Source organism: Talpa europaea (assembly GCF_964194135.1).
Source record: "Talpa europaea genome assembly, chromosome: 13".
NCBI lineage: Eukaryota > Metazoa > Chordata > Mammalia > Eulipotyphla > Talpidae > Talpa > Talpa europaea.
The window spans coordinates 58,578,452-58,639,399 of record NC_140080.1 but is presented as its reverse complement, the minus strand read 5'-3'; the positions used below and the strand labels follow the sequence as shown (position 1 = coordinate 58,639,399).

Genomic DNA, 60,948 nt, shown 5'->3' with positions numbered 1-60,948 from the left:
TTTTCCTTTTTCCTTATTTCACTGAGCATAATTCCTTCTAGCTCCATCCATGTTGCTGCAAATGGCATGAGTTTATCTTTTTGATTGCTGAGTAATATTCCATTGTGGTGTTTAAACATGAAAAAAAGAGGAACTGGAGGATGTGGAGGGAAGGAACTGATACTGGGGAAAGATGCTTCTGTGGCACACACTCTGTTCTCTCTCTCTGTATGTTGGTTTCTTTTGTAACAAAGTGGGGACCTGGTCTCTGGCAGCACTGGGGTGGCATCTGTAGACCACTATAATCACACTAAGGATGAGTTGTCATGTACTCTTCCAACTCCACAGATAATACAGGAAATAAATCAATGCAGCGGGAATGGATTAACTAATGAATGGTGCCAGGAAAAGTAACTATATGTAAAAAAATCATGCTAGACTCCAGTTACATTTTATAACCAAATAACTTTTAAATGAATTAAAGAGCACTGTAAAAAAGAAAAGCATAAACTCTAACAGATGAGATGAATATTTAATCTGGGAATGCAAAGGACTTTCAAAGCATAAAATAAGGAAATTTAACAACATACAAATGTACAACTTAAATGTCAAAAAATTACAGGCAAAATTAAAAAGGCAAAGAGCAAACTAGGAAAATATTCTTAAATTAAGAACTATACCTATACTGTATAAAAATATTTAATAAATGTCTACTAAATGATGTGTTTGTTGATTAGAAGTTATTTTTCTGAAATCATTAGGGAAAAACAAAGCTAATCTTTTTTTAGTAATATAATAAAAGGTAATTAATACTATTACCTTATCAAAAATAATATATGCTTCTGATTGGCAATTCATAATTTAGTATAATTTTATTTTCATTATAGCTAAAACACAAGTGTAAAACACACAGAAATAATGCTCATATTTTTCATTTTTAGAAAATTAAATCCCTGTGGTCAAAGTGGTTATTTTATTTTATATCCTTTACACAGATTCTCTGAATAGCTTCACTAAAATCACTTAGATTTCTCTGTACAAAACATTAACTGTAGTTGCTAGTATAATTAAAGCCCTATAAAAATAATGTCACTTACCTGACAGAAAAATTAACCACACAGAACAAGTTCAATAAGGTTTTAAATTTAATAAAGAATTGATTTAACTATGCTCAAGTTGTAACTACTTTCCCCTCCGATGTAAGAATTTAGAATACATATTGCTATAAGTTTTAAAAAACTGACAAGAATGTACGAATAGTAGCTGAAAAGAAATGAATGTGGTGCAGTCAATGAGAATTTTTATTTCAATTATCCACAAAAACAACATAATACACTTATAAAAAATATTACCTTTTAGGTTACCATTTTCGTTTAAAAAAGTGTTTGTACTAGAAGGCTGCTTATGTCAACTTCCTTTTTTGATAAGGGTTTACGTTCCACATTAAGATAGTGAAGATGAAAAACTGTTGGAAAAAGTCTTCAAATGTACAAAGTTGTTTATTTTTCTTGGCAATTTAAAAATACATAACCATTTAAAACTGAATACACATTAAGTTAGTGTTTTCTTCCCCCACTATACAGCTGCTATTATGAGGAATTGCTCCATTCAATTAAACCTATTGAATACCATCAACTTTTCCTGGCTTATTTTTCTTAACAAAATTAATACATAAACATATAATTTGTTTAAAATGATTAGAAAAATTATAATATCATAGTTCACATAAAGCCCTTTAAAAATCTGATGTCTGATGTCACAGGCTATAGACATTAAAGATAAATGATGATGGCAGTCTTCTTAGGAAAATCCTCTTGGAAGAGGAATTCAATACTAAGCTGGTTATGTAAACATAAGAAACCACCAGTTTTTAGTACCAGACTGTTGTCAACTTGCATGAAATTCATTTGTCACATTAAGAAATTTGTTTCAACATGGCACAGAACCTTAAACTTATTGATCAAATCAGGTAAGTGATGGTGGTTGAAAATTATATTCCTAAAACATGGAGAATTGGTACTCTTACATTATTTAAAGTGGGACTATAAAAGATAGTTTTTACTTTAAAATACAAATACCAGATTTATATTTGTCAGATTTAATTTCTTTGCTAGAAACAAAGTTCTAATGCTGCTATCTAAATTCTTATTTTGTAATTTTTGAGTACTCATAAAAATCTGTCTTCTTTGTATATTTCACTTCTGCACTTTAAATGGGCAAAATCTGTAACCCTTTACATCACTGTTATTATTCTGAATAAATTTTTCTTCTTAAATTAATTAAATCCTAAAAGGGAAAAATGATGACCATTAAGTACAATATTTTAAAAAGTGAATAAGGATTCCAATACAGATTTGAAAACCAAAGTCCTAGAAATGTTTTGCACAAAAGCTGTGCAAAATCTAGTGTGCAAAATCACTAGAATTAGTGAGAAGCCTTAACAGCTATTTTGAGGCTATTACACTCATTTAGTGTTTTATGTTAAGAGAGATTAGTTTTATAGTCATACCTTATAACTCTTAAAATCTCAGAAAATAGGTAAGGGAGGAGCTTTGAGTGCCAGCAAAGCCATTTTTGTCATTCCTAACATCATTAAACTCACTTTCCATTCCTCTATCTGTAAAACTTTCACATTTTCCCCTCACATTTCTTTAAATACATTTTCATTTCTGTTCGTCTATATTCGGTAAGAGCAAAAAGTGCATTCAAGTCCCTGATCTAGTGATATTTTATACTTGTGGCACCCATCACCATAACTATGTATTAGCAATATCTCACAGTACCAGTCTATTTTTTCAAAAGGACTGCTTATATGATGGGACTTATTTTTTTAATGCTACCTAAAGATTAAAAGATTTTCCTTTGTATTGGAGAGTACAATTTTAATATATTGCCTTAAAAACCACCTCATGAAGGGTTGACTCACGGTTTGGTTACCTTCATCATTCTACACTGAGCTATTCAGAAAATGATTAAAGTGAAAAACTTCCTCTACTTTCCAGTTCCATGAATATGAGTATTAGCATAGTGCATTATACTTTCAGATTTACACTGCTGTAGTCTAACAATCAAGTTTTAGATGCTATTTATCTTCCTTTTTGCTTCTAAAAACCTGGCCCATTGCCATGCAAAAGGAGGCATATATTAAAAAAAACTTTTGAGAACAAAGTAAGAAATTTTTAAAAACTGGAATGGAATTGTTTGGTCCCATAAAATTCCTTAATTTTGGATTTTATTATGGTATAACTTTTTACTTCCAGTTTTTGTCTATAATGGTAATTTACTCTTAACAATTCTGAGTGTGGGGAATAAAAGAAGTGATTTATAAATTTTAATCTTTTGTTCTTCATTGTCATGCTATCACACTGTTATCCATATCTTAGTTACATTTTCTTTGGACTTTAAAGTAAGTTGGAAAATTCATCATTGGTACATTAGAGTTTAACACTTAGGGGGGAAAGTGGTTTTGTGCAACCATATTTGAAATTCCAGTTTACCATTAAAAACATGCAGAGTGAAGATTTTCTTCTTTTGATTCCTGTATGTAAGTGAGGAAGTCTATATAAGTACTTTATATTTTGGCAGATTTGTGCATATAAAATTGGCTATTTGAGTTATAAATTTTCTCCTGGCTGGTACTGTGGCTCTGTAGCAGTGAAGTAGTCTTCCAAGAAGGACTGAATATATTCAAATGTTGGTCTTTCATCAGGGTCCTTCTTCCAACATAGATTCATCAATTCATGCAGGGATTCTGGACAGCCCTGAGGGCAAGGCATCCTATATCCTCGTTCCACCTGTTCCAGCACTTCACGGTTTACCATACCTAACAGACAAGATTCAAACATTAAAAAAAAAAAAAAAAAAAAAAGATGCGAAGCACCACTTACAAACCAGAACAAATCCTAACTGATTTGAGGTTTACTAAGTTTATTTAAAATGACTTTCATCTAGGAAATGAAGTAAATTTAAAATGTCAAAGTATTTAATGAAGAGCTTAGAAAATACCAACATGTTGTATGGAACATGTCTAATTTTTTCATTCCACCTAAAACCTTGTTTTCAACACTAATGTATTCAAAAGCCAACTGCCTTTGATTAATGAGAATTTGGGGTCTTAGTTTCTGATGTTAACAGTTAATAACAAAACTTGAGCTAATGAGGAACAGGGGCAAGGTGGTATCTGTAAGAACTTTGTAATAGGAATTAAGAAAAAAGGATTCTGGTCCTGATTTGGGGAAATAAAATATAATAACTATTTAACAGTCTATCAAGTCACTTCCCTGAAACAGTTTCCTTATCTAATACCATCTGTTTGAATTTCAAGTTATTATACAGTTCTTTTCTTTTACTCCTATGTTAACATCCCACCCCCACCAGTAGCTTATCCTCTGTTATCACAGAGTAGCACACACCCATAATTACTTAGGGGTAGGTGTAAAGGTGGGGGTGTGTGGGATAGATGACCCAAGATTTTAAGAATAGTTTAGTATCTGCGAGAATAGAATAAAAGGCCCTTTGGAAAATGCTCTAAGGGAGAAAGCCATGGTGAATGTGGGCACACCTTCTGTGTTTGCCCTGCCTTAGGTACTGTTACTCTTACAGGCTGCCATCCATCCAATTATCAAAAGGGAGGAAGGGGAGTAAAGTGGGAAGAACAGAGAAAGAAAGAGAATAAAGAAAGGCTATTCCGCCCCCTTATATTTGTGTTCCTAATAAACTCCAGTAAAAGTCACTGGTGGGACTGGGCCTCCCTGCTGGCGCAGGTGATTAAGCACAGTGCTGTGAAGCTGTCCACAGCCTCTGCAGCAATTTGATCCTGGCCGGCCAGGGATACCACATGGCGCAGCAGGCCTCTCCTGTCTCGCCCGCTGCTCCCCTCAGCATGTATTTCAGTCAGTCTGCCTGTTCTGTTCCCTGCTCTGTCTCTGATGAATCCTCTTACCCTCCTGCACATCTGGCTTGTACCCCAGTTCTTGTATGCATGAATAAATAAATCTTAAAAAAAAAAAAGTCACCGGTGAGATCGCCATTGCTAATGAAATGCTAGCTTACCTGGATATGGCACTCTGCCCTTTGTTACCAGTTCTGTCTGCAGAATTCCAAATGACCATACATCAGACTTGATTGTAAATCGACCATATAGAGCAGCCTCAGGAGCTGTCCATTTGATTGGAAATTTTGCTCCTACAACAGTATTGACAATTTTGCTTAAATTGCTTTTTAAAATCTATTTGTATAATTAAGCAGTACTAATCTTTTGTCAGTATCTCCAGATAAAAACTGGATGATTTCACTCACATATGGAATATAAAGAAAAAAAAAGAATCAGACAAAACTAAACCAAACAAACCATAAAAATCTGATTATAGAAGTAAAGCTACTAGAGAAGGGCAGACGGGGTAGGGGACAGAGGGCCCCCTGGACTACAATAGAGATTATTGGTGCTTTGGTAGTAGGTGTGGTAATACACATCTGAAGAGACATGAACCTATACCCCTAAATCATGTATGGTACTGTAAACCAACAGTACCGCAATGAAAAATACATAACTAATAAAAAGTTTTACCTTGTCTTGCTGTATATTCATTGTCTTCAATTAACCTTGCTAAACCAAAATCTGCTATTTTGCACACGAGATTATCTCCTACAAGAATATTAGCAGCCCGAAGATCTCGGTGTATATAGTTCATTCTTTCAATATATGCCATACCATCAGCAATCTTGAAAAAAAGAGAGACATATGTTATAAAAGGAAGCAAAGAGAAGACAATTTTGATTAATGTTCAGTCAGATCACTGAAAAGTCATATATCTTAAAAGGAGATGATGTAACAGGGCATAGTCTAGCAGATAATGGGAAAAATAGAAAACATTTTAATAGATGGAGGGAAGAAGAAAGAAAAAGTAGGAAGAGAAACAACATATGTGTGTGTGTGTCTTATGTATATTATATATAAATATAAATATATATATATGTAACCTACAATGCCCAAAACATGTATCTGATCCTTTACAAAAATAGGTAGCTGACCCTTACCACAGTGTCTAACAGACTCAGGAGTGTCCAACAAACTCAGGAGCATGGGCTAAACTTGGCAAATGCCAAAGTCTCACATATTCAGTTTCTTGGTATAAAGTTCTAAACTGCCAGATTCTGTGGATATCTGAATGTTTATTCAGAGTCTTAGAACCAATAGGTTAACCAAAGCTAATAAAAGGCTCCTTGAGTACCAAACATACCTAACAGAAACCTTTAATAGTTTTTACACTTAACAAAAATTCACAAGAATTAAAAAATCCCTTACTTAAACTATTTATTGCCATCTGAATCTTGTTTTGATCAATATTAAAAAATTCATTCAGCATATACTTTAGAATTCTAATATTTTCATTGGAATAGTAATCAATATCTTTCAGTTTGCTGAAATATAAATACATAAATTTACATTTGTGGATGTACATGTTTCTGAAAGATCATACAATACAGAAGACCAATGTGCTGAAAGTTATCTAGATGTTTCTAATACTATTAAGTTACATGAATTTTAGATACCACTGATCTTCAAATACTATATTATGTATATGACAAGCAGATCAGACTGTATTATCTCTAATGTTCCCACCAACTCTAAAATCCCAGAAATGGGTGGCTGGTTAGCTCAGTTTTTTAGAGTGTGGTGCTAATAAAATCCCAGAAACAACAGCACTCTACTGAAGATTATTTTACATCTTTTAATGTATGTTTTTCAATTCAAATTGATACATGTAAATATACACAAGTACCTGAGCAGCCATATCAACCAGTTGTGGGAGCTTCAAATACTTTCCATCTCCTTCCTTCAGGAAATCTAATAAACTCCCTATAAGAGACAGAAAGGCATTCATGGAAAATAAGGAAAATCTTAAATTAGGATTCAAACACACATTCCCCCACTTTCAAACAAATCACTACATCATAATACAAAATTGCAACTTTTCATTCTTCAATATTTTTCGCAACATTGGAATTTCTGAATAATTATTTTTAAGATTCTAGAAGAACTTTCTAAACTGGAATTTTAAAAACTTCTAAAAACATAAAAAAGGAGGAAATGAGAAGATTTCACCAGATTATAAGCATTCTTCACTCACTTTGATAGAGATCAGCAGTCCCAATTTTGATACAGTAGCACTATTAGAGTCTTGTGTGAAAAAGTAAAGAGACTGTTCCAGATTAAAGGAGACTAAAAGAAATCTATGCCCATGGAGTGGTTACTGGATTGGGGAATAACTGCAATAATTAAGGACATCACTGGGATGCTTGGTGAAATCTGAGTATGGACTAATATTAGATAAGAAAATTGCAGACATTATATTTCCTGATCATTATACTAAACTTATGTAAGCATAGTGTCTTCATCTTCAAGAAAAACACAAGCTTTATGGTACATGGAACAATGTATTCTCAAATGGTTCAGGAAAATATCCTCATCTTATATATTCATAGACACACACATATATATAGTTAACAATTGGCATATGTGGCTAAAATAAACATGGGAATTCTTTGTACTGTTTTTGCAACTATTCCTTGGTTGAAAAGTATTTAAAAATTTAAAAAGCCCTTTCTAAGTTCACAGAATTATGCAGTGAGAGTTGTGACCTAGTCTTTTCATTTATAGAGATTCAAAGTCAGAGAATATATTTCTTCTGGTCTATCACAGGGGAACATGTTATTGTGTTTGTCCATTTTTCTGCCCATTTGAATATTTGCTAAGAGTCTACTGTGACGAACTGTAAAAGGTGTAGAAAATACAAAGACAAATAACTGATGGCTTCTGTCCTTGAAAAGATCTTGAGCTAATATGAAAGCATAGTATTGAGAAATTATAGAATATATGCAAACAAATATTGTACAATAGGTGCAATTAAATAATTATTGTAAAAGACAACAGATATAGTTAATTCTATAGGTAAGTCAGAAAGGTTTCACAGAAGAGATCCACCTTAAAGGAAGAGTGGGAAAAGACTAGGAATTCCAGAGAAAACAAAGGTAGTAGTATATGAAATAGAGTATTAAGTTCAGGAAATGGAAATAGTCCTTCCTACGCAAGAACACAGGGCCCAAAGATAAAACTAAGGAGAAAGAGGCTGCAGAAAGGAAGAGTTAGGACACATAAGGCAATGCCTAAGTGGTCCTTATCATTTGTATATGAAGTTTTATGCTAAGAAGCAATATGATGAGTTTTCTACTGAAAATTCCAAAAGTAAAATAAAAAATGAAATTGGGCCAAAACTGCATAAAAGGATAAGTTCAAATGCTCCCACAATAGTGTAAGAAAGAGAGGTTATTAGGTTAAAATCTAACAATACTGGGGGAAAGGCAAAAAGGAGGTAATTTCCAGAGAGATATATAATAAATAGGATCACCAGCACTCAAAGGACTTTTATTACATAAGGAAGTATGGGGAAGTGAAGACTGATGGGTCCTATCCTGAGTTTGCATTTCTAACAAGTTTCCAGCTGATGCTAATACTACTGCCATCCAATCCACTACATATAAGGAGACAAAGTACAAGGATATTCACTGCAGCCTTATTTATAACAGTGACAAACTAAAAGGAAACTATGTACATTGGGGAAGGGATAAGAAAATTATGGTATACTCTATAGTCATACAGAATCTTAACAGTTACAAGTTTAGGAATTAGCTCTTTCCTTAGCTACATAAATGAATCTCAAGAACATAATATTAAAACAAACAAACAAAAAAAACCCATGCAACCAGATTAAAAAATGGACAGAGAATCTAAACAGGCATTTTACCAAAGAAGATAAAAAGATGGCCAAAGGACACATAAAAAGATGTTCTACATCCATATCATCAGAGAAATGCAAATCAAAACCACAATGAAATTTCACTTCACACCAGTACAAATGGCTATTATCAAAAAGTCAAGAATTAAGTGGGTTCATTACATTCTCACCATTGGTAAGAATGTAAACCTGTACAGCCACTATGGAAAACAACATGGGGAATACTCAAAAAATTAAAAATAGAATTACCACATGATCCAATAATCTTACTTATGGGTATTTATCTGAAGAATACAAAAATACTAATTTGAATACACACACACACACACACACACGGCTACATTCAATCTAGTGCTATCCACTATAGCCAAGGGATAGATACAGTCCAAGTGCTGACAACAGATGAATGGATAAAATGTGATATATATACATAATGGAATACTACTCAGCCAGAAGAAGATGAATTCTTGCCACTTGTGACAACATGGATGAAGTTTGAGTGGATTATACCAAGTGAAATAAGTCAGAAGGGGAAAAATACTGTATGATTTTATTCATTTGTGGAATATAAAGGGAAAAAAAGCAAGTGAACAACTAAAACTAAAACAAACCCTTAGTCTCTGGCAACAGAATGGTGGTTACCAGAGGGGAAGAAGAGAGGAGGGAATGGGTAGAGTGGACTCACTGGTTGATGAATGGTGACTGGACATTTTGTGGTAGGTGCGGTGAGATATATGCAATTGCTGAAGTGAGAAAGTATATTCCTGAAACCTATATTGTGCTGTAAACTAATCTTACCACAATTAAACAAATGATCTGAAGTAAATATGGCAAAATGTAAACATTATATTTTGATACAATCTGATAGTAGGGTCATGAGTATTAGAATGTTATGTTAGTTATGTTAGAATGTTATGTTAGTCTGTATATTTGAAATATTCCACCAATTAAAAAATACTCTAAAAACTATCGATACTAAATCCAAATAACTTTTTAAAATGTGTAGATGACTGATTAGGAAGTGGAGGGAGGAATTATTGCCTATTCTTCTAAAAACCTTGACTGTGAAAGGAAGCAAAAAGTAAGGTACAGGTGTAAAGCAGATGTTGGGGCCAAAGGAGGATTTTCTTTTTATATGTAAGGAAGGAACAAAAATGCAGGTAAAAGAACTGGTCCTTAAACAGAGGAAGGGACATTTCTTTTTCTTAGCTTGCAGGACAGAATGAATATCTCATATATAATGCCCTACATGGCAAAGCAGAGTGTATAGAAAGAAGCAGAAGAAATGGTTCTTTGTTTTGGGATGAAGAATCAGCTTATATATGGTGCTATAATCAAAACACTAAGAACATAATTCAGTGCAACAGGTAATTGCTAAAGTAGTACAAAAGTTGCAGAGCAGAGAAATGCAGGATTGGAATTTTGGTCAATCTGATAAATCCTTTTCTCTGATTTTTAAATCACAACAAATCCCATCCTCCCTTATATGCTTCTTATATTCATATATGGCCCAACATTTTGATCCTTTCAGTCTAAGTCCTTAAATTTTTTTGATTTATATGTTAATTTGAGAATCTGATGAAAACTATAGAGTCTCTTTCCAGAAAAAATTATGTTAAGTATGCAAAAACTGACACATAACTTCAGAGGAAGTTCATGAACTCTCTGAGGCTCATTTATAATTCTGACAGAGTAGGTAATCAATAAAGAGTGAAATCAATTCAAAGCAATCCTGAAGCTGGTCTCATATACCTTGCTAGCCTAGCCTTATTTCCAGCTAGTTACCTTCCGAACTTTCCATTATCCATGTTTGTGTTCCCTGTTTTCTCATATCCTCTTATCTCTGCAAAAATACCCAAACTCTTCCCTTTATCCAGTATGTGAATACACTTTTATAATCTTAAAAGAGTTCAAAACTTGTCTTTTCAATTAATTTTTCTCAATTTATTCCTTAATCTCCTTTATACTTCGTGAATGTGTCAAACACCTGGAAATTCATTTTGCTTTGGTTTATAGCTTGTTTGTTCATAATGAGCTATTTACTTTAAAAGTAACTAATCAGAAGGTAGGTCATTTCTTCCCAAATTTAATGTAAATTATTTGGGAGGCTTTATTTCTTCTTTAACACATTATATAATTAGTAGAATGTCTTGTAGTTACTATAAGCATTTAATACATTTTGGTTATTATCTTAGAGTATTCTGATTATAAAGATTTGAGGATATAATGAGACTGGGATTTTAACGGAAGGCTCCTAACACTTAAGTATAATCTGAACGAGGTATAGCTAATGGGCTGGTCAGAGACAGAGAAAAATTCCAAAAACATGAAAAAAAAAAAAACCCAACAAAACCATGCAAACAAGAGATTCATCTGGCCAGGAAAGTGGATTTATATAGAAGCACAAGAGGAAATGAATTTGGATGTATTAGAAAGGGTCAATTCTAGGTATCTGAATACTAAGAAGGGGAATTACAGAATTTTAAAACTAGAAGGCACATCTATGATCTTGTATTAAACATCTTCCATCTAGAAGTAATCCTAATCCTCATCTGACCACACAGACTTCCACCATGTATTCCCACTTAAATAATTCTTGGAATCAATGAACAAGCTAAATGGATCATTACTTTACTTTCATTATATACTTATTTCCTCATATCTTGATTTAAACTTTCTCCTTTTTTCTCTTCCCTTTATTGTTCTGCACTCTGAAATTGGATATAGGTAGTTATTTGCAGTAGGTGCTGTGTGCTTTTGGGTTTTAGGTATATTCTGACTGTCAATTGATAGGCTATGTTACTTATTAACTTTCGGTTTTTCTGTTCCTTCTGGGGGTAAAATTTTTCTATAGCCAATGTGTGCTGTGTAATTGGCCGTGTCACCACTAGGTGGAACTATATCTTTGGTCAAGATGGATGCCTGGACAGACACATAAATCTTCCCTTTTTAACCATGGATGCATGAACTATAAAGAGTAAAAGCAATTAGGGTGTTAGTATTAAAACAAATATCAGATATTTGCGCCACCTCCCTGGTGGTGCAAGGGGTTAAGTGTCAGCATTATGAAGCTATCCACAACTACTGTAGCACAAGTTTGATCATCCCTGGCCAGGGAGGTGACCCACATGGCGCAGCAGACCTCTCCTGTCTCACCTGCTGCTCCCCTCTGCAGTGTATTTCAGTCATCCTGCCTGTTCTACTCCCCACTCGGTCTCTGGTGAATCCTCTCACCCCCTGCACCTCTGGCCTGTACCCCAGTTCTTGAATGCATAAATAAATAAATCTTAAAAAAAAAAGTAAAAGCGATTATAAAAATTAGGAGGATAAAAATGTGGGCTTGTCAGTGTATTTGGTGACTTACTGGTTCCTCCCCTAAGGTATCATTTGCAAAGGGAAAAGAGGGCAGTGTAACAACCATCCTTCCTTTTTATCCTGGTCCAAACTAACCCTGTTACTAAAGATCCCACCTTCAGGTCTAGGGTTTGGGAGAAAGAAAAATTCCAGACATCAGTGGGGAAAATATGAAGTTTTTAGAGGTCCCTGAGTATGTTTATATTGAAATGAGTTAAAAATTACTTTCTTTAACTTTATCAGATATTTGTTTTAATACTAAAGATATAAATATCTTTCTCATTGAATTGTTTTAAATATCTGTATAAATATTTTTTTCTTTTTAACTTTCTGAGCTGGTCAACTTCCTTTAGTCAAAGAGAATAAGAGACTATTTACTTTCAAAATAAATTCACCTTGCCTAATTTTCTTTTCTTTTTTTTTTAATATTTATTTATTTATGCATGCAAGAACTGGGATACAGGCCAGAGGTGTGGGTAGTGAGAGGATTCGCCAGAGGCAGAGTGGGGAACAGAACAGGCAGACTGACTGAAATACAGTGCTGAGGGGAGTAGGGGGCGAGACAGGAGAGGTCTGCTGCGCCATGTAGGTATCTCCCTGGCCGGCTGGGAATGGAATGTGTGCTGCAGAGGCTGCAGATAACTTCAACAGTGCTGTGCTTTAACCCCATCCCTTGCCTAATTTTCCTTTAAGTTTTATACTATCCTTTGGAATAAGAGCTAATCATGAACTATTCCATTAAACAACTGTTGTATTTTCTCTTTTCAAATGTGTACATAAATATCTTATATTAGAAAACACTACACAACAAAAAATCTATACGCATAAACATAGAAATGAGGTAGTTTTTTGAAAATTATCAATGTGAATCCCTTAAGAATAACTAATACATACCTTTTGACATAAATTCAGTGACAATGTAAATTGGCTCTTCAGAAACAACAGCATATAGTGGAACAAGTTTATCATGTCTTAGTTTTTTCATTATCTGAGCCTCTTGAAGAAAAGCCTCTGGCATCATTGTACCTGGCTTTAGTGTTTTGATGGCTACTTTTGTAGTTCCATTCCATGTTCCTAGAGAAATAGCACATTTTACTATTTTAATTTATATTTAGAGGTTTTTACACCAAACTCCACTGAGATGTTACCTTAAATATTTCAACATATTTTACCATACACTGTATGATTTTAAACTATGGCTAAATAATGACATAAAACAAAAGTTTAGATTTCTTACCCATCCATACTTCACCAAAACATCCTTGTCCTAGTTTAACCTCTAGTCGCAAAGATTCTCGAGGGATTTCCCAAGCATCTTTTGCTAAACCTTGTGTCTGGGGTTTCACAGTTGGACACACAGTTGTTAACTTATGGCATAAACCATCAGCATGTTCTAGACAAATAAATAAACTACACTGTAAAATGAATCATTTACAAAAATTATGGTATATATAGTGTACCAATGTCTTAAAATAAAACATAATGTTCTATCCTAAAAGTTTTACCCTAAAAGTACAAACAAAAAGGCAGTTGTATAACAAGAAGCAAAACATACAAGTGAAACATTCTGCTAAATACATTTTAAAAGTTACTATTTATTGAATATTATGTACTAGCTACTATGCTAACTCAACTCTTCACAAATCTCTCATAAGTAAGTCTTGGAAAACTTGAAACTACTTTTTTAAGCTCAGACACTAAGTAATGGAGATGGGATTCAAACCCTAGGTGTGGCTGTCTCCGAAGTTCTGCTTTTATCAACATGCTTTTTTTTTTACCCTAAGAAAATACTACCATAAATTGTCATTTCTAATAAACTCTAATACAAAAGGCATATCCAAAATTAAGGAAAAACATCTTCATTCAGGGGGTTGATTTTTATTTATTTATTTTTTTTTAAATAATAAATTTTATTTTTATATTCCCCATACAATTGCAGCCCCCCCATTCTGACCCCAATCCCTCCCCCCCACCCCCGGCCCCCTAAAAGTGTCTCTGGTTCGTAGTTTTTTGTTGATTTTGATTTTCACTTTCTTATAGTTATTCGTTTTCCTGGTCCCTTATTTAAGTTTTCTAGATTCCTGCTATGAGTGAGACCATCTGGTATTTTTCTTTTTCTTTTTGGCTTATTTTGCTGAGCATGATCCCTTCCAGTGCCATCCATGTTGCTGCAAATTGCATGTGTTTATCTTTTTTGAATGCTGAGTAATATTCCATGGTATATATGTACCACATCTTCTTGATCCTGTCATCTATTTTTGGGCATTTGGGTTGTTTCCAAAGCTTAGCTATTGTAAACAGTGCTGCTATAAACATAGGGGTGCAGGTGTTCTTTGGAATTGATGTTTCTGTGTCCTTTGGGTAAATACCTAGGAGTGGAATTGCTGGGTCATATGGAAGCTCTATGTTTAGTAGGTCCAGAAATCTCCACACAGCTCGCCATAGTGGTTGGACCAGTTTGCACTCCCACCAACAGTGCAGAAGAGTTCCTTTTTCTCCACACCCTCGCCAACATTTGTTGTTGCTAGTTTTTTTAATATGTGCCATTCTCACTGGTGTAAGATGGTATCTCATGGTAGTTTTGATTTGCATTTCCCTGATGACAAGTGATGTTGAACATTTTTTCATATGCCTACTGGCCATTTGCGTTTCCTCTTCAGAGAAGTTTCTTTTTAGCTCTTCTGCCCATTTTTTGACTGGATTATTTTCTTTGTTGTTGTTGAGTCTCATCAGCTCTTTGCAGATTTTTGTGATCAGTCCTTTATCATTAGTGTTGGGTGCAAAAATGTTCTCCCAGTCGGTGGGGTTTCTCTTTGTTTTTGTTATTGTCTCTTTTGCTGTGCAGAAGCTCTTTAATTTGATGTAGTCCCAGCTGTTTATCTTTGCCTTCACTATCACTGCTTTGGGTGATGTGTCTGTAAAGATGTCTTTGATGTGCAAGTCCCGTAGTGTTTCGTCTATATTTCCTTCTATATATTTTATGGTTTCAGGTCTTATGTCTAGTTCTTTAATCCATTTTGAGTTGATTTTTGTGTATGGTGTGAGGTAGTGGTCAAGTTTCATTCTTTTGCATGTAGCGACCCAGTTTTCCCAGCACCATTTATTGAACAAACTTTCTTTGCTCCAATGCATAGTCTTTGCTCCTTTGTCAAAGATTAGTTGACCATAAATCTGTGGGTTTATTTCTGGATTTTCTATTCGATTCCATTGGTCTGTATGTCTGTTCTTGTTCCAATACCATGCAGTTTTGATGATTATGGCTTTGTAGTAGAGTTTGAAGTCTGGGAGTGTGATGCCTCCATTCCCTTCTTTTTTTTTCAGGAGAGCTTTGGCTATTCGGGGTTTTTTGTGATTCCATATGAATTTCATCAATAATTGTTCTATTTCTTTGAAGAATGACATTGAAATTTTGATTGGAATAGCATGGAATCTGTATATTGCTTTTGGAAGGATGGCCATTTTAATAATGTTTATTCTTCCAATCCATGAGCAGGGGATGTCTTTCCATTTCTTTGTGTCTTCTTCTATTTCTTTTAACAGTGTTTTATAGTTTTCTTTGTATAGGTCCTTTACCTCTTTTGTTAGATTTATTCCCAAATATTTGATTTTTTTTGTTTCAATAAAAAAAGGGATGGTTTTTTTTATTTCTTCTTCAGATTTATTGTTTGTGTATAGGAAGGCTACTGACTTTTGCGTGTTGATTTTGTATCCTGCCACTTTACTGAGCTGATTGATGAGTTGAATTAGTTTTTCTGTGGACTTTTTGGGGTTCTCTATGTATATTATCATATCATCTGCAAATAGTGATAGTTTGACTTCTTCTTTTCCTATTTGGATTCCTTGGATGTCTTTCTCTTGTCTTATTGCTCTGGCTAGGACTTCCAGTATTATATTGAAAAGCAGTGGTGAGAGTGGACATCCTTGTCTTATTCCAGATCTTAATGGAATTGCTTTCAGCTTTTCACCATTGAGAATGATACTGGCTGTTGGCTTGTCATAGATGGCCTTTATGATGTTGAGGTATGTTCCTTGTATCCCAAGAATTTCAAGGGCTTTTATCATAAATGGGTGTTGCACTTTGTCGAAAGCTTTCTCAGCATCTATTGATATTATCATATGGTTTTTATATTTCTTTTTGTTGATGTGTTGGATAACGTTGATTGATTTTCAGATGTTAAACCATCCTTGTGTCTCAGGGGGTTGATTTTTAAATAAGGGAGATAGAAAAGGGATTATCACATTCATAATGGCCTGACTTGTGAATCCTGCTTAAATAATCTTTCTTATTGCTAATAAGACAATGCTCCCTCCCATTTTCCACAAGTGACCACAAAAAGCCACATTCTAACAAGTACAATTACAAATAATGCTACTGCTTGGTTACACATCTGATCAATGTCAAGACTGATGGTTGACTTAATAAACACATTTTGTAGATGGCTGCCACTGAAGAAAAAATTGTGTATTGAGACATAAGACTCAAATAGTGAACACTTTTCAATGGTCCTAGAAAAAGTGAGGAATAGAAATAGTTGTAACAGGCTAATTTTCCAAGCAAAGAAAAATGCATCTATAAATCAAATTTCATTGGATTTATACCTCAGGAAGTCTTAGGTGTTATAGCCCATGAAGAGAAAGGCAACCCAAAAGGACATCTGATATACCTTTGTAAGTGTTTAGTTTTAGTTCTTTAGTAAGTGAACCAAAATATTTATTTTTATATTTTTAAAATTTATTTTCACAATCTATCTTGTTATTTAGTAATTATAAATTGAATTCCACTGTAAACACTACACCACTTTGATGTAAGGACTCCTAAAACTATACCCTATTCAAGACCTCAATTCAGGTAACAAGTATTACCTATTTCTCATTCTAAAACTAGAATACAACAGACATTTGTTGAGCACAAACTGTGCATAAAGTAGCATGATAAACCTAAAGAGATATAAAAACATAGATTCTATCCCCATAAAATAGTTTTTAACCTTTGAAATATTCACATACCTGTATAGTGTTTTACCAATTTCTGCAGAGTTTCAAATTGTGCTCTGGTTGTAATATAGTATCCACCATTGTCAAGTTTCCTAATTTTATAGTGTTTCACATTGTCGCCCCGTATCTCATCCCAGTCACGAATAGAGAGGGAATAAGCACCTGGAGGGGAGGGTGGGAAAGGGGACAAATGAGTACTTTTACTAGATCTGTCCCAAAAAACTGCTGGAGGAAATTACTGTTCTTATATTTATATAACAAAACTCATACCTTTAGTAGTTTCACTCTCTCTTACTAAGAAAATACCTCGTTGATTCCCAGGATTCAGAAGTAATCTTTCAGCATCTTTTCTCCCCATTTTGCCAAAATACCACCTAGGGAAAAAAATGAAATTTTTTACTTATTAAATAGGAGCATTACAATATTATTGTCAGAATAAACTGTCACAGTATTTCCATGTATTAACTATTCAACATGTCTCTCTCTCTCTTTTTTTTTTTTTTAAAGATTCACCCATTCATGCATACAAGAGCTGGGGTACAGGCCAGCAATGCAGGGGGTGAGAGGATTCACTAGAGACAGAGTGGGGAACAGAACAGACACTCTGACTAAAACACATTGCTGAGGGAGCAGCGGGCAAAGCAGGAAAGATCCGCTTCACCACGTGGGCTGCTCCCTGGCCGGCTGCTCCCTGGCCGGCCGGGTATCAAACTCATGCAGCTGACTCTGAGGATTGCTTCATACTGCGGTGCTCAACCCCTTGCACAACCAGGGAGGCCCTCAACATGTCTCTTATTAAACTACATCTGGTAATCACAGGAACAGTATATTGGAGAAGGAAAGGCAATAGAGCCTTTCTATCAGTAACAGGTGGAACTATACAATTATAGTAGGAAGAACCTAGTTGTTCTGTGGCAACAGTATGATCATCTGTATTCCCTAAGATGTAAGTAAACCATGTTCAAACTACTGGGAACTCTAAATTACAGTGGGTATAATTTAATACAGTTTCATGAATAAAAAACAATCCTGTGGGCCTCCCTGGTGGCGCAAGGGGTTGGGCACCTCACTATGGGGCAATCCCCAGCTTCTGCAGCATGAGTTCGATCCCTGCTATCCAGGGAGAAACCCACATGGGTGCAGCAGACCTCTCCTGCCTCACCTGCCACTCGCCTCAGCAGTGTATTTCAGTCAGTCTGCCTGTTCTGCTCCCCACTCTATCTCTGGTGAATCCTCTCACCCTTTGCATTTCTGGCCTGTACCCCAGTTCTTGCATGCATAAATAAATAAATCTTTAAAAAAAATCCTGCTGTGGAGATTACAAATTAGTGTGGAAGACAAAAGAACAAAACAGAAAATAATGAATGCCAAAGCAGAACAGTTAATGGAGACTAATTACTTATCATTAAAAAAAGCAAACAGGCATCAACAGAGCACACCAACCATATGCAAGGCACTATGCTAAGTGTTATGATAGGAAAATGAAAAATCATTTAGAAATATTTATGGATCCCAGTTAAATTTGCTTTGAACTAGGAGTAATATGTCACACACAGTTAAAAATGAACTTAAATTTTTTAAAGTTGCAAGAATAATACATAGAACTCCCATATACCATCCATCCAGGTCTTCTAATTGTTAACATTTTACTTTGTCCTATTTTCTCTTTCCCTCCATGTGAGTGTGTGGGTGCACTTTCTCTTGAAGTGATTGAGAGCAACATGCAAAGATGCTGAATCATTACCCCAAAATACTTCAGTGTGTACTTCCTAAAAGACAATGATACTTTCCTACATAACTACAGAGCAAGTACCTAAGACAGGACATTAACACAGATATAATGCTATTAATTAAGGGTAAATTTTTAAAGTGAAAGAGACTGCAGAATATAAAAAGGTTATTAGAAGCTTTTAAAATAAAGGAGATTAAAAACAAGGAAAAAATAAAGGAGAATAAGCATTAAACAATATTATTAATAAAGATTCACTTATGATCCTATTATATGCAAATACTAAGGCATTAATTATTAATTTTCAAGTAATATCTATTAATATGATACATTAGCTATATTAAGATTGCTAAGTAAATGTGTGTGTATAAAGTTGTGGCTATGTAGAATGCATTAAAACATTTTAAAAATCAAAATAATTAATAAAATATGAAGTTGTGCCATACTCTTCTGCCTGAATGGAATCTGCAGGGGCTACATAATTGCTAGGGATATAGCCATTCTTTCCTGTAGCAATTGATCTTGCTTCCCACCAGTCTCCTTCCCTGAAACACAAAACAACAATTACCACAAGGTAGACTATTGCTCAAGATATGATCTATTGCAGTATTATTCCTGAAGCAGACAAAAGATATTACTTCCATTTCTTTCTTTATGCAGTCACTTGATCAAGAATTAAACTCAATAGTATTTAAAAATAAGTTACATGAATTAGGAAATACAGCTTAGACAAAGCACAATTGCAGATCTCTGCTCCAAATCAAAAAATCAATTATACTTTTTAAAATTTAACTCTTTCCACCTAAGACAATAAACTATATTAAATAAAACATTTGAACTATATTAAATAAATCATACAGTGTTATAAACCACTGTTACCTCACTGAAAATGATTAAAACATTTTTTTAAGGAATCATCTATGTTGTAGTTCATTCTTTAGTGCCAAACGCTTTTCTCTGTTAGTAGTATATAAAATTAAATGTTCCTCTTTAGTCATTTTAGAAAATATTCAGGAACTAGAACTCCTATAGCATTTGTAGCCAATATATTAGCAACTGGCAATTACAATAAAATAAGACTAAAATTAATTTAGAACATGAGGCCTCTTAGTATGTAACACATAGCATTGACTTTTCAAAAATTAAGAAGAAAGTGTGAAAGAAGTGAGTGTTATCAGTCTTTCTAATAAGGAAGATATATATGGGTTCTACTACTAAAGATTTAATGTATATTTTCCTTTACCAAAGGTAAGTATTGAAAGTAGTTTGCCTAAATTAAAATTTTATAAACACTTGAAGTGAATACGCTTTCTAGAAAATGAAATGGAAAAATCCTTTAGTAATTCAAATATTCACGAACTCTTATACTTGGTTGTCTGCAGTTTCCTAGTATGTTAAGTATTTTCAGATATACATTGCATTTTAAAAACATTGCATTTTATTGACTACGTCTCTAATGACAAAGCTTATGACAGCATGTGCTGGAAACAAAGGTAAAAAGATAGTCCTAAACCTCTAGAAACTCAGTCTAAAGCAGGAATTCTCAACCTTGGCACTATGCAGACTTTGGGCTAGATAATTCTTTGTTAGTATGTGGTGGGTAGGGGAGAGGGATGTCCTGTGCACTACAGGATATTCAGCAATATTCCTGATTTCTCTACCTACTGGAGGAAAGTATCAGTACTCTGAGTGTAATAGCCAAAAATGTCTCCAGACATTGCCAAATGTCCTGTGGGCAATTCTTCCTCAGGCTGAGAAATACTGGTCTAAAAGAATGATAAGTAGGTGATAAATTGTAATTCAAAACTATGAGAGCAGCTATGACTGAGGTTTGCACAGGTCCTACATGTAAGAGAGACTCCTAATCCAGCAGGAGAGACGAAGTAGGCTAGGTGGGAAAAGAAGAATGTCAAGAAAGGCTTCTCTGAGAAAAGACATAGGAAATATACTTTGAAGGATGAGTAGAGTTAACCAGATAAAGGGGGAAAATGGAGAAACAAGAGATTTCAATTCAGAAAGAAGAAATAGTCTGTGTGAACGCTTGGAGTAGGTGAGAAACCCTAGAGTATTCAGAAAAGTGCAAGTAATTCAATATGGCTGTGTGGTGGATTAAGTGAAAGGGGAAGAAACTCAATGAACAATGCTTATTATTGTCTTTCTTTTATCTTGAAGGCAAACGGTAGCTACTGAGGGGTTTTAAAGGAGAAAGATATGAACATACTTCATGGGACAGTAATTGGTAACAAATGGGTACAAGGATGGAAGGAAACAAAGAAAGAGATCATAAATGTATATTTTGGGGAGTTATAAAATGGTGTTATGCAGGCTAAGGAATTTATGGTATCTGTTTTCCATAATAAACACAATTTTCTATGGTGGGCAACTAAAGGAAAAAAAATCTATGAGTTGCATAAGGAAAAAGCAACTTAATTTGGTCAGTTTGGGACCAAAGGGGTTCCTCACCTAGTCTTTTTCTTTTTATTTAGTGTTTTTTTTTTTCTTAAGAGAAAAAGATCTTTAAATCAACTGATACTAAGATAAATAGGAACTTAGCACTCTCTTATAAATTTTTTTTTAAGTAATGTACTTACTTGCATATATTCCCTCAATCATCATTCTTAAATCTCTACTGTTTATGGTAGAACCACAGCAGCACAATCTGTAGAATAACTTCTGGCTACAGCAGCAGTATTATGCCATGTGTCTAAAGAAACCAAATGCATGTCCAACTAAGTGGGCAGTGACCCATGTTCCACCAATCTTATCTCCAATTCACCAACTAGCTCAGTGGTTTCAATGTAAAGACAAGGTTTTTATTAATATTTCTGCTTCACAAAACATCCACAACACTTACGTATTGTTAATTATTTGAAATCTTTCACCCTTCTTAAATGAAAGGTCTTCTGTAGTTCTAGCTTCATAATCATATAAGGCCACAAATATAGTAACACCACCTATTGGAGGAAAAAAGTCTAAGGTAAATTCCATAGAATAATTAACAAAAGAAAACTTACACTGCTAGCAAAGCTTAAGCATATTTTCTTCCTAGTCTCCAGAATCTGTTTTTAAAAGTTAGAGACTTGAGCAGCTAGATTTTTCAAATTAGTAACATGTTCTCTTAAGACTTTTCACGAAACTGCTGTACTCTATTATATTCTGAAATGCTATAGAGTAAGATAAACAACTTATATTTTGACTCATTATAGCAACATCTCTGGCTTGAAACCAGTAAAGTTCAAATCAACTCTTTGACAGAAAAAGTGCTAATGAGTACCATAAACTATTGGTACTGACTGTCTTAATTTCTTAATGGATCAACATTTTCACCCTTAAGACTACTTACTAACAGAAATAACTATGGTTTTAAAAAGATGGTTATACTTAACACTTATAGATAAAAAGCCAGCATATTTTTCTTAGAAATTAAATGGTATGACTGATATGAATTTTAAGTTCCAAAAATAACTGTCACATATGGTATTATGTGTAGATGCTTAAGATTTTAGAACATTAAACAGTCAAACTATTATCTGTAAACTAAAAAAAGAATAGAACAGATTATCTCATTTATTTGGTTTCTCTCTTGACACCCAATCATTTATTAATTGCCTATCTGACATCTCTACTTGAATGTCCAATAAGCATTTAGAACTTATTAGGTATAAAACAAAGGTGTTGATTTTCCTCCCCTAACCTGTATTAATAAAATTTTCCCTATTAAGCAAGTGGTACTACTAACCAATCAGATATTCAGGTCAAACCCATTACAGGCATGGTTAGTTCCATCTCTGAAATACCTTATCTACTTTCTTTTCCATTTTCATGGCTGCCACCTTGATCCCAAAACTTGTTTTTTTTCTTACTGGGACTGCTGAGACTATTGAGAGTAGGGATGTCTTAACCAGCTTCTATACATCTTTCCCTACATCCATTCAATCTCCACACAGCTGCAGAATGAGTGTTTTGAAAATGGAAATTCAGTTATATAAATCCTTTAGTTAAATTTCTTTAGTGACTTCATTTTGCTTTGAATAAAATCTAAACTTCTTACTAGTCTACAAAATCCTAAGTAACCCTGACTCTCCAACCCTATACCATATAATTATACCCTCTGTCCATATTGAATTGGTGCTCAAACAGCTAAGTCCATCTGTACCTTTTAAACTTGGCATTTGTTGTTCTTTTTTCCGGGATATCTCTTTTCTCAGCTCTGTGCACATTCTCAATAGTCAACCTCAGGATTGATTTCTCCTTAAGTTTGTTTTCCTTGATAATCTAATGGGCCTTTTCTATTGATTAGTCCCTTCATAGCATCTAATAACTTTTAGTTATCCTGTTTAGTTGTTTATTCACTATTGCCCAATTCTCATTGTAAGGTAAATTCCATTAGGGCAGAAACTTGTCTTCTTAAAACTCACTATACCTGGCACAAAGACACTCCATATTTGTCAATAAATGAATATTCATGAACAGACTATTTCACATAAGCAAACTGCTTTAGGTAACTAAAGTATGTGTTTAAGTATCCCATTTATTTTAATCATTTTTGGATTACTGTCTTTCCTAAATATAGACTCCTGAAAATAATTTAAACTTTTGCTGATGATTGAGATATACTATAATGGCCATCTATTACTGACGTATTCAAGAGTTAGTGACTGAAACTGGGAATGTCCACAACTTTGAAGCCTGTAACTTTCCAAATGAATAGTGTATGGCATTCTTTTAGCCACTTTGATTGGGAAGATTCTGAACAGACTGAAGGGACAAATTTAGAGTTCATGCTTTTGGAAGAGATTCCTTTTTGACCTTCACATCAACGTGTCAATTTGAGGCTGACAACTATTTTGCCAATCTTTAGGAGAAAGTGGACATTCCAGGAGCTGGAGGAGAGAGATCAAAGAAACTCTGAGGTCTTGCTGACTTGAGGAATCCTAGATCTCATTCTGTGTTTTTAAGTCAGTGATGTTTTGCTACTCAAGGAAAAAACATTCTGTTGTGTGTGACCTTTCACAAAAGAATTCTCCCTCTTTTAAAGTCCCTAATTTTTAAGAGCATTTCTGGTTGCACGGCAGTTTGTCAGTTGTTACTTCCTGCTGTTCTTTGAAAGGATATCAAAATGTAATAAATGGAGTTCTGGAATAGGAGATTAAATCTGGACTCCTCTGCTTATTACCTGTGATTGTGCAAAAAAATCATTTAAACTCATTTCTGAGTCTCAGCACTTTTTTAAATCAGAAAATACATAATTTATTTTATCATTAGCATTCTCATTTAACATTTATTATGCAACTATGATAATACTTTAGTAGTGGACAGTACTTTATAATTATAAGAAGTTGTTTACATTCTTGAGGGAGGGGAGTATGGTTGTAAATCTGTTATCCCCAGTGCCTGCCATGTAGTTGGCTCTCAATAATTATTTGAAAATTAATTAATGAAATAACTAATGGTGTTAAACCAGGACACAGCCTTACCAGATCAGCGAATTTCCAAGAACAATAGCCGTGCATACAGAGACTTTAATTTTCACATAAAATTCTTTTAAAAGTCCCCCCGTAATTTCTTTTCTTATAGCAGGCAAATCTTATGTATGTAATGCCTAAGGTCACAGTGTCAAACCAACAACAGAATTGTCTGTTTAAATCTCACCTGTTAAACCAGCAGGATATGAAGTTGGCACCACTGAGAAGGAGGAAGATGCTCCTCCAAAAGGTGTCACCACAGAGGATCCTCCAAATGGTGTCATGGAAATATTGTTAAAATTAACAGATGTTCCCTTAGTTGAAGATGACGGTGCCACTGCAGTGTGTTCTGCTCCATAATGGCTGACACTTGTACTGAGTGTCTGTTCTGGAGTGTTTTCAGTTCTGTATTTAATGGTTGGACTTTTATTCTCTTTACTTTTAATGCAGCCCATTATCAAATCTATAAAGATAAGACAAATATTTTGAGAAGCAGTTAACACAAAGGATATACTTCCAAAAGCTGCAATTCAAAAGCTGACTTTAAACGAGGCATTTTTCTCCTGCAAAAAAGTAACAAAACAAAAAGTAGAGAGCTAAAATGAAGTCTCTTCCCCCTATTTATATTTATTACCAATCTACTAAAGCATTATTCCGATCATGTCTTCCTATAGCTGAACCACCTTTAAAGGCCAATGACATCATGCCACAGTGTCAGGAAAACCATGAAGCCAAAAGATACTGAATCCTGGCTTCCTACTTATTAGTGGAGTGATTTTCAAGTGTGCTGATTAACCTCATTGTGTGTGCACTTGAGTTAGTTGAAAAAGGAGGGCAATAATACCACCTACTTCATATAGTTTTCTATGAGGATTAATAACCTTAGTTTATTACAAGATTTAGAAAAAATATGTCACATAGTAGAGGAACTAGCAAAAACTGATTATATTACTTCTATCTATACCAACACTGTATAGCAGAAATATAATCTGTGCCACATATATAATTGTTAATTTTCTATTAGTCATATTAAAATAAAAAGAAATGGGTAAAATTAATTTTAATATATTTTAATTTAATGTATTTTAATGTATATATTCAATTTATTTATTTTAAATTTTAATTAAATATATTTTATTTAACCCAATATATCTAAAATATAAATATATGACATCAATATAAAAATTTTAATAAAATGTTTTATTTGGCTGTCAGAAAAGTCATGACACATTTTTGTTTGAAAAACATAGAACACATATGTCATGACTTTTCTGACAACCCAATATATTCTTTTTGGTACTAACTCTTAGAAATCTGGTGTGTATTTTAAATTTATAGTACATCTCAATTTAGACCAAACACATTTCGAGTACCCACTAGCTATATATGACTAGTGGACAGTGTAGGCTCTATGATTTCTCTACTGACACAGTCCTAGCGCTTACCAAATTTGACCCTCCCTCTCTCCAATTTTATTTCCTACCATTTCCTCATGTGCATATGTACACACACATACATACATACACACACACCCTATTTTCTAACACATATGCCCTGTGTTTTCCCATTTTTGCATGCTTTCTTCCCTCCTAAAAGTACTATCTGTCCATGATGCTCTCTTCAGAGCGCTCCTTGCTAAAATTCTACCTATTCATCACTCATGGTGATAACAAATACTACTTTTCATAATTGGCAAAGTATCTTTTTCCGTAAAACCACCAATGTGTTTCTGGGGAGACTTTTATAAGGGGCTGTCACCTTATAGGTTGTCCCTACTATCTGAAAGTAGAATGTTCCCATTTGCTATGCTATTTTTTAAGTCTGGGAACACTCAACAATTTCTAGACATAAATTAATGGTAATAGTATTCCCAGGCCCCAAAACAGTCATTTCATCATCTAGTATCAGAAAAGTCTTTTAAAGCATGATAGATATAAAAGTAGAGACCTAACAGGTACATGATTAACTTCTATGGGTGGGGGTATAAAGATGGGATTTAAAGTATGAACATTGTACGTTATAAACCAAAGTTACCCCAAAAAACCCCAACACAAACTCCTTACCCACCCCCATTTCTATTCTATTTCCTTTGTCCTTCATTTTCACCTTTTTCTTCACCCAGGAACTTTGTTTAGGTCTTTTCTCCCTATAAGACATCACTCCCTAACTTAACTCCCCTTTCTTCAAAATTCACACCCCTCCGCCCACCAGTTGTCTATTACTACTCTCAGTTTGTTTTCCAGTCTCTTTTTCTTCTTGTGTACAGTCCTACTCCTCATATCCACTCCTTCATCTCTTCCTAATAGCTACAAGACCGATCATCACTTTCAGTCCAATTCCGCTAGCACCCTGGTATGAACACACAGGAACCACCATTGCTGCCCAAAAGAAGAAAAGGAAATAGACATTCAGGGATATAAGTCCAAAAAACACCATCCAAATAAATCCACACAAAGACTCACTATACACGTGCATTGCTGAATGTCACTGATATATTCTGAGAAATAGTTGATTTTATCCTAAGGGCATCACAGAGTGTACTTATACTAATCTACATATTACCAATCGCACACCTAGGCTATGTCTTATGGCCTATTAGGATCATGCTCACATCCATTGTTGGGTCCATCATTGACTGAAACATTGTTAAGGGATGCACAACTGTTATTAAAAGTCAAACTGTGAGAAACCCCAGAATACGATCAGAATTTTTTTCAACAGAAACTCTGCAGAGTAGCACAGTAAACTGAAAGTGCAGAAAGGAAAGGACTTCCAGACAAGAATTCTTTACCCAGCGCCTCCCCTGGTGGCGCAGCTGTTGAGCGCTGGGCTGTGAAGCAGCCGGCAGCCTCCGCAGCGCCGGTTCAATCCCCTGCCACCATCAAGGGTCCCACATGGCGTGCAGACCTCTCCTGCTGCCCGCCCGCTGCTCCCCTCAGCAGTGTACTTCGGTCCTTCTGCCTGTTCTGCTCCCCGCTCTGGCTCTGGTGAATTCTCTCACCCTCCCTGCTTCTGACTGTACCCTGTGCTTGTATAAATAAATAAATAGATCTTTAAAAAAAAAAAAAAAAAGAATTCTTTACCCAGAAAGATTCTTTCAGAAATGAGTTTCCCAGACAAGCAAAAGCTAAAGAAGTTCATCACTACTAAAACTTATTTACAAGGAATGTCAAGGGAGTTTTCTAAAGTGAAAAAGAAATGGCACTAACTAAAAACAAGAAAACATGAAGGAAAAATCTCACTGGAAAAGGTAAACATACTTAAAGATCTCAGAGGATCAATCACTTGAAGAGCAAGCATGATGATTAAAACTGTAGTAAAATTAAAACTATAATAATTACTCAGGTGAAGCATAAATTATAAAGAATGAGAAAAAATTATAAATTATAAAGAATGAGAAAAAATTAAAAATGGGAACAAAATGTTAAGTTTTGGAATACAAAAGTCTAGAAGTTTGGAATCTACTCTACTGTCATCTTGCCAGACTCAGTGTATATGTCTTGTTTAATGTTTGTTAAATTTCTGTCTAGAAATTTTTGAAACTTTAAAAAAAAATTATTTTTTTATTTTTTTTTTTTTTTTAGATTTTATTATAGATTCATGCATATAAGAACCGGGGTACAGGCCAGATGCGTGGGAGGGTGAGAGGATTCACCTGAGACAGAGTGGGGAACAGAACAGGCAGACTGAGGAAATGCACTGCTGAGGGGAACAGCAGGCAAGACAGGAGAAGTCTGCCATGCCATGTGGGATTCTCGCCGGCTGGACCGGGATTGGACCCGCACTCAGAGGCTGCGGACAGCTTCACAGCGCTGCGCTCAACCATGTGCGCCACCAGGGGAGGCCCTTTTTGAAACTATTATAAATAGTATTGTAATGGCATTACTTTATTCCTGTTCATTACTTATATAATTACAAATCACACACATGATACTTATATATTGCTTTGAGTCTGTGTCTTGTGACCCTGATAAAGTCACGTTAGTTACAGTTGTTTTGTAGATTCCACAGGATTTTCTACATTCATGATCACATGTATAAATGATGAGCTTTTCTTTTTCAAGGTATACGTCTTTTTGTTCTTGCCTTATTACACTGACTGGTACCTTTAGTACAATGTTGAATAGAAGTGACAAGAGAGAAAATCTTTGCCTTGTTCCTGATCTTAAGGCAGAAAGCATTCAGTCTAACACCATTAAGTATATTAGCTATAGGATTTTGTTGCAGTTGACCTTCATCAGGCTGAAGAAAGTTCTTTGCTCTTTCTTTGTTTGCTTTGGAAAGAGTGGGCATTAAATTTTTCAAATTATTTTCTGTATCTATTTGTGAATATCTGTTTGACACTCACTTCTCTAGAGTTGTCTTTCGTATTGATTTATAAAGTATTCTCTATATTTTTTGAATGAATGAAAGTGTGCTCTGCTTTTCCTCAGATCTAATTCTGTTTCTATTAACTCTGCCTCAAAATCTGACAATATTTCGTTCTCAACCTCTAATCCAACTCAAAGAGGTTCAAACATGGTGATCTCCAATAATCTTTATAAAGTATAACTCTTTTTACTCCTAAAGAGTAAATAAAATCCCAACTCCTTAACCTGGTAATTCAGGTCAACTCCACAAATTTGACACTTGCTTTCCAACTTCCACTTCTAAGCTTTTAAAACACAAATTTGGTTATCGGGGAAGTAAAAAAAGCTAATTAGACATCGTGTATAAATTCAGAGGGTAGAGTAGGTCTTTTAAGTATAGGTACCCAGATATGCCTGTTCTGCTCCACACTCTTTGTCTCTGGTGAATCTTCTCACAGCCTGCACCTCAGCTCTTCTGTGCATAAATAAAAAAAAAAAAAATCTTAAAAAAAATCGTAAGTAATTCAGTATTGAAATGCAGAATTAAAGAGTTAGAAGGGGAGCCTCCCTGACCCTCCCTGACCCAAGGGGTTAAGATGCAACCTATGAAGCTATGTGCAGCCACTGCAGTAAGAGTTCAATCCCCAGCCAGGGAGCTACCTACATGACGCAGCAGACCTCTCCTGACTGGCCCACTTCTCCCCTCAGCAGTGTATTTTAATCAATCCGCCTGTTCTGTTCCCCACTCCGTCTCTGGTGAATCCTCTCACCCTCTGCATCTTTGGACTGTACCCCAGTTCTTCTATGCATAAATAAATCTTTAAAATAAATAAATAAAGAGGACGAAAGGTAAAGATAAGGCCAAAACAGATAGCAACGGAGAACTGAGCCTACCTAGGTCACAAAGATTTTCTATTTTCTTCTATTTAACACAAATTGCATTAGATACATTTCATTTTTGTTTAAAGAATAAATCTCTGAATTGTACCATGATTCTGACATTCTATCAATACTCTATCATTTGTTTCCCCCAAGAGGGCCATCTGTAGTCAGAGTATTAGAAATATTTGTAGGATTTCTACTTCCTAACTTATTAATTTCATAAGTCAGTTAAGTTTTTTACCTTTATTTCAGGTGTTTTTCCCCCCCAGAATTACTTATATTAGAACCTGCTTTGTATTAATATGTTTAGTAGATCTGGAACAAATGTGAAATAATTTTTTTTAATGTATCTGACTCAATCACTAGCACATAACAATGCTGGACAGCATGTGTTAAGGTATTCTGTCTTAAAAATATTTATATTTTGATGGTGCTTTATGTTTCCAAGGTATCTTTTTTATTTTTTAATTTGATCCCCTAATAAAGCTAATTTTGAACTTTTATACATATTTCCCTTTTCCTCAAATTTTACTCATTTGCCAATCATTTACACAGCGATATGCTTTTAAGAGTACAACTTCAGGGCCTCGCTGGTGGCGCAGCGGTTGAGCGTTGGGTTGTGAAGCTGCCCACAGACTCTGCAGCACCGGTTCGATCCCCAGCTGCTCCCCGGCCACCGGAGGAGGGTCCCACATGGCGCGCAGACCTCTCCTGCCGCCCGCTGCTCCCCTCAGCAGTGTACTTCGGCCCTTCTGCCTGCTCTGCTCCCTGCTCTGGCTCTAGTGAATTCTCTCACCCTCCCGCGCTTCTGACTGTACCCAGTGCTTGCATAAATAAATAAATAAATAAATCTTTAAAAAAAAAAAAAAAAAAAAAAAAGAGTACAACTTCACACCTCCACAGGTGCACATACCTCACTCACCCCTGACCAAAGTCCCAATGCCAATACCTTATCACCTTCCTCTCCTTTCCCCTCCCTTCTTAAACATTTTAAAATGTACATTATTTCTATAAATAACCAGTTGTGACAGTCTATGCTGTACCCAGCAAGGGGGAAATGCCCTAGTTCGGCAGTTTGACCAGATGGCTCCAATTCACAAGTATTTCAAACCTTTTAAAAACCCTGAGAAATAAATTCTTAAGATATGAAATGATCGATTTCCATAGGTCATGGAGCTCTACAGGCCATAAACATAGTTAATGATTTTCCTCTTTTGTTTTTAAGTCCTCTCCCTTTAGTATGAAGTACAAAGGATAGATGGGACAATGAAAGAATAGAAAACATGGAAAAGAGGAAACAGCAAACTACTAAAGGGTACGCACTGTGTCTTTTAAAAGTAAACGAAAGCCTTAATTTTCCAAGAGTCAGAGAAGAATAGAAAATGTGAGCAATGGAAAACTGAGCTTATAATGCTGACTGATTTCAACATTCTACCATCTTTTTTTTTTCTTTAGATATACAATTAACCGATAAATGAGACTGCCTGGTTCCTTGTGGTTTCTTTAATGAAATTTAACATAGGACTGTCTAGAAGGACCTTATGTAAAGCACTGTATGGACACTTAAAGTTTATTATTGTAAATTATAGTAAAAACTTACAATTTAAAGACCCAAGATTAAAAAAAATTAAATTCAACATAGAACAGATCTGAATTATGAAGATAAAAGCTAAAAGTTAATTACCTTTGGCTATTTTAGGTAATTATTGAAAATACTTTGTTGGTAGAAAAGCAGGGTAAAATACTAGGCATGATCTCCTCTACATATCTGATCAACTCTTAAAAAAAAAAAGCTGATTTCAGTATCTATATTAAGAATTTTTATCCTCTTAGAGCTTCAGACCTTAAGTCCCCCATCCTTTGTCCAGGTTTTTGACATGCAAATTACAGTAAACAATTAGATACTAGTTTCAAGTAATCATGTAAGTTACCAATAATTGCTTCTCAGGTGCTTATGGAGTCTTTGGAGTTTTAAATTTTAAAATCATACCATGTGGCTATTTCTATAATAATGAACATATTCCTTGTTTTAAAAATCCTTTACAGGAAATTTTTGTTCTTATTTTAAAAAATGTTCTCGATTTTTTTGTCAATCACATAACTATAAAATTTTGGGAGAACAGGCTCACTTCCATGAGAACATGTTTTACTTACCACCCTCCACCAAAGTTCCAATGCCTGCGTCTTATAACTTACCTCCCCTTTCTGTCTCCTTCCCCACCCGCGATGTAACCAGTGTATTCTTCAAAGATTAAGAATTACTTCTGTTGTGCTTTGACAGTTTGTTTTCTTGGTTATTTACATGCCACAAGTGAATGAAATCATCTGGTAATTTTTTCTTGACTTATTTCATTTAGCATAATCACTTCAAGATCTATCCATTTTGGTAGCAGGATACAAAATCAACACACAAAAATCAGTAGCCTTCCTATACACAAACAATAAATCTGAAGAAGAAATCAAGAAAACCCTCCCTTTTATTATTGAAACAAAAAAAAAGTGAAATACTTGGGAATAAACCTAACAAAAGAGATAAAGGACCTATACAAAGAAAATTATAAAACTCTGTTAAAAGAAATAGAAGAAGACACAAAGAAATGGAAAGACATCCCCTACTCATGGGTTGGAAGAATTAACATTATCAAAATGCCCATCTTACCAAAAGCAATTTACAGACTCAATGCTATTCCAATAAAAATTTCAATGACATTCTTCAAAGAAATAGAACAGATATTGATGAAATTCATATGGAGCCACCAAAAATCCCGAATAGCCAAAGCTCTCCTGAAAAAAAAAAAAAAAAAAAAAAAGAAGTGAATGGAGGCATCACACTCCCAGACTTCAAACTATACTACAAAGTCATAATTATCAAAACTGCATGGTACTGGAACAAGAAAAGACACATAGACCAATGGAACCAAATAGAAAATCCAGAAATAAAACCCATAGATTTATGATCAACTAATCTTTGACTAATGAACAAAGAATATACAATGGAGCAAAGAAAGTTTGTTCAATAAATGGTGCTGGGAAAACTGGGTCACTACATGCAAAAGAATGAAGCTTGACTACTACCTCACACCATGCACAAAAACCAACTCAAAATGGATTAAAGAACTAGACATATGATCTGAAACCATAAAATACATAAAAGGAAATATAGGTGAAACACTACATGACATACAACTCAGTAACACCTTTACACACACAACACCCAAAGCAGTAATAGTGAAGGCAAAGATAAACAGATGGGATGACATCAAATTAAAGAGCTTCTGCACAGCAAAAGAGACAATAACAAAAACAAACAGAAACCCCACCAACTGGGAGAACATTTTTGCACCCAACACTAACGATAAAGGACTGATCACAAAAATCTACAAAGAGCTGATGAGACTCAACAAAAAAAAAGAAAATAATCCAGTCAAAAAATGGGCAGAAGAGCTAAAAAGAAACTTCTCTGAAGAAGAAATGCAAATGGCCAACACAGGCATATGAAAAAATGTTCAACATCACTTGTAATCAGGGAAATGCAAATCAAAACTACAATGAGATACCATCTTATAGCAGTGAGAATGGCACATATTAAAAAAACTAGCAACAACAAATGTTGGCGAGGTTGTGGAGAAAAAGGAACTCTCCTGCACTGTTGGTGGGAGTGCAAACTGGTCCAAACACTATGGACAGCTGTGTGGAGATTCCTCAACCTGCTAAAGCTGGGGCTTCCATATGATCCAGCAATTCTACTTCTAGGTATTTACCAAAGGACACAGAATCATTAATTCAAAAGGATACCTGCACCCCTATGTTTATAGCAGCACTATTTACAATAGCTAAGCCATGGAAACAACCCAAATGCCCAAAAATAGATGACTGGATCAAGAAGATGTGGTTCATATACACACTGGAATATTACTCAGCAATCAAAAAAGATAAACTAATGCCATTTGCAGCAATATGGATGGAACTGGAAGGGATCATGATCAGTGAAATAAGCCAGAAAGAGATTTAAAAACTAGACATAAGACCTAAAACCATAAAATACATAGAAGGAAATATAGGCAAAACACTACATGATATGCACATCAAAGACACCTTTACAGACACATCACCCAAAGCAGTGATAGTGAAGGCAAAGATAAACAGATGGGATTACATCAAATTAAAGAGCTTCTGCACAGCAAAAGAGACAATAACAAAAACAAAGAGAAACTCCACCAACTGGGAGAACATTTTTGCACAAAACACTAATGATAAAGGACTGATCACAAAAATCTACAAAGAGCTGATGAGACTCAACAAAAACAAAGAAAATAATCCAGTCAAAAAATGGGCAGAAGAGCTAAAAAGAAACTTCTCTGAAGAGGAAATGCAAATGGCCAATAGGCATATGAAAAAATGTTCAACATCATTTGTAATCAGGGAAATGCAAATCAAAACTACAATGAGATATCATCTTACACCAGTGAGAATGGCACATATTAAAAAAACTAGCAACAACAAATGTTGGCGAGGACCTGGAGAAAAAGGAACTCTCCTGCACTGTTGGTGGGAGTGCAAACGGGTTCAACCACTATGGAGAGCTGTGTGGAGATTTCTTGACCTACTAAACATAGAGCTTCCATATGATCCAGCAATTCCACTCCTAGGTATTTACCCAAAGGACACAGAAACACCAATTCCAAAGAGCACCTGCACCCCTATGTTTATAGCAGCACTATAAACATTTACAATAGCTTTACAATAGCTAAGCTTTTTACAATAGCTAAGCTTTGGAAACAACCCAAATGCCCAGAAACAGATGACTGGATCAAGAAGATGTGGTACATATATACCATGGACTATTACTCAGCATTCAAAAAAGATAAACACATGCAATTTGCAGCAACATGGATGGAGCTGGAAGGGATCATGCTCAACGAAATAAGCCAGAAAGAAAAAGAAAAATACTGGATGGTCTCACTCATAGCAGGAATCTAGAAAACTTAAATGAGAGACCAGGAAAAAGAATAACTATAAGAAAGTAAAAATCAAAATCAACAAACAACTATGAACCAGAGACACTCTATGGGGGGTGAGGGTCAGGGAAAGGAGGGATTGGGGTCAAAATAAGGGGGTTGCAATTGTATGGGGAATATAAAAATAAAATTTAAATAAAAAAAAAAAAAAGAAAGAAGCCAGATAGAAAAAGAAAAATACCAGATGGTCTCTCTCATAGCAGGAATTTAGAAAACCTAAATAAGGGACCAGGAAAAAGACTAATTATAATAAAGTGAAAATCAAAATCAATAAGCAACTATAAACCAGAGACATACTGTTGGGGGGGTAGGGAGTAGGATTAAAACCCAGGGGGGCAGGGAATTGTATGGGGAGTATAACCAAGATGAAAATGCATACATTGTGCAAAAATGAAAAATGATGTAAAAAACATATATAAAATTTAAAAAATAATTTAAAAATCAATTAACTGTAAAAAAAATAAAAAGCAAGATGAAAAAAAAATCCATTTTGTCCCAAAAGGCACTATTTCATCTTTCTAAATAGCTAAGTAATAGTCCATTGAGTATATATTCCATAAATTCTTTATCCAGTCATCTGCTGATGGGTATTTGGACTTGTTCTGGTTGTACTGTTCTTTTTTTTTGTTTTTTTGGGTTTTTTGAGGAATCTTGATACCATTTTCCATACAGATTGCACCTATTTACATTTCCACCAAAAGTGGGTGTTTCTTTTTCTCCTTGTCCTTGTCAACATTTGTTTCTTCTGATCTTTTTGATATAAGCCATTCTCACAGAGGTGAGGTGATATCATCTCATGGTGGGTCTGATTTGCTTTCCCTTATTGTAAGTGATGTTAAGCATATTCTCACGTGCTTGTAGGCTGCCTGAATGTGTTCTTTGGACAAGTGTCTATTTTGGTCTTTAGCTTATTTTTTGATTTGGTTGTTTTTGTTGGGAGTTTGAAGTCTTCATATATTTTAGAAATTAAACCCTTATCTGCTGTATGGTGTGCAGATAAAGATCTTCTCCCAGCCCACATGTTGCCTCTTTGTTCTTGTGGTGTTTTCTTTCAAGGTACAAAAGCTTTTCAGTTTGATGTAGTCCCATTTATTTTTGTTTCCCTTGCCATCAGAATTAGATCCTCAAATACATTTTTGTGGCTGAGGTCCAGGAGTGCATCTTATGTCAGCAGTTTGGGTATTCAGAATATTTTGTGGTTCCATACAAGTTTTATAGTTTTTTTGTGCTATTTCCCTGAAGAATGTCATTGGGATTTTGATAGTTATTGACCTGAATCTGTAAACCATTTTGGGTGATATGGCCATTTTTTTAAGTTTATTCTTTCAATACACTAACACATTTATTTGTTTCTTCTTTTATTTAACAATGTCTTATAGTTTTCAGTGTAAAGGTTCTTCCCTTTGTTAAGTTTACTCCAAGGCAGTTCATCCTTTTGGTGTGACTATAAATGTTATTTCTTAATTTCTGTTTCATCTAGCTCACTGTTTACTTACAGATATGCAATAGATTTTTGTGAACTGATTTTGAATCCGCTTTAGTATTCACTTGTCATTTCCAGTTTTTCTTTTGTATAATCATTTGGATTTTCTATGTATATATTGCCTGTGAATAGTGATAGTTTCAGTTTCACCTGTTATTTTCCAATGTGGTTTCCTTTTATGTCCTGTCTTGCCTAATTGCTATGGCTAGGACTTCCAATACTATGTTGAATAGTAGCGGTAAAAGTGGACATCCTTATATTGTTCCTGATCTTAGGGAATATGCCTTGGGCTTTTCACATTAAGTATGATACTGGCTGTGAGTCTATCATCTATGGTCTCTATTATGTTGAGAAATTTCCTTTTATTATGATTTTATTGGGTTTTTATATGTGGGTGCTAATGTTTTAGAATGGTTTTTCAGTGACTATTGAAATGATCATGTGATTTTTATCTTTCTATTAATGTCATTAATGACACTGATTTGTGTATAGTGAATCTTGCATATTTAGAATGAATCCTATATGGTCATGAGTGATTCTCTTCATACATTACTGATTTGCTTTGTCAAGGTTTTGTTGGGAATCCTTATATCTATGTTCAGAGAAAATAATCTATATTATTCTCTGTGGGTTTTGTCTTTGTTTGGTTTTGGGATCATGGTAATGATGACCTCATAAAATGTGTTTGGGAGTCTCTCCACCTCCTCCCCTTCAATTCTTCTTCTTTTTCTTAAATAAGAGTTTGGAAAAGACAGGTATCATACCCTCTTGAGGGTTTAGCATAATTCACTACAGAAGTCATCTGGTCCTGGGCTTTTGTTCTTAGGAAGAGTCTTAATTACATTTTAAATTTCTGTGCTTATAATTAGTCTGTTTAAGTTATTTCATCCTGGTTCAATCATAGAAGGTTATATGATTCTAAAAAATTGTATATTTCTTCTAGATTGTCCAATTTGTTTGCATACAGACATTCAGAGCAGTTTCTTATGCACCTTTGTATTTCTGCTATGTCGATTACAATTTCATCTCTTTCATTTCAGATTCTTTTTTAAAATTTTTTAAGATTTATTTATTTATGCATATAAGAAGTGGGGTACAGGCCAGAGGTGAGGGAGGGTGAGAGGATTCACCAGAGACAGAGTGGGCAGCAGAACAGGCAGACTAATTGGAAACACTGCCGAGGGGAGCAGTGGGCAAGACAGGAGAGGTCTGCTGTGCCAAGTGGGTTGCTCTCTGGCTGTCACGGATCGAAATTGTGTTGCAGAGGCTGCCGATAAGTTTCATAGTGCTGTGCTTATTCCCTTGCACCACCAGGGAGGCCCCCAATTCAGATTCTTTTTATTGGGATTTTCTCCTTTTATTAGTGAGTCCAGTTACAGATTTATTAATTTTGTTCATCCTTTAAAAGGACCAGCTCTTGGTTTCAATGAACTTTTGAACTTTTTTCTATTTTGTTACTTCTGCCAGAATTTTTACCATATCTTCCCTTCTACTGAATTTTGTTTCATTTGTTCTTTTTATAATTCCTTCAAATGTGAATTTTTTTAATTATTTTTTAATTTTTAGTTTTTAATATTAACCCAAAGCTCTTTAATTTTCCCCTAATTCTATGACATTTACTTTATTTCCACCACACCTGTGGTGTAACAAATCTCCTGTTTCAACATATGCTTTATCAATGCATTTAAAATGTAAACATTTAATTGGCATGTAAACCAAATATGTAATTGTAAACAAGAAATTAAAGCAGCATAACACAAAGCAGTTTAACCCAAAGTTTTAAACTGTTTCCTTCAAAATTTTAGTTGCCAAATGTTAAAAGACTTCCATTTTAACTTACATTAGGAAAATTCTGTCCTGTCATCAAGAATGAAATGAGTTATGGTTTTGGAATGTACTAGATACTTACAATATGCCCAAATCAAATAATGCTTGTTATTCAATTTTTTGAAGCTTTTGTTTCATTCAAAATCAATAACAATATATTTTCCTGGATAGCTACTAGGTAAAAGGATATGTGAAGTATCAATTTTGCCTTTTAAATAAAGCTTGTTTTTCTTCTAAAAATAAGTCTACAGAATAATGGTAATTATACAGTCTAATGGAAAAGACAAGCAATGATTTCTAGCAATTTGTTGAAAGAGAACATGTTTTTACTAGGAAAAGTCCCTCAGGTCTTCTGAAATATCAAAACTACAGGCATTCTCTTCCAGAAACATAAAAGGGAAAGATCAGTTCTATTTTGTCAAAATATCCATTCTTTATAGGAGAGTCAGAGGCTTGCTGCTACTGTTGGAGGAAAGGATGTTCTGAATAAACTCCACGAATAGGTTTTATGGCCCACACCCCCACCCCAAAACCAAAGAGCTCCAAGACACCAAGGACTATAAATCCTATAATGTCATCACCACCAAACGGAAGACTGCTGGGAACTGAGGGTGGAGTTAAGCAGCCAGGTTTGGTATATAACCTGACATGTGGGTCTTGGGGTTTTTTTGGCTGGCTTTCAGCATGTTAATGGGGTTCCAGCTCAGCGGAACTGGTAGGACACATTCACCAATTTATTTCCCTTTCTTTCTCCCTGAGTTAGTCATTTCTTCATTTACCTTTCTTTTGTAAATAAACCCTTTATTAACCTTTTTTGTGCTCCTGCAGTTGAGTCTTATTGTAAGTCCCTTTTAAAGGTGCGGGTGAGGACACATAGTCATGCAACCCATTTTACATCCAGGTTGCCCTGTAACAGTTCAACTACCTACTACTGGGTATCCACTGGAACATCTTCCACGATTCTTGAAAATTATCATGTTCAAAATATCATTTTTCCCATCAAAACTTACTCTTTCTTATTTGTCACTACTGTCTTAGTAAATGTTAAGGACAAAGTCCAATCTATCCTGCAGACTTGCCTTAGTCAAAGTCCTGAGGGTTATTCTTAACTTGTACCCCTTCCATGCCCTGTACATCCAATCATTCACAAAAACCTGAATACACTACCCTGTGATCTCCAAAATTCTTCCACTTCTCCCTCAACTAATCACTACTTCTCTAAGCTACTAATTATTTTATTGTCTGGATTATTGCAAAAGTTTCCTTAACTGACCTCCATACCTCTAGCATTACAGTTTTTCCAGTCTTCTTTGGCTGTAGTATGAAGAATGTGTTTTCTTTCTTTTTTTTTTTAATTCTATGCAGCTAATTTTTTTTTTAAGATTTATTTATTTATTTATACAAGCACTGGGTACAGTCTATAGTGAGGGAGGGTGACAGAATTCACCAGAGCCAGAGGGGAGAGCAGAGCAGGCAGACTGACAAAATACACTGCTGAGGGGAGCAGCGGGTGGCAGGAGAGGTCTGCATGCCATGTGGGACCCTCGCTGGCAGCCAGGGATCGAACTGGCGCTGCAGAGGCTGCGGGCAGCTTCGCAACCCAGCACTCAACCGCTGCGCCACCAGGGGAGGCCCAAGAATGTGTTTTCTAAAATGAAAATCCGAGCCTCCCTGGTGGCACAGCGGTTGAGCGCTGGGTTGCAAAGCTGCCCGCAGCCTCTTCGTCAGTCTGCCTGTTCTGCTTCCCACTCTGTCTCTGGTGAATCCTCTCACCCTTCCGCGCATCTGGCCTGTACCCTGGTTCTTGCATAAATAAATAAATAAATAAATAAATCTTAAAAAAAAAAAAAAAGACTACTCAATCTTCAGGTTTTATTGGCTTAAATGATCAAGGGAAATATTCCCCAATCTCTCAAAGGCTCTTACAGCACATTTTATTCCTTCTCCACAGCATTTATTGCACTGAATTGTTGTTGCCTGTTTGTCTCTATCCTTCTCTGAACTGTAAACTTTGGAAAAGCAAATTTTTGCCTATGTTATAGTATGGACTAGAGTCCAGTCTATAGTTGATGGGCTCTAGTTAGTAAGAAGAATCGACTTTGGAGTTAATACTACCTTGCATTCCTGGTACTGGCTATCAGCTACCTTGATTTGATCAAATTACTTAATTTCTCCTAAAATCCAAGTTCCCTCAATTCTTTCTGAGGAATAATAAAATTTATCCTGCAAGATTGTCAAAATCAAATAATACTGTGCATAGAGCAGTTAACAAAAGCAAGTGTTTACTTTGGTTGATTCTTCTGGTTACAGGACAGAATGTGGCCAGAGGTAGCTTTAGGAAAAAAAAGGAAATTTTTAAAAAGCTTATAGGAGTGTCTCATGGAATTCAAGGTCATAAGAATAAACTAGAACCAAGAACCCAAGTCATAGAAAATTAGTTTGTTCATGTCCACTTTTGGTCCTTCTCTCTGGCCCCCTCCCCTCCCTACCCACTTATATTCCATTCTCTTCTATCTCTTTGATGTTGTTTGTCTCAGTCTCTCCCCATCTTTTAGCTCTTACAGGTGACAGAATGGCATTTTTGATTCTACTTCACATGACAGAACATGGCTGCCAATATAGATCCAGTTAGGATCTTCATTTTTAGACCTACACAGAGGGATTCTAACTATCAATTCCAAATTCCTAAAGGATTCTGTTTGCTCAGATTGTGTCAATTGCTCTGCCTCTGGGTCAGTACTCTACAGCCAAGAGGAGGTATTACCACCGGAACAAGGCAAATCTTCCTTTAAACATGAGATGGTAGTGAAGGTCTTAGAGAATGAGGGAGTCTGAGCAATCAAAACTCTTGGGACTTACTACTGCATCCGTTAAGTAAAAGTAACATTTCAAGACATTAATGGGTCAATTAACAACAATAAGAAATATATCAATAACTAATCAAATTTTAAGTTACAATTCTTCGATTCTATATTTTACATGTATGGAAAAGTGTGATATCAACATGAAACATGTTTAAAAAAAAAACTCTATTTTTAACTTCCTGGACTTCTGGTCTTAATCTATCATGAAAATAGACTTAAATATAAAAATTCTTTTTACAAAGGAAAAGTACTTAAGGATATTCTGAGGAAGATTTTAAAAATTACCTGACATTTATCCAGAGATCCCATAAGAAAGTTGGGAAGTGGGCCACCCTGGTGACGCAGGGGTTATCAAGCTATTGCCAGCCACTGCAGTACAAGTTCTATCCCTGGCCGGCCAAGGAGCAACTCACATTGCGCAGAAGACCTCTCCTGACTCGCCCGCTGCTCCCCTCAGCAGTGTATTTCAGTAGATCTACCTGTTCTGTGCCCCACTCTCTCTGGTGACTCCTCTCACCCTCCTCCGGCTTAAACCCTGGTTCTTGTATGCATAGATAAATAAATCTTTAAAAAAAAAAAAAGCTGGGAAGAGATCTCAAAAACTCTCTTTAGGGGCCTCCCTTGTGGCACAATTAAGATGCAACCTATGAATCTACTCGCAGCCACTGCAGTATGGGTTCGATCCCTGGCCAGGGAGCAACCCACATGGTGCAGCAAACCTCTCCTGACTCACCCACTGCTCCCCTCAGCAGTGTATTTCAGTCAGTCTACCTGTTCTGTTCCCCATTCTGTCTCCGGTGAATCCTCTCGCCCCCTGCACCTCTGGCCTGTATCCCAGTTCTTGTATGCATAAATAAAATAAACCTTTAAAAAAAAAACTCTTTAAATTTTAAGTAGTGCACTACCTTTTCCCAAACTGAACAAAAAAAGAAAATCTTAAGTAAAAAGAAGCATATAAGAAAAATCATGTAGTTTTTGCTAGTAATAATATGGATGCAATGTTATAGCAAAATCAACCCACAACTTAGTTGAACTGGAACAAAATAAATCAGTGAGGAATCAGTTAACCCTTTGCACTCCGAACCATTCTGGACATTGGCTACCAGGTACTCGACGCTACTTTGCGGCAGAAACGTGCATTCACAGACCCTCGTATTATTTAGTATAATTTTGGAACCAAGTAACGTATTATAATGATATTGGACTTATATGAATTGGGTGACATCGAGGAATGTATATTTGCAAAAAAACCAATATTTTATTGTTTATAATTTTGTACAGTATGATAAGTTTTGTAACACTCCCCAATATGCATTGCAGGCTGATTAGTGCATGTTTGACATGTCTGTATAGAGGTCTATCTGGAGCTCATCTTCACTACCACTTGTGTCATGAGACTCATTCATGGTTGGACGCTTTGCCATTGCTCTAATAAAAAAAATATGAATAAATGCATGGGTTAAAAATTTCTAATTGTTATTACTGACAAGATGATATTTACTAAAATAGCTTTCACCAATTTATTCACTAAGAAAATAATCACTTTTCCGATTTTCTCCTCGTTAGATCTATGTGCACTGCTCGAAGCTTCAAACCAAAATGAGCTCAGCTTTGAAAATCTTTTCCTCCAGATGTAGACTTGTTTATTTGTAATTATATATCTCACTATACAGTGCGCGCTATGTTCGAAAACCGACCTTTCTTCTACAAACTCCCCTTATCGCTCTTTTCAAGTGGCGTCGCGAAGTGCTCGGACCGTCATGAACACGCATCTCACGTTCTCATGCGACACAAAACCCGCTGACATTTCTTGTCTATATCTTAGTAATTTTACGATATTTTGATTTAATTTCTTGTGCCATTTCAAGATAAAATTTCAGGGAAACATGCATGTCTCAAAAAGTTGCATTGAAATAACTCAATTCCCCGTAATCACTAATAAATTGCAATGTCCCCTGAGAGGGGACATCCAAGTGATATGCTAGAATTCCGATGTCCCCTGAGAGGGGACAGCGGAGTGCAAAGGGTTAAAACCTGCCTTCCTAACCCCATATACAGATTTTCCTAAGTTTTTTTATGTATCACATGGTAGTTCATTTTTGCCTTATATTAATATTTTTAATGCACAATTAATACTAAATGTTTCTTAATTTTTTTCTTTAAGGATAACAAGTGTGGTAAATTATTGACTGAGTCTTCCAAATTTTATATAGGCAAAAATACATTGTTGTGAGTTGTATCTGTCACATACATGGTCAAAACTTCTTATAATTCTAATTGTCCAGAGGGAAATTACTAAGTACAATTTCTAATACCTTTTTAAGCAAGTTTTCTTTTTAACTGCAAATTTCCTATATGCTTGCCCCATTAAAATTTAAACAGAAGTATATGAAGTATAAAGGTGTTGACAGCACTAGCATTTAATTATGACAATAACCACTGAAGACATACACTATTAATATGTCCATTTACAAATGAGGAAACAGGCCTGAAAAGTAACTTGTTCTATGTTATAAAAATAGTGACAGCCATGAACTCAGGTGACTGTTTCAGTGTTGCCCATTTCTATTTTAACAAATTACCTATTATCTATTCCAATAGTTTCTAGGCAACTTTCTCTGGTCTCATGGGCTAAAATCAAAGTTTCACCAGAGATGCAGTCCCTTTGAAGAATGAGAGAAAATTGGTTTTCTTGCCCTTCCTGCATTCCCTGGCTCAAGGACTCATCTCCAAAACCAGCAACATTATTTATCTCTAGCCTTGTTTCTGTCATTACATTTTTTTTTTTTTTTTGGCCTCTCCAACATTCCTCTCTTCCACTTTTTAAAACTCTTGTTAGTGGGGCCTCCCTGGTGGCACAGGGGGTTAAGATGCAACCTGTGAAGCTCTCCCCAGCCACTGCAGCATGAGTTTGATCCCCGCTCCCCCCGAACCCCACCCCCTTCGTCCAGGGAGCAACTCGCCTGTTGCTACCCTCAGCAGTGTATTTCAGTCAATCTGCCTGTTCTGTCTCCCACTCTGTCTCTGGTGAATCCTCTCACCCCTCCCCCCCCCCCACACACACACATTTGGACTATATCCCAGTTCTTGTGTGCATAAATAAATAAATCTTTAAAAGAAATAAAACTCTTGTTACTACTTTGGGCCTACCTGGATAATACAGTCTGATCTCCCTACTTCAAAATCATTTTATTAGCAACTTTATTTCCATCTGCAGGCCCTGTAACCTAATATAATTACAGGACACTTATATTCTGCCTTCTACAGTGCCCATACCTGTAGTCAATATACTACCTAAAGTTATGATGATTTCTTAGGACTGTAAGCAAATTTTGGCTCAAAATATGTCATGATTTAAAGTATGTACTAAGCAATATAACTTTGCTAAATTAAGAAAATGGCTTAATTGCTTTAATTTTCAAAATAAAATATAAATGGTGAGTCAACCAAGTTAATAATGTACTTATCTTAAAGGAAAATAATCCAACAAGAAATATTATCTTTCTCTTCCCTTACTAAGCTTTGGAAATACTAGCCTTGGGGTATATAAAACAGAACACTTAAAGCTGATCTTGTTCTAAGTAACTGGAAGGAGAGAGAAACACTGCAAAAGAACTGGCTACTGGTAACAGAGAACGTAGTTGGCATCATGACCAGTGTGTTCAGATGAAACTGTGGACCCAACTGTTCTTCAAATGGCCCCCATCCATTTTCAATGGGAGTTGGGTAGGAAGTTGTCTCAGCAGAGCAATTACCAAATATCATCAATTCTCAAAAATGAGAGATTTGGAATTGAGTGGGGGAGTAGGGGCACATGTAGGAGAGCTAAGAAAATCTGAAATAACATCTTTGGTTACTGAAGTTAGCCCAAAGACATTCTGCAACATTCACTACTATAAAAATGTCATCATTAATAAATCCTCATTAACACAGGTTTTGTGTTTGCAAATTAGCCTGCCTACTAATATTTATTTGTCATCCCCCATCCTCTCTCACCCTCCCAACCCCAATCAATGCTTATGGAACTTTTGTTGTCATTTGTAGATAGGCACAGAGCTGGGAGAATTTGAGCTGACAGGTTGACATGACCCAAACGAGGCTCATATACTATTAGCAAATGTCCTTCCCATGGTCTATTTAGTGCCACTTGTTTTTGCATTTTTGTACTTTTACTTGGTGATGTCACTATTTAAAAGGTCCCCAGGTATAAGTGCTCAAGTGCTGTCTAGTGCTTCTAAGCACAAGACAGCTGTGGTGTGTCTTACAGAGAAAATACGTTAAATAACTTTTCACCCAGAGATTGCATTACATTGCTGCTTGTGAATCAACATTAATGTATTAATAATACATATTAAATAAGGTTTCTCTAAACAGAAGCATACATAGAACAAGATTAGGATATTGATTAATAAATTGACAAAAATGTAACAATAGACTTCCAGGAAATTAGCTAACCTTGTATTTCCACTAGAAGTAACAGTTGCATATTCACTCATTCTGTGTTCCTGGTGACTTTCGAGAACATGAATACTGCATATAATGAGAACTAATTATAGATGAAAATTTAAAAAAAACCACATTTCTGTTAGAGGAACAATAAAGAACAAACCCTAATCCCCTGAATGACATCAGGAATGAATTCCATCCCCTAAAGTCTTTACAGACACCCTCCCCTCTCCATGCCTATTAGATCGTAGGTGTCCCAGGACTACAAATCCCAGCATGCCATGAACCTGACTTCCTGAACACAGGGTCACTGAGAATGAGGCGTGGATTTCAGTGGCCATGCTCGGCTTATAAGCGAGTACATGCATGCTCTTGTATTCTTGTTTTTCCAGCTATGACTTGCTGAAGGAAGGAAACATATGTAGGAGAGCTACATAAAAGAGATACCTGGAAAAGACAGGTGGGTAACAAAGACATGGAGAAATTGCTCCTGGTCCTTGGCAGATACAATGGTAGGCATTATTTCTATATGGTATACTTTGAAATTTGAGTCTTTCCTTCTGTTTCAACACTCTGGGACTTGCCTTACCCTGTTCTTGAGGTTTTCCTCCAAAAAGTATCTTAAACTCGTGGCAACCCTGCTTCAGATTCAGAATGTGTGGCTGGGCATTTGCCCATGAGGGGATAGCTAATTTGGAGGGTTTCACTAGGAAGCTATTATTAGGAATATTCTTTCTTCTCTTCTCCATGCACACCAATTCTATTAAAAATTGTTCACATGAAGAATCTGCTTTCTTTGCCTATGTGTATAATGGATAGTTAAACCCCTTTCAGAGCCTGTACCCCTTGACAGTCTGGGGTTCCTTGGTAACCCTCAGCCACATAACACTTTCATAAGTGAGTCAAAGTTAGGCTTTTTGAAATTTGTGATACTGTCAAATATTTGTGTGTAATACTGGATTAAAAAAATCTAAAATGATGTACTTTTGAAACGTTTTGCCCTAAATAGGAAAGTATTGAATCTGCTACCATATAGTTATTGATTACAAACAAAAATCAATAATGTGAGCAAACTGAGTATAGTTACGAAATTCATATTTTATATATCTATGTTAAAAATAAAATGGCTTAAGGGCCTCCCTGGTAGCGCAGCGGTTGAGCACTGGGCTGCGAAGCTACCTGCAGCCTCTGCAGCATGGGTTTGATCCCCGGGTTTGATCCCCAGCTGCCGGTGAGGGTCCCACATGGCGCACAGACCTCTCCTGCCACGCCCGCTGCTCCCCTCAGCAGTGTTACTTCGTCAATCTGCCTGTTCTGCTCCCTGCTCTGTCTCTGGTGAATTATCTTACCTTCTCGCGCTTCTGACTGTACCCAGTGCTTGTATAAATAAATAAATAAATCTTTAAAAAATAAAATAAATAAAATGGCTTGAAAGAACAGAAAAAGTATTCTCTCATAAGTTCTGGAGGCAAGAAATCCAAAATCAAGGTGTTGGTAAGGTTATGTTCTCTCTGAAAGTGAAGAGAACTCTTCCTCCGAGTTTCTGACTGTGGCTGGCAATCTTTGGGGTTCCTTGGTTGACAGCTTTACTCTAACATCTGCCTCTACTGTCACATGCCTTTCTCCCAAATGTTTGTCTCTAATGGCATTTTCCTCTTCTTATAACATATTGAAATAGAGCCACCTTAGTATGACTTTAGCTTAATTGCATATCCAAAGACCCTATTTCTAAAAAAAAGTTCATATTCATGGGTACTAGTGTTAGGACTTAAACTATCTTTCAGGGGAACACAATTTAACCTACAATAACTGCATATCAGATAACAATATTACAGTGATGTTAAACTTTCTGAATTTGATAACTGGACTGTGTTGTATAAGAAAAGGCCTGTTTTTAGGAAATATACCCTGAAGTATTTAGAATGAGACATGATGCTTACAGCTAACTTTCAAATGGTAATGGGGGTGGAAAACACCCATACCCACGCATGCTAGGAGGGAAGATAAAATACAGTTTGGCAAAAGTGTTTAACAACTGGTAAATCGGTGGATCTAGGCCCTCAAGGAGTACTACTATTGCCAATTCTTCTGTAACTTTGCAATTATTTCCAATTAACAAGTTTTTTTTTCCCAGTAGAAGTGGTTTTATTTTATATATTTTTACATCATTTTTCATTTTTGCACAATGTATGCATTTTTATCTTGGTTATACTACCCATACAATTCCCACCCCCCTTATTTTGACCCTAATCCTTCCTCTCCTCCTTCCCTCTACAGTGTGTCCCTGGTTTATAGTTGCTTGCTGATTTTGATTTTTACTTTATTATAATTAGTCTTTTTCCTGGTCCCTCATTTAGGTTTTCTAAATTTCTGCTATGAGTGAGACCATCTGGCATTTTTCTTTTTCTTTCTGGCTTATTTCACTGAGCATGATCCCTTACAGCTTCATCCATATTGCTGCAAATGGCATGAGTTTATCTTTTTTGATTGCTGAGTAATATTCCAGTGTGTATATGAACCACATCTTCTTGATCCAGTCATCTATTTTGGGGCATTTGGGTTGTTTCCATGGCTTAGCTATTGTAAATAGTGCTGCTATAATCATAGGGGTGCAGGTGTCCTTCTGAATTAATGACTCTGTGTCCTTTGGATAAATACCTAGGAGTGGAATAGCTGGATCATATGGAAACTCCATCTTTAGCAGGTTGAGGAATCTCCACACAGCTTTCCATAGTGGTGGGACCAACAAGTTGTTTTTTTAAACCAAACACAAGGGCCTCCCTAGTGGTGCAAGGGGTTAAGACTCAACCTATGAAGATATCCACAGCCACTGCAGCACAAGTTTGATCCCTGGCCAGGGAGCTACCCATGTGGGTAGCTCTCTCCCACTGCTCCCCTTAGCAATGTATTTAGTTCATCCACCTGTTCTGTTCCCCAATCTGTCTCTGCTGAAGCCTCTCAACCCCCACCCCACCTGTGCACTGTACCCCAGTTCTTGTATGCATATATATCTGTAAATTTACCCAGTTGAATTTTTGAAACAGATTTGGTGGCAGCAGTGGGATCCAAAGTGAACTCCTATGGCACCAAAGAACAAGAACAAAGGTGTGGCATACCCCAAATGTTTTGAGTTCTTTCTCACTGTTTTCAAGGGCCATTCGCTTGACTCTGGAGCAGGATGAGGAGATGTGGGATTCCACTGTTACTTGGACAGTGCCCTTTAAAGGGTCCTTGGCTGACCAACAAAGGGATACTTGGTTTGTAAACAGCAGTTTCATGATGAATAGACAACATGCTACTTGGGAAGCAGTCACTCAGACTGAAAGATTAAGTAAGTCTTCCATATCCCAATTCAAGGGATTCTGTAGGTCACCCTCTGAAGGCTAGTAACTGGGTACTCTAGAAGTGTCATCAGAGGAAGACAGCGCTGAAGCCCCACTGGGAGACACCTTACTAAGTACTCCTGACTACTGACACTGTGGCAAATATGGAAGGCAGTGAGCCTTTGATACGCATATCCCAGTTAAATAAAGGTCCACCTCACATCTGGTCCCGTACAGAGGCTAGAGACCTCTGAATCAAATGAACAGTAGTGCACATTGACTAAGACTGCATCCACCCAACATGCTGAATCAGGAGTTAATATCTGACCTCTTTCTTCCCTTTATTCTGACCATTGGCCTGAAGTATCCCTATCTCCCAGATCACTACTAAGGAGGGATGAATTCCCAGACTTGCATTTATTATGATGTTGGTGATCCTATAGTTGTGCCTGTCATAAACTTATTCACGATCTCCAATGCTTCAGTTTCTCTGGAACAAACTCAGCCCTCTCTATGATCAGATACCCTAAAGCTGTGAATCCTTTCTGGTTAACAACCCCAAACCTGGGGAACATTATGTCTAGGCTCTACACAAGAATGGGACACAAGGCAAGGGTAGCCAAAATAAGCTGTGTAGTCTACAAAAAAAGAAAAATAAAATAAAACTGTTAGATACAAACTCAATGAATTCATCACTTATTTTTAGATGGTAAGATCCATTATTATAAAGATTTACTTCTTAAATAAATCTAAATAATTAACAGTATCTAAATCAAAATCACAATGAAGTTCATATGGAGAGGGCAGATATGTAAGAACAGTCAATAAATTTTTGAAAATCAAAAAGGAGATATACCCTGCTAGGAATCACAAGACATGGTTCAGAGCATAGGCTCCAGAGTTAAAAAGCTGGTTACAGTTGTAGCTTGTAACTTAAATAAATGTAACATCTTGAAACCTATTTTTCCACCTGTAAAAATAAAGATATTAAGAATACCTAACTCAGTGCTCACTTTGGCAGCTATATACCAAAGTTGGAATTAACATGGCAAATCTCTTATGCAGAGATGAAAAATTCATGAAATGCTCCTATATTTGGGGGGGAAAACAATTCATTAAATAAAATGGCTATATGTCAGAACATCTACAGCAGATTTTCAAAAGAAAGGAAATCTAATAAATACACAGGGCTTTGTGCGAAATGAATGAGTTAAAATATTTATCTCTGTGACATGCACACAGGCACAGGTTAGGTCTTTCTGTTGTTAACATGATCAAGATCATCACCAAGCTATGTGGTATTAACATAGAATAAATGAGTAAATATCTGGAAAAGAGAGAGCCCAGAAACAGGACTGAGAGTTCAAGAATTTATTAATGTTAAGGTGAAAGTCTGAATCAGTGGAAAGGACAGATTTAATAAATAGCACTGTTGAGCTCTATCAGCTGTATCACACGCCAGCTATATGTTACTAGGAAAAACACGAATTGGATTTTTTTTTTAGAGATTTATTTATTTATGCATACAATAGCTAGGGTAAAGGCCAGAGGTAAGGGGGGTAAGAGGATTCACCAGAGACAGAGCAGGGAACAGAACAGGCAGATTGACCAAAGCACACTGCTGAGGGGAACAGCAGGCGAGCCAGGAGAGGTACACTGCGCCATGTGGGCAGCTCCCTGGCGGGCTGGGTGGGGGATCAAACTCGTGTTGCAGGGGCTGGGGACAGCTTCATAGGTTGCGTCTTAAACCCTTGTGCCACCAGGGAGGCCCACAAATTGGATTCTTATTTCACAACAAATACAAGCATAAACTTCAGAGTAAAGAGCTAAATTGTTTGCAATATAAAATGAAAACAAAAACTATAAATAGAATTTTTAAACAATTATGCTGTAGAAAAGTACTCTTAAAACTCAAAATCCAGGAGAGGAAATTATTTTTAACTTATTTTTGAGATAAAAGAAAATATTAGATAAAATTTGACAAAATAAAGATCAGCAGAAATATGGGAAAGCATCAGCAACATATGCACAAAAAAATTAATAGCCTTACCACACAAAAAAATCCCTAAAAATCTGAAAGAAAATTAAACAACCCAATAGCAAATCTGGCAAAGGTTATAAGCAAGCAGTTCACCACACGGAAAGATGTACAGTACCCTTCAACTCAAAAAGCAAGTTATAATAACTTTAAGGAATCCATATTAAACATACAACTGACAAAAATAAAACAATGTTCACAGATTTGGGATAAACAAGCATGCATACACATTCTAGTTCAATCTAACTAAAATAGAAATACATACAAAGTTTTAAACCTGTTAATATCCCTTGCTCTGAATATCATGAAAAAGATAAGGCAAAGTCTATCGTGACATTAGAAGACTTAATTACAAAAAGGAGAAAATACAACAAGCCAAAAAAAAAAAAAAGAAGAAGAAGAAGAAGAAAACAAAAAAGAAGAAGAAAAAGTAGAACTGTAGACTCTTACAGTTAGAAGGAAAATCAGCTTCTCAGGTCCAACCATTCACAGACACAGGAAAAGTAATACTGACAGATGATCTAGATGCAGCATTTTTATGCAAATTCCAGAGAAAGGTGGGGCAATGCATCAATTAATCACTTGTGGTCAACTGTTAAAAATGACCTCTAATGGTAACTGTTTAATAAACTTATAAAATTTTGTCAGGAATCAAAGGCCTGCATTTATTAAAATTTAACTTTTTTTTTTTTGGTGGGACCCTCCCTGGTGGCTGGGGATTGAACTGGAGCTGCAGAGGCTGCGGGCAGCCTCGCAACCCAGCGCTCAATCACTGTGCCACCAGGGGAGGCCCCTAAAATTTAACATTTTAAAAGCATCATTTAATCATTTTTCTTTTGAGATGTCTACCTGTTTCTATTACTGGTGCAGTACTGAGAATATCAGAAATGTCTTTCAGAACCTTCAAATAGAATGCTTCTGTACGTAGAAACTTGAAATTAGTTAAAGCTAGATACCCTCTTACTGTTATCTACTTTCTTATTCTTTTTTTCTAATTTAAACAGTTAGAAGGAAAATCAAAGGGAAAAAAAAACAAAGGAAAATCAACTGTTTAAAATAGAAAATCTTTTTTTTTTTCCTCACAAGTTAGGAGATAAAGAGTTAGGTGTATCCTGTTATCTACTGTTTTAACTTTCTAAATTATAGACCTGTGACTTCCTTTTTCCTTTTAGCTGTGAATTCATCTCCAAGAATTGTGTGTGTAGTCATTTTGTTTTTTTCCTTCTTCTAAGCATCAATCATTCTGAAATTCCTAGTCATCTTCTGACAATATCCAAAGATACTGTCTTGACCCTCTCTTCTACATGACCTTTTATTACAAGTTTCTCCTCCATCCAGAAAACAAAACAAAACAAAACCTAAGTCCCAAGAGAAGTAGCTAAGGGAGGGGGGTTAGCTCAACCATAATTTCCACATGCCACTATCCCCACCAAATTCTTTCATATGGCTAATGACTTTTTTTTCAATCACCAAAAGTGCTCTGTAAATGCAGGTACCACCCATATTCTACTCTGAATCTCCTTTCCACTCTGAAGTGCTTCCCAAATTTTCCTATAAAAACATTTGGAACATATTTAGACTTTTCACTGTTTTAGGTGGTATACTGCCCATTAATCTTAAACATTAAACTTTTATTGATTTTCTAATATGTGTCCCTCAGTCTAGGGTATACATTTCCTTCTCTGTTACTTTTAATATAAGCCCAAGACAAGGTCCCTTTTCTCCAAAGGTTTTTCCTATAATTTGCATATAACTTTTTTCTAATGGTCCTAATTAAGTCCAAAATAGCAACTATTATAATTAAAGCTTCCATTACCACCTAAAATACGAAATTAGATTCTGCATGTGCACTGTATAAAAAACACTTCCAGAAGGTATTTGAATATTTGCCATTTCCTATCATAACTATCCTTCCTCTGCACTAACCACTGTTAATTGTATTAAGGATATGCTATCCATGCCCAAATGAATAATATTGATACAGCCAGTGTATTTTCACATAGATGTGTAACTTGTTAACTACAAGGTTACTTCCAATCTTCTTCTGTGGCAGGAATAGCTATCCTCCCACCAAAAACTCTGTTCTCACCTTGTATGGTGTGAAGTTGTCAGTGAAAGATAGCTTGGCATGGCAATGCCAAGGACCATTTTTCTCAACTCTAACTACACCAAGGTATGTGCATACAATTACTTGTATCAATATAATGGAAACTGATGTGTGCCAGAGATTTTTAAGAAGCATGGTTGCTAGGAATATATTTAGAGATTAAGGTATAAAGGAAAGGTATCCCCTCATTGTAAATAGGTAACTCATCTTAGGGAAGTTAAGTACTTATTGCTCTTTAACATTTATAAGTCACTGCAAAATCAAACCTCAGTTTTCCCATCAGCATCAAGCAAAATGTTTATTTAAATTCATCTTGTGCACTAAAGCCTCTAGTTTAGCACCAGGCCTGCCAGTCTAAGGAGCCTTGAATAAAAATCATCAGTGATTACTGCATGAGTTTTAAAGTAAGGAACTATTTGTTGACATTCCGTTCCCAAGTTAAGTAAATATTGCCAGTGGACTGCTGAACATTGCTACATTTAAAAATATTAAATAAGTACCTACTATGTGCTATTGTTTTCTGCTTGGGATAACTTCAGTAAATAAAACAACCCTCATGGACTTTTACGTTCTTGCAACAGTCAGTCCAACACTTAAAGAGTTAGCACAACTGTTTAAAACCTGTCTTATGTGGAATTAATAAACATGAGTAATGATAGAAGTGCTGGAGTGACATGTGAAGGAGTGGGACACTAATGCTACAAAATCAAGTTCAAAGTCCCACTGGAAAACAATACCCCAATTTATTAGAGGACAAAAGGCACATTCTTAGATACAACTGAAATAAAAGGAAGTCAAAGAAGAAAAGGTTTCTAAGGTGGTGAAGGAAATCACTGTCAATGGCAGAATTACATGGTGGTAAAAGAGTAGCAAATAAAATTTCCATTTGGAGCTTTAGATGAGATTTCTCATTCAGAGCGAAGAATTCATGTAATAAGATTTATATGAACAAGTCTTTATGGAAGAATTCTATTATTCCCTCCAGCAGGAAGTGAAATTTCGAATGGTCCTGCCAAGATGTAGGAAATTGCTATACTATTGCAAGGCAAATTAGAAAGTGTGATCTCTTTCTGCAGCATGTGTCTAAATGTGATGGACCATGTAGACAAAGTAAACCTTTTCTACTAACTTGTCTAGGAATAAATGAAGTCAATATTGCAGAGTTTGACCCCGCTTCAGTCAGAAGACTCAAATCTGAGTATAAACAACACACACAAACACACACACACACGGGAAGATTTGTGCTTTGACTATATACATATAGACTACATATACATGCACAAAAGACAACATTTGCCAGTTTAATTATTGTAATAACCCATATTTTACATGCTTCTTTGTTCTTTTAATAAATTAAATTTAGTTAGAAAAGAAGAAATTTGATTGGAAAAACAGCAAAACACTGTTCTTTGTTATCTTAGGCTGAAAATTTTATTTTATAAAAAGATTAAAAAAGCGCTCCGGAATTAGTATATCACTTTTGCAATATAAACCCAAATCTAGAAAAGGAAAGCTTTTGCTACAGTGTGGTTAGTGTAATAACTCATCTTTGTTTGTATAATATTGGAGTTTACATCTTTCATCAAATAGGTATGGCAAAATTACTTCCATTAGAAAGAAAAGCTTATGTGGTTGAAAATTCTCAGGCTCAATTCAAATGTATGGTTTATGGGAGAAGGAAAAAGGTAAGATGTTCCTCATTCCATCATTGCTCCTTACTTCTAAGAAAGATGTATGAACAGGCTTGCTGTCAGTTCCAGAGTCAAATTCAGTTCTATCCAACTAGTCATGTGACCTTACCAAAACACATACACTTTCTGATTCTTAGTTTTTCCATGTGTAATAAATACCTACCTCCTTCCATGATTTTTCTGTATTTTGTAAAGGCTTTAGATATTTAAATTAAATGTGATAATGCACATGAACATGCAGCACCAGCCACAGAATGGGCTCTCTTCCTTTCTTCCCCAACACCTAACAGGAGTAAATGGGAAGGAAATAGAAAAAAAGTGCACAAAAGGGTAAATTATAAACTCTATGTCTATACTTCATTTTCCCAAGTCCTTTTCTATTTTCCTCATTATAGTTTCTCATTCCCAATCTTTTTTTTTTTTATTTTTATTTATACAATAGCTGGGGTATAGTCCAGAGGCACAGGAGAGTGAGAGGATTTACCAGAGACCAACTGGGGAGCAGAACAGGCAGACAGATCGAAAGCACTGCTGAGGGGAGCAGGGGGTGAGACAGGAGAGGAGTGCTTCACCATGTGGGAATCTCCCTGGCTGGCCAGGAATCAAACCTGCGCTACAGAGGCTGCGGTACAGCTTCACAGTTCTGTGCTCCACCTGCTGCGCCGCCGGGGAGGCCCTCATTCCCACTCTTTTGAAGCATTTTCATTCACAGGGTTGGAACAGGAAACTTTTTCATTCCTTATGCTGTCCCATTGTGTCTAGCAGGCAAGTATGAGAAACTTGGGAAGCTTCTGTAAGTAATTTAACAGCAAGGGAGACAAAGTTATATTGATATGACAAAGCTATATTGATGTGTAAACAATTGACAAATTAATAAAATTTGAGGGAAAAACAGCAAAAAGAAAGAAAAGAGCATCATAGTATACTAATTTTAAGCAGAACGCTTTTTAATGCAGAGCTGGGAAGTTTAGAAGACAGGGTGACTGGCAAGACTATAGGTTCATGAGAGCATTTTATAGGTCAAATATTTCATTTATTCAAAGTAGTCAACCATTTTCAAAATGCCAGTGCTTATTTTATTCTAAAAATACTAACTACATGTATTTAAGGAAAATATGCAGAATTTTAAAAATTAATTTTTTTAGATTTATTTTTATTTATGTGTACAAAAACAGGGGTGTAGGCCAGAGGGGAAGGGTTGAGGGGATGAGAGGATTCACCAGAGACATAGAGGGGAGCAGAACAGGTGGATCTACTGAAATACACTGCTAAGGGGAATGGTGGGTGAGACAGGAGAGATCTGCTGTGCCATGTGGTTTAGCATCCTGGCTGGGATTCAACTCATGCTGCTGTGGCTGGTGCTAGCTGGATAGTGCTATGACCTAACCCCTTGTGCCACCAGGAAGGACTCCCCCACCACAAAAAAAAATTTAATGTTTTAATGTTAGTGGCTATTTTCTGATAGAATGTGACAAAGCTGTCTCCAATAGTCATAATTACCTGTGCTCAATTATCATCTTCAATAATTAAGTCATCACTTTTCTAATCTTATTACACGATAAATTGGTAATGTGGGAGAGGATTTATTTTATTGTAAAAATTTATTTATTTGCTTATTTATGCGTAGAGTAACTGGGGTGTAGGCCAGAGGTGCAGGGGGCAAGAGGATTCACCAGAGACAGAAGGAGGAGCAAAACAGGCAGATATAATGAAATACACTGCTAAGGGAAGCAGCAGATGAGACAGGAGAAGGATGCTGTTCCATACGTAGGTTAACTCCCTAGTGGGGATTGAACTCCAGCCATGGTAGTGTTAATGCTGAGACTAAACCCCTGGTCTCAGGTATCACACGCTAATATCTGGGAAGTATTGTAATGGATTATCACACTAAAAAAGATCTACCAATCTACAAAATTCATAACTGCTTTATAATCATAGCCAGTTCTCCCCCATTGTGAATTCCTAGAAGGCAGCAGTGATGCTGCAACAAATTTTGTAACATCAAAACCAGCACAGTATTTTTCACACCATTTGTAACACTATACATGTTACATATCCATGTGAACCACAGGGTTTAAAAAAATGTTCCCTTATTAGTTTAAAAAAAAAAAAAGTTTCCTTACCTAATGCAGTAATACTATATTTGCATATTTGCTTGAGAAAGTTCACTGCAAGTCTATGGGTCAGTTTTTTACTATAACCTTTACTTATCTGATATGTAATTTTATTTCAAATTCTAGACTTTGAATTTGAATTTTATCAATATAAAAAGTTTAACTGTACTAGAAGCACACATTATTTATATAAAATAAGGCTAAAAGGATGTTAGAAAACACGTGACCCAACTATCTCCTATTTCAAATGGTAAATCTAAGGCGTAGGGAGTTGACCGAATTCACCAAGGCCATATAGCTTCACAGAGTCATCTACCTTACAGACCTTTCATTACTATATCATACTGCCCTCTTTGTTCCTTTTCAAAAACCCAACTGCTATTAATTTTAAAATGCCATTATCTGGAAATACGAATAATAGCAGAACAAAATTTAGAAATCAAATATATCATGGAACAATTGTAACTATTAACTTGTTCATTATTAGCGACCAACTTTTTCCACCCCACCCCAATTTCTACTTAAATCTAAAAAATTGAAAGTTATTTTAAAAATTAAAGAAGGTACTAATTCTATAACTAGTTTAAGAAAACCTAGAGTGTACACATTGCTGGGGACTGAGGGTAAAACGAGACAATCTTTTAAGTTTCAGTGGTCAGTCCTTTCCTCCCCATACTTCCTGTCTCCACCTTCCGCCCATAGCCCAGCAGACATATCCTATGAACTATGTATTCTTTTACACATACTACACAAAGAAATGAAGTCTTTTTGTTTATGTCCTGAAAGATATGAACAATAAGTCATTATATTGTCACTACTTTCTATTGGCATAACTTGGGCTTTCTATATTCACTAAAAATGTAAAAAGAAAAAAAAAATCTTTAAAATAAACCGTAGTAAAGACTAGCTTAACTTCAACTACAAAGAATTTCCATTCATGCTAGATATATTAAAATGACTCTTAAATTCACATTTGCAAGTTTTTAAACTGCTTTATAAGATCATTTTCTAGAAGATAACTGAGAATAAAAATCTAAAGAATATGTTTTCACTTTAATCCCTAAAAATACCAAACTAGTTTGATGAAATATTAATAGTGGTATACCTTAAAAATGTATTGTGTGGAAAAAGTTTGTGTATACAGCCACACACACACACACACACACACACACACACAGAATCACTCTGTATATACAGGTCAAATTTTATCAGGCATTCATTCTACAAGGGAATGTTCTCAGATTCATATTCATGTTCACAGTTCCTTACCACAATTAGTACTAGCAAGGTCAAGTATTTATCACTGTCATTAAAAAAATGATTGTAATTATAACGTAATGCTTTCATATCAGGGTTTTGTGAGAACACAAAGAGGATGGACTAAAGTCTTGCTAAGAATGTACCACAATGACAGTGTACTTAATGTTCAAGTGTACAGTTTTCTTTACGTCTTCTTTCCTTCTAGTTATACAAGTTTGAACACTGTTTCTTCTAATACTCTATCCCATCCCAAATTAGCCAAGTCCTGAGTGAACAAATCCCCAAACTAAGATTAGCAAAAGGAACTGCCTGGCATGTTTATAAACTGAGCACATTTCAGAAGCAGCAAAATTTGCCTATGGCACCTTCCAGTCTGGGGCTTGCCGTACATAGCTGATATTTGTATTTGTTAAGTCCATCTTCTCATACCCCAGGAATAATGAATGAACAGAAAAAGAACCTACCATTTCTACTTGCAAAATTCAGGATGTCACAGGGGATATGATACCTGCAGTTAGTTCTAGAAACAATGCCTCTTGCAAGTCTCCCACTTCCTTAGAGAAAGTAGGAAGTCTAAAGAATATGCATAACAGCTCTGCCATCCCTGCACACTATAGTAACAGCGGCGACATTTCAGAGAGACACAACTCAAAGCAGCATGGAGTATAATAGTATATATACTTCAGAGAACTTATAGTCACATGTACACACTTACCAGGGGAAAAGAAGGGAAACTGTTATCCTGGGTGGGGGGAGGGGAGGAATTGAAGTGTAACTCAATCTGTAAGTACCTCATCAGTACTATAGCCTATATTCTGAAATTACAGGACTCTCTCTTTTCTGGAGTACACGTAATATCGTAAAGAGTAACACCAGGTAAAGCCAATCCAGACCAGAATATGTTACCATCAAGTCTGCTAGTTCCAAGACAACAGTAGTGTTGCTGCAGCCAACGATTCCTTGGCATACAGACATGTTAAAATGATATTGGCAGCAGCACTGGCTCTTCTCTTTCACCCTCTGCTGTTACTATAGTTCCTTTTGCTAAATCTGCCTCCGAGTTTAGACAGGAGCTGGATGGTTCATAATCACCCAGCAGCTGCAGCTGAGCAATACTCAGCCTAATTGTGGCGCTGGAGCAGCTGAGAGGAAGAAAGGAGATAATACATACTCTACCATAGCCCCACACAAATTGTCGCACACACTAGCACACACTACCAATAAGACACTTTAATCGGAACAGATTACCTTCTTTAAAGAAAAGCAGTTAGTTGTACCTCACTAAAAGAGCTTGTATTTGTATTACAGACCTGTTTCAATGTGAACTGAAGGTGACCTACGCCATGTAGAGTTCTGAACAATGGAAGATCTTAACTAAAACTTCCTGTAAATATTCACACAACAAAGCCAGCACCACAAACATCACCTTTATAACATGACTGAAAGTTCCTGTGATATAAGAGTTTGGCACAGATATCATCTCTTCTTCAAGTCTATATTACAACAATGCAAAGTTACAACAACTAAAAGAGCAAGCCATTATACAAAGCAAATAAAGTACCATAATAACAATGATTCTCAGCATTTTTTTAAACTCCAACATTGTATTGTCATTTGCTGTCTTTGGAAACAAAACACACTCTTCCTTTAGATGCTGAGATTTTTCATAACATCCCTAAGGATATCAAAACTACAGTAGAAATAACTGATGTAAAGAATTGCTGTTCCAGAAAACTGAAAATGGATTATGATTTATTACCATGATCCCATATTTAAGTTTTGAGTTTTAACTGACACGTTACATTTTCAGAAAAATAGAGTATATTTTATACTTGATTACAGAACGGTTTCTTTAGTTTAATAAACACATTTTGATTAACTGTTACTTGTCGCAATACATAAGCTGAAGAGGATTTGAAGAATAAAAGCTGGTGTCTCCTCTCAATATATTAACATAATCAAACCGTTATTTATACACCAAAGTGGTTATGTACACTAGCCAATATACATCAATCATGATTTAATAGGTGTAATCATGATTGCAAAGAACAGCCTAGGCAGTTTTCTAAATTCAGTCACCAAACACTGTTGTTTATCCAAGCACTTTATTATTTTACACAAGGTTTCTTCAAAAAGAAAAAAAGTTCTACGTAAACTAAAACAGATACTGAAAAGCACACAGAATGTATAGCTTAAGGAACCACACTAAGGTCAATACTCCTGCAGCCACCACCGGGATGAAAAAACTTGCCACCACATTAGAAGCCGAATCCCCATCAAAACTTTCTCCTTCCACATCTTGTATAGAAATCACTTCCTTACAGGTTTTTAAAATAAACATGTGGTCTTGTCATCCAAGTTTGCGTATATAGATACCAGAAATTAATACTGCTTTTTAAATTTTTTTTATATTGGGCTTCTTATTTAAGATGATGCTAACAATATGATGCTGTTCAGTATACTGAAGACTCACTAAATTAAGAGCTAAATATATTTATAAAGAATAATTACTCTAAGATCAATTAATGATTACCAGAAGGGAAGGGGCAAAGAAGTGGGTAAATCAGTTAAAAGGAAGTCAATTGTATATTGAAGGCTAGAACTGGGCTTCTAGCAGTAAGCTTAATGTCGTACATACATATGTGGATTTTTAATAATGCAAACCTGAAATACAGATGTTCTAATACAATGTTCGTCAATAAAAAATAACTCTCATTAATAAATTTACTGCCTAAAATGATGCAAACTTGAACTTTGTACTGAAAGGTCTTATACCATGTATTGGTAATATTTCACTTACGGAGTCATTGTTATTCTTTTAGAGTAGTCTTTTTTTTTAGATTTATTTATTTATGCATACAAGAACTGGGGTACAGGCCAGAGGCATGGGGTAGGGTGAGAGGATTCACCAAATACAGAGTGGGGAACAGAAGTCTTTTAACAAAGCAACTATGAAGATTATTTATTTTCATAGATACTGATTTTCAACTTGAGAATTTCCTGATTTAAAAAAAAAAGAACTTAAAGCATGAATTAACATTATTATTTCAACCATAAAACAAATTCCACCTATCCTAGGAAGATAAGTCAAAGTTGTAATTTCACTTTCAGTTGAACAGAAATAAGTCAGTTTTGTGGTTTATGGAGACAGCAAGAACATACTACAAAAATAAAGCTATTGTACCATATGGTAGTTACAATCGAGTACATTTTAAGAGCTTTTTTACCT

General features: G+C 35.6%; 1 protein-coding gene across 1 annotated transcript; it reads right to left on the bottom strand.

The window, feature by feature from the left end:
- Window positions 1-3,593: 3,593 nt before the first annotated feature.
- Window positions 3,594-24,775, bottom strand: YES1 (YES proto-oncogene 1, Src family tyrosine kinase; the record flags this gene model as incomplete). Its single annotated transcript, XM_084252254.1, has 11 exons — window positions 24,505-24,775; window positions 21,707-21,806; window positions 19,299-19,397; window positions 17,394-17,497; window positions 17,136-17,285; window positions 13,366-13,521; window positions 13,023-13,202; window positions 6,762-6,838; window positions 5,546-5,699; window positions 5,032-5,163; window positions 3,594-3,802 (listed from the first exon to the last, which is right to left on the bottom strand). Exons 1-11 carry the CDS (start codon window positions 24,770-24,772, stop codon window positions 3,594-3,596), a joined length of 1,629 nt encoding a protein of 542 aa, XP_084108380.1. The 5' UTR covers window positions 24,773-24,775.
- Window positions 24,776-60,948: the final 36,173 nt, after the last annotated feature.